At 47.6% G+C, this 71,684-nt stretch overlaps 1 long non-coding RNA gene across 4 annotated transcripts; it reads left to right on the top strand.

The window, feature by feature from the left end:
- The first annotated feature begins 29,010 nt into the window (after positions 1–29,010).
- LOC143443874 (uncharacterized) lies at positions 29,011–65,063 on the top strand. Of its 4 annotated transcripts, none has more exons than XR_013113199.1 (7): positions 29,011–29,140; positions 29,246–29,342; positions 31,763–31,978; positions 33,821–33,915; positions 58,868–59,082; positions 60,751–60,943; positions 63,587–65,063. It is a non-coding gene; the product is annotated as an uncharacterized LOC143443874 (long non-coding RNA). The 4 variants fall into 4 exon arrangements; XR_013113201.1 differs by having other exon boundaries at positions 29,036–29,151; XR_013113198.1 differs by lacking the exon at positions 31,763–31,978.
- Positions 65,064–71,684: the final 6,621 nt, after the last annotated feature.

Here is a 71,684-nt window from a genome sequence, read left to right as displayed (position 1 = left end):
GAAAAGAAAAGAAAAGAAAAGAAAAGAAAAGAAAAGAAAAGAGAAAAGAAAAATGTGCTTCAGGTGCCAAGTCACTGTTTGGTGACGTGAAGGGTTTGTACCAATCTTGTGGTATACCTGCTGGTAACAAATGTTCATGGTTATGTGTGCAAGCTGTCATGGTGGCTAGTGGAGCCAGACCCGAGAGTCTTGCAGTTGGTTGCAGGACAATTTGGCCTTTGTATCTGATCCAAAGTTCCCAAGCCCTGTAGGCTCCCATGGCCTGGCTCTTAGATGGCTGGGGTAGTAGGCTCAGGGTTCTCTCAAGGGCTCCCATGATGTCAACTTTCCGGGCATTAAGTGAAGAGGAAGTGGCTGTGATTTGCTCTGGATATGTTAATGAGAGAGAAGTCTGAGCTAGAAAGACTCAAGATGTGGGGTGGATTGTGCCTTTGCTGGACAATTTTTCTATGCTGTCTGTTCTTTACCCCACAGGCCAGGTCTGCACTCTCTGCTGTTCACATCGCATGCCACATGCTGTTCATTCCTGCCTGTGGCCTGCTCTCCTCCCCCTGCAGGTCGGGTCTGTACACAGCATTCTCTACTTTGTCACCTTCCGTTCCTGTGCACAATCTACTCTCCTCCACCTGCAGGCTGGGCGTGTACTCAGGGCCGTTCTCCACCTTGCACGCCATTCATTCCTGTGAGGTTTCTGCTCTCCTCCACCCTGCTCAGGGTCACACCTGAGCACCCTGTGTTCCCGCTGGAATGAGTCACCTTAGGGGTGAATAGAACTTTACCCTCCAATCTTACTGGAGGAAAGGAAAACAAACTGAACCCTGTGTACTGGGACCAGCCTAGCCTGGGCCCTAGTCTGTTGCAAATGTGTCTTAGTGAGTGAAGCTGCTGAGGCTAGCTCTGAGATGTGAGGAGTTTTAAGCCAAGTTTGGAGAATATTTTACTTTGCAACCTAATATTTCCTTGGGAAGCATTAAAATGTGTAATCTGGGTGTTTGCTTTTTTATTCATTTAGTTTTGTCATGATTTTCTCTAAATAGTAATCAATCTTCTAGGATGTTCTTTCAAGTAGCTGCCTTATCCACTCTTTTAAATTGAGGTGTTGAAGGGCTAGGTTCTGATCTCTTTAAAGGACTCAGAAGACTCTGCAGCTGAATGGCTTCTCCTGCCTGGCCCTTGCCTGGCCAGAGGGTAGTTTTCACTGGGTACATGTTGTAGCATCATCTCTGCTTTCTCCTCTTTTGCCCAGGAAGATAGTCAACTGATCTCATCTTGTCCTTCTTAGAAGCCCTGGAAAGTACAGGTGCCCCCACAAAGGCATCACAGATGCTGAGCCCAGTTTTACATTCAAAACATCCACTCTTGCCTCGACAACCCATTGCGAAGTGATGGGTGTTCCTGGTGTTCCTTGTGGACTGTCTTCCTGTCTGCAGGAGGGACAGAGCCCATGCTGTGCAGCACTCAGAAAGGCTTTAGAAGGCAGAGCTAGGCTCTAGGTGGCAGAGGCAGAGCTGTCTCTTATACTCCCCTTTGCACCCAGAGCCTTGGCCAGAACAGAAGCAGGCAGCATCCGTAAAGCTAAGACATGCCAACAAGACCTAGGGATGGCAGCAGGCATGGTACAACCATAGGCAAAGTTGGGTTCGGGCTGGTGGTAAGAGCTATGTGAAAGGGGTGCAGGAGTGCACTGCCACTGTGGCTCCTCTGTGGTTTAAAGTCATCGCAGGGAACCTGGCTAGCAGGTAGATGGCTAGTGCACGGGCCAGCTAGTGCTGTTTCCCAGAGGACTAGTGAGACTCACTCCACCTCCATCCTCTCAAGCCTCCCCTACCTCCCTGTCTCTTTACCTTCCCTAGTCTTTGGCCCTCTTTGTATTTCCCTCCTCTTCCTTCTCCTCTAAAGTGGTGGGTGTTTGATTCATTTGAGGCTGTCGGTGTAGAGTTAACTGAGGATCCAATGGGCGACTTTCTGAATCCGTCTTTAGATGAAGACCTGGTAGATACAGTTCTAACAGTGTTTATACACACTGTTGTTTGATGGTCACTCTGGATGGGTGTGTGGGAGATGGAGTTTCAACAGTGTTTATGCATGCTGCAGTTTGATAGCGTTTGTAGTCATAGCATAGGTTTTCTGGTAGACAAATCTCTACTCCATTGGCATCAGCCCACTGTATGTTCATTCTCTGCTTGGAGTCTGTGTGCTATGCTCGGGTAAACCCTGGTATGTGTGGTGGCATCTCCTCCAGGATATGACTTCTGTTTGTGCCTATGTTAGTCAGGAGTCTATAGAGGAGAGACTAACACAGTGTGTGTGTATGTGTGTGTGTGTGTGTGTGTGTGTGTGCACATTTGGAGACTGGTACATCCCAAGTCTGTGGGATGGAGACAGGAGCAGCTTGAGGCCACAGATCAAGCCCTGAGGTTGGGCTGGATCTCCTCATGTTCAGGGAGTTTGGGCTGCCCTATCTTGGCTGTCAGCTGACAGGAAGAGGTCTATCCTCATGAAAGGGCAATCTGCTCTGTTCAGATTCTACTCACTTGCATACATATCTGACTCAGAAACACTCACAAAAGCCCAGAATAACATCTAATCAAATATCTGGGTGCCTTGGGCAAGCCATGTTGGCACATTAGATTGACTTTCACATCCTCTAAAATAACATCTTTCTGATATTCAGAAGCATATCTGGACCCACGAGGCCTGTGTGCTACAGAAAGGCACAAACCTTCATGAATAAGCCCAGTTTCTCTCTGTCAGTTAGCTAGTTGATGTGGAGTCTCCATTTTATACCTTTCTTAGACAAGAGTGAGCTTTGTATAATTTTATAAACATATATCCTGTCTTCCTTGATGCAAATTTGTTTGGTAAGTTAAACTTTTCTTTTCCCCTCTTTCCCTCCATTCCTCTTCTCCTTCTTTTCTGCTTACCAGTGTTTATTTGATACCTAGCAATCTTCTCAGACAGTGGAGAAATTATAAAGACATTTCTGCAGCCAGCTATGAGCTTAGAATCCAAGAGAAGATACAGATATGGATATCTCCATCAGATTTGGAGCCACTGGCTTCTTTCTTCCCTAAGTTTTCCTCAGCATACCAGGCATACCCACAGCCTGTGATAACATTGGAATACCCTAAGAAGTACCTTATTTTTTTCTTTTTTAAAAATTTTTATTAATTTATTTTATTGCTTGAGAATTTCATACAAACATACAATGAATTTTGATAAAATATTCCCATCACTTTTTCTTCTCTAATTTCTTCCCTCCCTCTCACCAGTTTCCCATCTCTCTCTCTCTCTCTCTCTCTCTCTCTCTCTCTCTCTCTCTCTTAAATCTGTTTTTATACCATTTTAATTACATGCAAGTATTAAGGTCAGTTCTACATTGAGGAACTAGGAATACAATAGATGCAAAAAGTCAAGGAACAAGCAAGACAATAAACACAAATGGTCAAAGAACAAGCAAGGCAATAAACAAAGTCCCATGATCACTCCCATGATCACTGTTTCTAAGGGCTTATCAGGATGACCAAAGTATCTGAGCCTGCTTCCCTGTCCTAGCCCAAAGTCATTTTCATGCCCGAAGCCTACTTTTTTGTTCTAGCCTAAGATTTAGATTCCTGCCTGAAATTACTTCTTTGTTCTAGCCTAATGTCAGATTCCTGCCCGAAGCCCATTTCCTTGTCCTTGGCCAATGTTAGATTCTTGCCAGGCAGCCCCAAAAGCTCTCCACATCTCCCCCTTTTTATGTCATAAACAAGACTGAGTGTCTTAGGTCATTTTGACAAGAATGCCTTCTTTACCCAATATGGAATATGCACTATCAAAAGCAATGCACTTTTGTCTTAGGTTGGTAAGGCTCTGTGCAGAATCTTACCCGTCCTTGGCATGCCAGCCTGTCAAATTAATAACCCTGTCTGGGGGTCCATTTCCAGTTTCAAACCATGTATTTGGCTGCCAACATGTTGATGTTGTTAAAGACAAGCTTTCACATGATGGGCAGGAATAAAAGTATTCCCAGGACAAAAAGGGCTAGCTAGCATAATCAAGCTATATATGCCATTCTTGAAGCTTGACCAAAATGGAAATACTGACCTCAGGCCACGGATAATTTTATCAGTAGTATCTGCAGCATCAAAGCTCAGCAAAGCAGCATTCTTATTTTTCTACCATGTAGCTGTTCTACACAGATGTGTCTGACTTCTTCCTCCTAAAGTCAGGATTGAGGACCAAGAAGATAATCCCATTTAGTTCCTGCCTCTGGAATTCTAATACCCCTGAATGAATCCAGAAGGTTTTCCTATAGGTTTCAGAAGAAATTGAGAGCCTGGCTTCTGGGCTGCCTTCCTGAAACAGTGTTGATTCAGGGCACTGAGAGAGATTGGATTCTTTTCTGAGTCAGCCAGGGAGGTCCCGGGCCACTCCTCTAGGGCTCAAGGGGAAGGCTCAAATGCAGACGAAGTGAGAGCACCCACCAAGGGTGCTGGCAAAAAGGGTAACTCCGGTTTCCACCCTCACCAGTTTTATTTTGGACAGAGCACTTCACATCTCCGAGGCAGACGTCTCCTTAGCATCTGGAGTGGTTGAAAACAATCTCATTTTAGGCAGATTGACAGCATGGGTCTACCTGGTATGAGCTTTGTGTGCATCCTTTGGCTGGGTGGTAGGATACGGTGGAAGGAGCTGAACCTGGGGAGAGGGATACTGTGGGACTACTTCTTGTTCCTCATGGACAGTGTAGGAGCAGTGTGGCATACCGAGCTGGCCTGGGGATTATGTGAGATCATGCATGCAAAGCCCCTTAGCAGAAGCTACTTATTTTCAATGTATGACAATTGACATTTGTAACTGCCCTGAAACACTTAAGCTTTGGGGCACCCCTAACACCTGGACTCTTATCCAGAGCCAGGTGGGTCAGGTGGAGAAAGGAGTTGTGTTTGAGCATGGTAATATCTTCTAGATGGTTCTGCTCAGGCCTCGAGTCTCAAGAAGATTGGTAAGAAGTACAGAAGTTAATGTGGCATGTTGCTAAGTTGATTCCTTTGAAAAGGTACTCTCTCTTTCTGAAGTATGGCAACTGAGAAGGTTGCCATGGTGACAAGTCATCTGGTTAGAATACAGAGCAATAGGAAAAGTGGCTGACCTGCAATTTATTGCCATTTATTCTGCCATGCAAGCAAGGTGAGCATCAACATCCCCACCTAAGACATTTTACTGATGGATCTTTCTCCTCTGCAGCTTCTGTTTCCAAAGATGAGTTTATTTTGTGCCTATGGTGGTTAGGCAAGGCGGGGAGTCCACCATGAGTATTCAGGACAGACTGCACAGCACCTCGGCATCTCTGGTGTAAAACCCAGAGTCCACGAGATACTGTAAACACTGGCTGACGATCACATGATAGGAGAGGATGGAAAGGGAGAAGGTAGTCAAGAGTACAAGGAGAACGAAGGGAAGAGAGTATCCTGAGAACATGCTGGAAAGAGCACACGTGTCCATGGGAGCCCCTGGAAGTTCTATAGTAACACACCAGAATCTCTGTGATGTGACCATACATCAGCTCACACATCCATTAATTTGTTCAGTTTTAGGGATCCCCAAGCCTGTGGTGGAGTATACTGTGGGGAATATGGAGGGTATAATGTGGGGAACACATGGCCCCTCCTCATCTCAGAATCTTTTGGTTTTCTGCTGTCTGGTCACCTGTACTCGGTTCTCCACACTGGGGGTCGGGGGAGGCTCTGCAGAGGGTCTGTGCCAGTCTGTCCTGGGAGAGGTGCTGTGCCAATTCTTATCTACCTTCCCCAGCTGTAGACAAAATGAGGATGAAGTCTTACACAAAATACCTGGGCACACCTGGGGTAACTAACCACGGAAGGAGTTGCTAACTAGAGCATGACTCAGATCCATAGGATCTGAAAGATGAAACCAAAATGTGAGTTTTCTTCCTAAAACCTAAGATTGGTATATGTTTATAGCATGCATCTTTGAGAGAGAAAGAGAGAGAGAGAGAGAGAGAGAGAGAGAGAGAGAGAGAGAGAGAGAGAAGGGAAGAGGGGGAGAGAGAGGGGGAGGGGGAGGGGAGGGAAGAGGGAAGAGGGGAAGAGAGAGAGAGAGAGAGAGAGAGAGAGAGAGAGAGAGAGAGAGAGAGAGAGAGAGAGAAAAGAGGGAGAGGAAGAGGGAGAGAGAGAAAGAACACTAATCTACTATGGCACCACCTGAGTGTAAATATTGTTCATTTATTTGTGTATGTGTTTATGTGTTTGTGTATGTACATGTATGGCTATGTACATGTACTAATCTAGAGGTCAGAAGTCAGTATTGGGTTTCTTCAGTCACTTTCAACCTTATTATTATTGTTTTGTTTTTAAAGATTCATTTTGTTTTTGTTTCTGTGCTTGTATATGCATGTGTGTGTTTGTATTTGTGTATGTTGATGCCCACACAGACTGGAAGAAGGCGTCAGATCCCCTGGAGCTGGAGTTACAGGCTGTTGTGAACTGCTCAATGTGGGTGCTGGGAACAGAAGTGCTGGGCCATCCCTCCATCTCTTGACCTTGTTTTGGGGAGCAGGATCTCTCACTGAACCTAGAGTTTACTAATTTGGCTGAGTCTGCCCAACTCCACAAGAATTACAGCTGCATGCTCCGTGCTCAGCTTTCCCGCATGGGTTCAGGGAGAATGAACTCAGGTCCCCGTGCTTGTGAGACAAGCACCTTGCTGACTGAGCAATCTCCCCAGCTCGATGGCATTTTATAGCATAAACCACCATTCTTTTCTCTGAGCCTATACATCCACTGGTAACTTCTACTTCCTTTGGGCAGCATTGGATCATATTCTCTGTATGGTTTCCTCATTTGGCAGTATCTCACAGGCGCATTTCCTGTTAGCTTGCTTTCTGATCCATCATTGGTTACGGCTTCTGTGACCTCATCCTCTGTGCGCCTACACTCACAGAGCCACTTCCTCCTTGATGCTCAGTGGGTTTCTGCTACACAGTGCAGACTCCAGCAATGCTGCTGCCATTGATGTCCTGAGAGCCTCTGACTTCTAAATTGAGCCATTATGAGGAACCATGTGGACAGGGGTGGAATCTACCTTAAAGAAGTATGTTTCTAGGTCTTCCTCCTGGCTGTCCAGAGGTCATGAAAGAGTGTTTACTGGCTTGTTCCTCATGCCTCCCTCAGTTTATACCATCCAGGACTATGGGCTCCAGGAGTGGCATTGCCCCCAGGATGCTTGTCCCTCCTATATTACCATCAAATCATCAAGAAAATGCCCCACATGCTTGTCCAGAGATCAATTTAGTGAGGGCATTTTCCTCTTCGCAGATGACTCCTGTGATGTCATCCTCCACGAGCACACACTTGCACAGTACCCTCCTCCTTTGGTTGTACTTCACAGACCCCTTGCAACTGTTTGTGCCAAGTTGACAAAAACCTATCCAGGACATGGACTTTCTTCTCCAACACCAGCCTGGCCTCAGCTGAGCTATGTCTGCCCTATCCCTACAGCAGGTGGGGTGAGTCTGGTCTTTGCTAGGTCCCAGGGCAAAGCCAGGCTTGTTCTCCAGGCCACTGGGTTTCTGGTTATAGATGTAAAGGCCCATGGTGAGAGTACAGATCCTCCCTGAAGAAGCCCTGCTCCCTGGCAACTGAGCGCGTCATCTCTTCAGGACACTTGCTGCAGGATTGTATGGAGTACACCAATGTCTTAGATAGATCTGTCAGCCATAGAGAACCTTCTAGCACTTGGGCTTTGGCCTAGGCACCCACGGCTTTCCTGACAGCTGGCTGTTCACACTAGAGGTAGAGTTGGGCTACCTGCTGCACTGTAGGCACGACCTTGCCAGCTGCCTTGCCTTGCAGCCTGTGTGAAGTTGTACCAGTTATTTCTAATTCACGGATCTGGACTTAACAGGCCACAGAGCACCCAACTGGACCTGAACATTCTTGGTTTGGAAGACAGTAATGTGAAAGGTCACACCACAGCCTACCTGTGGCCAGAAAGAAAATTCTTATGGTTCTATGGTAGCACCTGTTCTGCAGGTTTAGCAGAATCCTACGTCATAGCAAGACTCGACAGTAACCACACTCAGAGTGCCAATGGAAACACCAGACACTTGGTTATTATTATTACCATAATAGTAATTCTTGATATTTTACCATATACCTGAAGTATGTTGCGATATCAAGGCTGTGTGTGTTTAGTATATATAATTTGACAGGTTAGGAGATATGTATTAATTTGTGAAATCCCTTATACCATGGACATTTTCATGTTCTCCCAAAGTTTATTTTCTTGCATATTTTACCTCATATATATTACATATTATATATGTATATATTATACACATATATACATTTAATATATACACACGTATACATATAAAATATGTCTTGACCATATGTACCCCAACATCCCCCTCCTATCCCTTTGATACATCTTCAACATAGCCCCTTCTTGTTTTCATGTGTTTGCCCTTTTATAACTCTTGGAGTTTAATCAATGCTGCCTGCTAGACTGGTCTTGGCTTGATTCTGTCCAGGTAAACATAGTTACAGCGAGCTCCACTGGTATAAGGGCATCACTGGCTGGTTGTTGTTTGTTTGTTTGTTTGTTTGTGTTTTTTGGTCATCTTCACACTGCCAGAGCCATCTGGGAAGAGGGAACAGTCTGTGGGATGTTTTCTTGCTATGACTTTTCTCAACGATGAATTACAATGGAGAAATGCAACCCAAATCAACCCTCTCCTCCTTAACTTGCTTTTGGTGATGATCTTTATCCCAGCAATAGAAAACAAAGTAGGCCAGAGCCTACAGTGTAGCGGAGGGAGTAGGGGTAAGGGGAAAGGGATGAGCGTGGCGTGGGTGGGCCTTGTTGTCGAAGTTTTAGCTAAGTCCTAGATGCCCACTGCACATCATGCCTGTAATTATCAGATCCCTGTTACAGACTTACAATTTGACTAATAGGGTAGTTTGACACCAGATGCCCTTATTACAACAGATTGTAATGTAATATGATTTGTCATATTTTATTTTAATAGTTAATAATTATTTGTCTCACTGGTGAGACAAATACGTGACAAGGGACACCTTAAGGAAGGAAAAGCTGAATACTGGCTCACGGTTTAAGGTTGTCACCACTGTATCAGGGAAGGGACAAAAGCAGGAGCAAAATGCCCTGCCGGGTCATCAGGATTGTGGTGGTGACAGCAGGATTTTCTTTCTTTCAAAAGCTTCTAAGGAAAAAAAACCCTCTAACTGTGCGAGCACATGTGTGTAAACGTATGTGCTTGTATGAGTGTGTATACCCATGTATGTATGTAATCATTGGAACTGAAAGTTTTTTAGGTGAACACACACACACATAAACACACACACACACACACACACACACACACACACACACACACACACACACAAAACCCGATGGCCCCATGTCTCATTAGATCTGTACTTAGGGGATTTCGGAAACTATTTCCTCCTTCACTATATTTGAGGGCAAGGCAGCACATGAAACGATGCACGGCTTGAGTGTGGGTCCTGCCATGCTGGGGTAGGGCTAGCCCTGGGAACTTGGATCTCCCTGCATAATCTGCCTGTGCTGTCCAGCTGGGCTCTTGATGGCACAGGCACAGCCTTGGCTATGGGTTGTACTAACAATGGTCGTTGGTAGCAGTTGGCAAATGCTTCGGTTGCCTGTGCACACAATGCCCACAGTATACTATTGAGCAAACAGTTCCCTGCTGTCTTTGCCCAGAAGTTTCTTATCATCCTTCCCTTTCCTCAGTCTCAGCAGGGAGCTTTGTGCAGAGGGAAGAGGAAGCTCTCCAGAGCCAGAAGCCACCCGCTTTTGTGACTTAGCATAGGTCCCTTTGGTTAGTCCACTGGTTTCAGGTTTCTTGGGATAAAGGAGATGGTGTGTGCACAGTGAACGCTACACCTTCAGGACCCACATCCTGTTCTTTCTCTTTTATTCTTGAATCTCAACTGCTCTCTCTCTCTCCTCCTCTACCGTCCTTTGATAAATGTGTTCTCCATTTCTGATTCACGTCCTCGGCTCCCAACCTTGGAAATAAAGTGAGTAATGTTGATACAGATCTTTTTGTAAAAGAAGTCTGGGATGGAGCTAGGGGCATTACAATTCGGAAATTACCAGTGTCACTGATGATGACCTATGGGGTGAAGAGAACCCATTTAAATTAACCTAAACAGGGCTTAGGTAGGTGTTCATCAGAAAGGCCTTACTGGGGAGAGGGTTGTGATTGTCTGGCCACTTAGCTGCCCCTTCACACACATGGTATGTACTTGGAATCTGGAAGTGACTTCCATGGGAATCACCTGTGTCAACTCTGTCACCCTGAAAAAAGTTCCTTTGAGAGGCTAAGGTTGAAACAGCTGGCACTTCTCCCAGCTGCCTCTTTCTTGTGACACCTGTCTCTGGAGTCCTATATCTCATGCTTCAGGGCATGCCTTGTGTCTACAGTGTGTCTTCCCACCTGGAGAGAGCATCTTCGAAGCTCTCTGCTAGGAGCCTAAGAGCCCACTTGTGTGGTGTGTGCCGGCGTGGCCCTGGCTGGCAGTCTGGAGGATCTCCACTGTGTGTCACAGGCATCATGCCATCTGTAGTGTGAGCTGCCCCACAGCACTCACAAATGGGGAGTGTCTGGGCTAAGAGCCCAGCTGAACTGTGGCTGGGAATCTGTAACTGTTGCCTCAGTGCCTTGCCCAGCACCTGTAATAATGTTGGGGGTGGCAGCTGTAGACCATCTGGGGCAGCTAGAGGGAAAATACAGGTGCTGGGAGGCCCTGAAGCCCCCATGTTCTCCCAGCCTGTATCTCTATTCCATCCGGTCTTCTCCTCATGCTCATTGCTCTTCAGTCAGGGAGTTGCAGCCAGGAGGAACTGCTTGCTTAAGTTTTTCTGGATTCCTGGGCATGCTGTCCTCTGAGACAGCGGCCATGTGATATTGCATGGCTGAAGAACCAGACAGTCATTGATGGTATTCAAGGCTGTGGGTGAGACCCTCTTGCAGGGATGAGCACATTAGGAAATGGTCATAACAAGACCTATTTGTGATAGTGCTTCATTGTCAACTTGATCCTAACACTGAACTGAATGAAATATTGTCTCATTCACAACTGAGGATACTGGAACACAGAGCTGCTCATAGGTAAGAAAGCCAGTACCTAAACTCTGTTGGCTCTGAGATCTGACTTTATTCACCATGTTGTTCTGCAGGGTACCAAGTGTAGATAACATGGGTAGTCCTGGGATATAGCTTAGTCCGTAGAGTGCTTGCCTAGCATGCATGAAGAAGCCCTGAGTTCTAGCCCCCACTGTTGCATAAAATGTGTGTGCTGGTACATGCTCCTAATCTTAGCGCACAGGAGGTTGAGACAGGAGGATTGCCAAGAGTTTGAGGTCAGCCTGGGCTACAGAATGAACCTTTCAAAAAAAGAAAAAGAAAAAAGAAAGAAAGAAAGAAAGAAAGAAAGAAACATTCTGCTTACCTTTTGATTGTTATTAAATGAAGAGGAAGAATGATAAAAATAGTTTGGTTGATCTGGATTCCATGAAAGACTGAGATAGTTCTCCTAAATCCACAATCAATATGTGGGTGTATTAAGAAAGGCCTGGATATCATAAAGGGTCTGGCCTTTTGTAGCCCAGAAGGAACGGCTCCTGAGGCACGAATTTAATCTTACTTGGCTGGAATCACTGGTCTTCTCCAAAGGACAAGATTTCTGTATCTAGACATGTAGTGTTGGAGTTGGAGCTCAGGGCTCCAACACCCTGAAGCACTGACTCAGCCTTCATCTCTCTATCCCAGCCTGTGTTCTGGTGGTTGCCTGACTGTTCTGGCCTTCATGAGCCCTGCTACATGTCATCTAGCGGAAGAACACACCGTCTGCTGCCTTTGTCCCCATTGCTATGAGGATTCTGTAGGTAAACTGTAATCTCCTGGGAGCTCTTTGCAGGAATCCTCTGCAGAGATCTGACCTCTGCCTTCCTCTGAACTCTTGGAATTTCCCCTAAGAGATTAGTGCTTTAGAGTTGGGATGGCCTTCCCAGTTCAGCTGGCTCCTTTATTTTACAGAGATGTTTTTATAGAGTGTCCTGTGGACACCTGAGGCTCCCTGAGGTGCCACCAGGGAGAACTATTGTTATAAAATTACTAGCACAGGACACTGCCTGCTTGCATTGCTTGGCTCCGTATTGGTGTTGTGAGGCAGGATCAGTAGACAATAGGCACCTTGGCCAGGAGCCCAGTGCTTCCTCATAATCATTACGGATGCTCACTGTACATTTTGTGGTCATGCAGTCACAATGAGCAGTGACATTTTCTTCTGGAATGGCCCTGTTGGTTTAGACCTCTACTCTAAGATTAATCTACGTGTCTTGGGGATGAATTCTAGTTGTAGGAGCTCAAACTGTGACCAAGAGAGTGGCCCATCCACAGGGCATTATTTTACTCAACCAAACCAAAACCCAAACCCAAACCCAAACCCAAACCAAAAACACTCCTTCAAACATCAACAAAGAAAACAAGCCAGGTTATTCAAACCCCGTGTTTTCCCTTACTCTTTACCTCTATTCTTTCTCTTTGCCCTGTCTTTCCCCTTCCCTTTACGTCCAGCACTTTCTCTCTCCTCTTCTTGCTCTCCCCTCCTTCATTGTCTCCCAGAGCCTTCTGCATCTTAGGCTAGTACCATATCACTAGGGTAGATCCATAGCCTTTTTAAAATTTTAATGTGTGTATGTCTGTCTGTGTTGTGGTATGTCCATATAAGTGCAGTTGCCTACAGAGGCCACAAGAGGGCATTGGATTCTCCTGACCCGGTTTTATAGTCAGTCAGCTGTGAGCTGCCAGATGTAGGTGCTCGGTTCTCTGTAAGATCAGTGTGTGCTCTTAATTGCTGGACTATTTTTTAATTCCCACCTTTAAATTTTGTTACAGGGTTTCACTAAGTCACCCTGGCTGGCCTTTAACTTTCAATCCTCCTGCTGCAGCTTTCCAGGTAGCTGGGATACTAGTCACTAGGCCTGGCTCAGGCATTTTCTTGAAAAGAAAGTGAGTCTGATGAAAAAAAAAAAACCCTAACAGTACTAGCTGCCAATCATAAAACTGAAGCTTTCTCATTAAACTCTGACTTTCAGAAAGCCTTTGTTCACTCCTGTGAATTTAAGAGATTGCTAGCACACACGGACTTCCCTGATAAACCACTGGCTATGTCCGTGCTGTGACTGAGCGGTGAAATGTGTCAACATTCCCCTAGCTCTGCATAACTCAATGAATCAATATTTGCCTAATGACTAACTCACAATGTGGCAAAATCATGAATGGATCAAACCAGTCTTTTCACAGTGCATAATGGCTAGTGGATTTTACTGTCACCATGTATAAAAATATTAGGGTTGGGTTGTGACTCAGCCTGGTATGCAGAAGGCCCTCAGTTTGGTCCCCGAACACTGCATAAAAACGATGTGGTTGTGCATGTCTGTAATCTCAGCACCTGAGAGGTGAAGGCTGGAAGATGAGAGGTTTAGGATCATCTTTGGCAACAGAGAGAGTTCAATTCCAGCCTGAGCTATGTGAGGCCCTGTCTTAACAACAGAAACAACAGGTGAATGGACTATGCCTACTGTCTTTTCTCAACTTTGTATTGTTTGAGGCCCAATTTTCTTCACATACTGCAGGTAAATGGCAGAATTCTACAGCCCGAGCTCAGCTAGTTCCAGCTGTTTGCTGTTGAGTTAGATGTTTAGGGGCTCTGGACAAGCATGGGCCATTTGTGTTCTCACCAGAGCTTTGAAGAAGAGTTATTCTGGAAATGTAAAACGTATTTAAGGGTGTAATGGATTTAATTATGGCTATGATCAATTAATTTTGGGGGTAGAGAAGACTGAACCTAGGGTCTTTACATGCTAAACAAGCAAGCTACCACTTGGCTACATCCCTCCTTCCTGGGCTCACTGTTTTAAAATCTGTTAGTTTGAGATAAAGTAAGTTGCTATGCCACTGTGAAAATCTCCCAAGTGCCTGAAATTACAGACCTATACCACCAGGCCCAGTTCTAACCATTGTTGTTATTATTATTGTTATTGTTATTAATGTTTTATTTTGAATCAGGGTCTCATGTATCCCAGGCCAGCCTGGAACTTATCTTGTAGGTAGGTATAATCTTGAACTTCTGAACCTCTGATCTCTACTTCCAGTGTGCCGAGATTGCGGCCATGCACCATCACACCTAGCTTAGACAGCACTGGAGACAACCCAGGGCTTTTACACATTCTAGGCAAGCGCCCCACCAACCGAGCCACACCTCCAGTCCTTCTAACTATTATCATTTTGGCCCAATTGACACATTTGTTTTTCTCAACAAACATCATGAGCTACATTTCACATGAACAAGAACCCTTTGGGCTGCCCAGTAGTCTAAAGAGCTTTGTCAAGAAGTCCTGCTACCAAAACCCTGTGGGAGAAGCTGCCGGCCTCTGTTTGAACACTTAGGGGACTTCCAGAAAGGCACCTGGCTGCTGAGGACTTTCCAGGAGCCAAGGCAGGCCCCATCTGCTGTGAGCTGTGAGCTTTCCCAGGCCCAACTTCTGCCTTTTCTGTAAACAGCTCGGGTCTGGTGGGATGTGACTCAGGAACCACTGGACTGGTCTCCTCCTTGGCAAAATATAAAAAAGCAAATGTAATGTGCCAGGCACCAGTGTTTATTGTTGAATAACGTGTGGCTATGGGGGTCAGAAGCGTTCTAGCAGTGAAGAACGCCAGTGTTATCTAGCACGGCCTGGTAGGCAGGAGGCTCACGAGGCTGGTGACTGGAGGCGCTGTGTTGACAGGGCCACTGTGGGTCTGTTCAATCTCTACCCTGCTTACCTGTACCTGTCCTGACTACAGAGCTGTTTCTTCTCTGCATGAGGCGAGGGACTCAGTGAAACTCTATGTCACTGTTCTTCAACACTCTTTAAAAAAGCCACGGTGTATCATGGTTCTTCAGACTCTGTGAATGCTCTGGGGTTTATAGTCATGGTTGGCAAGTGGAAAAATGTTTTTTGTGCCCGGTGTGAATGATAAGTGAGAATGTGGGCTAGGGTAAAGAGAAAACTGCCTGTCCAGGCTCAGGCTGCATTGAAAGCTATTTGAGGAAGGGCTGGGTGTTCAAGCACAGGGGGGACTCAGATGGGCAGCCAGGTTAAGGCAGGGCGGGCACGGGAGAGTGTGCTTACACAGACTCTTGTGTTATTCTGTTCTCAGTACTGAGGCTTTAAATGACACTGCTGAGTACCCCTTGGGTCTCATGAAGTCCAGCACTGGGGAGCTGAAGTGTTCTGCATAGGCCCAGAAAAGATGAGGCCTGGATGTGACATTTAAGAATGACCAGGACCCAAGAGAGAAAAGAGGGCCAGGAAAGGACTGGAAGTTGTGTATCAGTTTAATGACAGTAAGGTGTCGGAGAGGGGAGCCTTGGGCTACAGGGTAGGTGACCTTAAATGCCTGTTTTCATTTTGGGTCTTGTATTTTGGCCATGGGGAGCCATGATCTTCTCTGAGCAAGTGACTTAGCTGTCTGAGCTCAGTCTCACAGGAGCCTTTGGGTGTGTCTTCATTACAGACAGCAGGGAATAAAGGCTAAAGGTAAAACAGGAGTCTGTTTAGAGAGCGAGGGGTGGACTGAGTTCCAAAGGGAGTGGATGGAGGGGTTGGGGGTGGTGCCAAGCCTCCAGCTGGATGCCAGAACAACACGAATATGCTGGATTTTAAAAACATAGTTAAGTAGATGGTCTTTATGAAGTATGTATGTGCCTTTTGAGGGGTGTGGCATGAGACAAGGTTTTTTTTGTGTGTGTAGCTTGGTTGTCCTGGAACTGGCTCTGTAGACCAGGCTGGTTTTGGACTCACAGACATCTGCTTGCCTCTTTCTCCCGAGTTCTGGAATTAAAGGCATGGACCACCATTGCTTGGTTGAAGACATTTTGTGGCACAGCTGTAATCTCAGCACAGAGGAAGCTGAGGCAGGGTCATTGTGAGCGTGAAGTCAGACGGTATGTCCCATATCAAAACAAGCATAAACCCCTCAAACTCAACCAAATGAAACACAACAAACAAACAAACAAACAGGAAGCCTGCATCTTCTTTAGCACTTAGCTTGCGGGAAGAGCAGGAGAGGGACTATCTGAGTTTAGCTCACCCTGAGCTCATTATTCTTACCTAAGAAGACATGACTGAGGGTTGGGGAGACACTAAGATGATGAATGGAAATTCAATCCCTAGCACCCACATAGAAAGTCAAGTGTGGTGATGTGTGTTTGTAATCCCAGTGTTTGGGAGGGAGCTGGGGACAGAGAAATCTCCTGGGGCTCATATGCCAGCCAGATTACCCTAATAGGTGAGCCTCAAGTTCCAGTGAGGGACCTTGTCTCAAGAAGCAAGGTGAATAGCTCCTGATAAATGATACCTGAGGTCAGCCTCTGGCCTTCATATGCAGGCTTATACATGTACATACACACACACACACACACACACACACACACACACACACACACACGCGCACACTCATGCGCACATAGGTCTGGAGGGCTGGGATTCCTGACTTGGATGGTAGAGATTAAAACTAAGGATTGAGTTTCCATCTGGTCTCTGTGGACTTCTGTCTCTGGGTCAGGCCTGATGTGGTCAGGGTCTCTCGGTCCCCTCTCAGGGATGCTACATTTGTGGTTCATCCTGTATCCCCTTCCTCTGATTATGGCTAGACTCAGGCTCACCTCTCATGAGCAGACCATGGTGAGAGCAGTGGCACTTGGCCTCTATGATGAGGCTTCAGGATGGCTCTGACTTTTTTTTTTTTTTTTTTTTTTTTTTTCACTTGTTTGAGCTTCTTAAGTTTATCCTGTGAGATAACCACTAGTAAAGAACTCAGATCTTTAGTCAAGAGCCACATGAATGAACTGGGAGCTAAATGTTCTCCCCCTGTATAACTTTGAGATAACCCCATGTTGTTTTGACCATGAACACCCTATGCTAGAGAGACCAGCTGACTACTTCCAGATTCTTGGAACAAGGAGATCCTGTTGTATTAGCCTGCTGAGTTTGGGGATATTTGTTACATGGCAACAGATAACTGACACACCTGAGCTGTCTTTGCTGCTTCAAGGTATTGACCTTAAAATTGGACCATATGGGTTCAAATGTTGACTTTGCCATTTGCAAGCCACATGGCCTCAAGCATGTTTAATTTGTATGTGCCTCAATCCTTTCCTCTGCAAAGTGGAACTAGGAATAGTGTCTATGTGCAGACTCAATGAGAGAGTTCATAGAAATTGTTTGGGGGTTTGTAGCACTAAGACAACACTTACCATTGTTAAAACTACCACATCTAACACAGCCCAATGCAAGGATGTTCTAGACCCTAACCTTTGTCAGCTTTTCCAAACTTCATACCCATGTTCTCCATGCATAACACTGACTTGTCTCAGATTCGTGGACTTTTCTTCTTGATTCTGCACAGTGGCTGGAAGACTCTGAAGAATACAGAGACTAAGGGGTTCAGTTAAAGAAAACAGGTTGATAATAAGAGACAGCATCTGCTGTGAGATCATCAGGGTTAGATATGGGGGACCTGTTGGGTGCTGTGGGAAGAGGGCCTAGCACTGTCAAGTGCAAAGCCATCTTGTCAACTTAGATGGAATAACTAGACAGTAATACAGTGAGGCCAACACAGGGGAGTATGGATGTCAACTCTGGAGCAAACAGCCTGGCACATGGCACATGGCACATGGCACATGGCACATGAGTGTTGGCCGTGTGCTTGTTGACTAAGCAGAACACAGAGCCAGATGCTCCTTGTGGACCCCCAAAGTGGCCTGCATTTGAATGACGGGACAGACACTCAACAGTGTGATGGACAGAGCTAGAAGCCCGTGGAAAGGGCTTGAATTAAGAATTTCTAACTGCCCTGGAACACCTAGTGGTTTCTGCATCCCCACAGCTGTGCTCACTTGCCTGTCTATGCATGGCTCCTGCTTTCCAGCTTGCTTCTCACTGGACAGTAGCTCACTGGGAAAAGATTGGCAGTAGGCAGGGAGAGCAAGGACCGGAACTGCTAGAGAGAGGGAAGGAGGGAGGAGGGAGGGAGGGAGGGAGGGAGGGAGAGAGAGAGAGAGAGAGAGAGAGAGAGAGAGAGAGAGAGAGAGAGAGAGAGAGAGAGATATCTCCACCTCCCACCACAGGCAGAAGAAGCAGCTACATCATCTCCTGGGCCTCCTGGGCTTTGGGATGCTAGGGAAGGTGGAGTGTTAGGAGGGCTGGCTTTGAGTCCTGCCCAGTTGAGCCCTGGGAAGATAGGGTGCTTTTGGAATCTTGTGTTCCTAAGGCCTTACTTATCAGATTCCTTTAGTTCTCACCCTGCAGTCAGAATAGCTAGCTTAGCAGCCTGTAAGTAGGAGCTGCAGATTCATCTCCCAGCATGCATTTCTTAACACCTACTTTTTAGTCTGAGATCCCACTGGCCAGAGATGGGTTGAACAAAGCAAGACAGAGCATCTAGGATGACGTGTCTCTGTACAGGAAGTCCCAGCTCCTGGGATGAAATGGAATTGACCAAGGGCATGGATTCTTGTCTCAATAACTTGGAACACTCCTGGCAATCAGTTGGTAAAAGCTGGGGACATTGTATAGTTCACAGTATCTCATGGCAAAGAGTGACCTTGTTAAAAATACTGGTCAACTATGCCTTTGTGAACTCCTTGCCCAGTGGGAGAGCCAGGTGTTAATTTGCCACACAAATGAGTAGTCACACAGTACCCATACTATGAAGGAAGCACAGAGGATTAGCAGGATGATGCTGGGCTCTCCCCTTTGATGCCAGCTGGGCCCATGGTCTGCTGAACAATGCTACCCACACTCAAGGAAGGCTTTCTGTTTTCAGTTAGTCCTCCCTGGAAATTCTGGAAATCCCCTCGTAGACACACCTAAAAGTATATTTTATCAATTTCGCAGGTATCTCTTAACCCAGTCAATCGTTAATCACTCCTAACTATCACATTTATCCATATAATAAACTAGACACTAATCTTCCCTGTTTTTGTAGAGGCCAAAGCACACAAAGCCACACAGGTTAACAGACTGGAGGTCTACCTAGTCACAGCTAACTAGCGCCCAACCCAAGAGCCTTACCTTAACCTCTTATTCATCCCTGTGTCATAGCTACTTTTCTGGTTATCATGACCAGTACTTGACAAGAGGCAACTTAAAGAAGAAAAGACTCGTTTGGGATGAGATTTTGAAGGTGTAGTTTGTCATGGTAGAGAAAGTGAACTAGCAGGAACACACAGCTATACACTCATCTCTATGTGGACCATGAAGTGGAGAGGGGACAAGAAGTTGGGCAGGACTGTAAACCCCAAGGCCTGCCTCCCCAGAGATCCACTTCCTCCACGTAGGCCCTTGTTTTAGTTACTTGTCTGTTGCTGTGATAAAACACCACAACCAAGGTTACTTATAGAGGAAAGCATTTATTTTGGCTTACAGTTCCAGAGGGCTACAGTGAGTGATGGAGGAGAGAAGATCAGCTCACATTTTGATCCACAGCCATGAGGTAGAGGAAGAACACTGGGAGTCTTTTGGAACCTCAAAGCCCACCCCCAGTGACACACCTTCTCCAACAAGGCCACACCTCCCAATCCTCCTCAAACAGTTCTACCAACTAGGAATCAAGTATTCAAAATATAAGCCTAAGAGGACTATTCTTATTTAAATCACCACAGCCTCACCTTTAAAAGGTTCTAGAAACTTCCCAGATAGCATCACTAGCTGGAGAGCAAATGTTCAAACACTCAAGCCTATGTGTGACTTTTCATACCCAACCTGTAACACTCAACATCCCTCTGCTCCTCTGCCTTCTAGCTGAGACTGGTTACTGTCTGTTCTTGGTCCCCTGGGCAGGTAGTAAGGCTCTTGTGGGAAGGGCCATCTGTTCTCATATGCTCTGAGTGTGAGACTTTGGTGCTCTGGACAGTTGACTATACTTTGCTATTCTTGAATTTGCCTCCAGTGATGAAATTGGCCAAGGCAGAGGTGTTTATGCCATACAAATTGGCACAAGCTACAACCAGAGCTACTTTTAATTTCCCTACTCCCTGGAACTGATTGTTTCACATCTATTAGTATGCCATACCCCCAAGACTTAAGATGTCTGGAGCTTGCTCAGTGGAAACCTCTATCTCAGTCAAGGCCCTGTCTGGATGCTGGGAGGCCTCTGGCTTCCTTGTAGCTTTCTCATACTTGCCATGTATCTGGAAGTCTTCGGTCTTTCAAAGGCCATGGTGGCCTGGGCTCCTATTTACTGGTCTCTTGGGTTCTGGACAGCAGGAGGGAATGAGGGTTGCCCACCATGGCCTTTCTTAGGGTGGAGTAAGATGCAGCAACTTCTGTTTCTTTCCCTCCACATACACATAACAGCATCTCAGGGAGGGTAGCATGGGTCCCAGGATCTTAGAGCTGACATTTCTATCTGCCAAAACATAGTGAGATGTAAGTATGGACAGAGGTATTGTTTAAAATGGCAAGAAAGGCTGAGGGCTCTCTTCTCCCTTAGGGAGAGACAGGCCATGCCATGTTCCCTCTATAGAGCACCTGCATGTGCTGGGGTTCTCCCACGGCAGGTCCCCAGGTTTGCTCCATCTGACAGATAAGGAAACTGAGGTTCAAAGAGGAAGTAACCTGCCGCAGACATACAGACTGTGAGGGACGGATGCGAGAGCTTCTCTGGGGCAGAACCAGAGGCTGGCTTCCACATTTCTCTAGGCTCAAGTACAGAGATCAGCTCAGGACCAACATTACCTACCTTCAGACCCCTTGTTGGGTATCCACATCTTCCTGACTTGCTGAATGAAGAAGGGCTTTCCCAGATGCCTACCAGAGGCCAGTAGGAAGTCCTGTTGTCCCCATGTCCAGCTTTGTGTATCAGGTCTGTGGCTTCTCCAAGGGTCACTGAGGCAATTGGAAGGATCCTGAGGTTTTGAAATTGCTATGGGCTTTGCTTGGGTTGGTAAGTCACCTGACAAAGTGAGGCCATGCATGGGGTGGGCACCATGTTTCTTTTGGCCATAACTAATGCCTAGGCCCCTCGTTCCTGCTTATAAGCCCACAATGCCCACTCCCATGTGAACAACTAGCTTGTACATTTCCCCATTCGGCTGATGGTGAAAGCTGTGCTATTTTAAGCCCACATGGAAGTATGTCTTTTTTTTTTTTTTTTTTTTTTTTTTTTTTTTTTTTTATAAGGACCATCTGCTACCGGCCCCAGCCCAGATGATACAGTTGGAGCCTACCCACAGCATCCTCTCCCGCCTTCAGACGGTTCCAGGAACGAGAGTGAGTCAGACTCAGCTGAAGCATGTCTTGCAAACCCAAGCAATAGCCCAGGGGCCCGGCATAGGGGACCACCTGCTCACAGGGCAGGTGTTCCCTGCGACCTCTCCACACAGAAAAGGAATCTCATCCTGAGCCTCATGGGCACTCAGACCCATCTTCCAGATGTGCCCCTTTCTTTTCCAAGGGACTGCAGCCAGTCACAAGTGCAAACGCAGCTGCCACAGCTCCTTGCCATGGCAGCTCGTCACAAAGCATGTCTCTGTGAAGCTGGTGGCTCACAGCTCGGTCACTTCCTGCTGTGGCAGCTCTCAGAAGAACTTCTGGGTCTACTTTAGGTGCAAAAAGGGTAATTGCCATCAGAAAAGGACCACCAGGGGTGGTGTCCTAGGCAGCTGTGTCTCTGGGCCACTCAGAAGGTACCTTTAAACACTAGTGGCTCAGGATGCTAGTCAGCTATAGGTACAGGTGCAGCTTAAGCTTGCCACCTGGCTGCCCTTTCTTACCAACTAATGTCTCATCGTGAAGAGAGGCCATTAGCTTCCAGTACACAGGGGGGACCCTGCTTACACATCTGGCTTACAGACCATGCTTGCTCTTCTGAAATGTGAGGCAACACAGGATTATCTGACCCATCTACCATGCCAGTAAAGTGTGAGGGAGGACCACACATGGGAAGGGTCTGTTCTTGCTGCCTGGCGATCGTGTTTTGTATCATACAGAGCTGTGACGGCGCCATCTGAGTTTGCTGAGAAGCTGTAGAGACCTGGTAGGCCAGACTCTTTGAACTTGTCACCATCCCCATGTACTTCTTGAGCCTTAGAACAGGTCTCTCCCTGTCTCTCCTCCAAGGGACTCTCAGTAGAGAGTTCACAGGTAATGGTGCCCCAGCCTGGCTATTAGATCATTGTATCTTTGGCCTGTGTTCATGATGCTGGGAATCCCAGAAGTCAGGACTTGGTGTTTATCTTTTCTGAAGTCCCCTTTCTCCTCCAGTGGATGTAGCTGTGCCTGGATGTGCTTGCATTGGATGGAGCCTGGTCCCATTGTGAAGTCACAGCACCAGGTCCCCACAATGGGTTCTGGGGTCCTGCTGGGGCCTGAGCCCTTTCAGCCTTCAGTCCTGCGAGCATAACTTCCTGGTCTGGAGTCTATCTGCCGCTCCTGTAGAGCCTTGCAGTTTATCTGTGGTCAGTTTCTCACTCATTTCCTGCCAGCTGCTACTGGTTTTTCAGTCAGCTTCTAGAGCTACAGTAATTGGGAAAGTGCACAGTCCAAGTGATTCACCAGCTGTGGCAGGCGGGACGTGAAGACTGGGGCATACCCTGTGTTGAGCAGAGACGGGCACCTCCACCCAGCCTGGGTCTGTCCCCTGGGCCTCTGTGAGTGACACAGAGGCTCTGGGGCACATACTCACTGTGAACTGAAAGCCGGTGTATGTGTGTATTCGTGACATAAGGGATTTTTTTTTTTTCTGAAGCTAAAATAAATGGTTTCATCTTTTGAGAAGTCCGAGCTTGGTTCCTTTTGTGGGGAACCCTGGGCTTGCTCTCTCTCTCTCTCTCTGAGGGGTGATGGGTGACTGTGCTAGGCCACTGACTGGGCTATTTGATCACACTTAAAATTTTGTTTCTTGTCATTTCTAAAAATGAAGAGAAGGAAATTCCTTCACTGGAGCAAATTATTCCTCTAGACCGAACACTTGGGACATGTCTACTTGTTATTCTTGTTTTATGCTGTGGAATAATGTTTTGGAGCTGCCCACATGCCAGAAATCACTACTCAAGGGTGTCTCTCTATCCAGAGGCTTCTCTGCAGGGGTGGGGCCTTGTGTGGATAGCAGAGTCCCCAGAGGGTAGAATAAGGACCAGAGGGAGCACAGTCACCTGGGAACTTGTATAAGGGGGTTGGGGATGCAAGGCCTGGCTTGAATCCTCAATCCCGGAGGATTGAGCCAGCCATCTAGCTTCTACATACCTCTCAGCTGGTCCTTCCTATGACATCATTAGTAGATTTTTATTAATCTGTTAGTAGATATGAATTGTGAAGAATAAAAACGACACTCCAGAGTGGAGTTACACCGCAGAGTCCACATGTTTTCTGCCTTCTTCTTGGGCTTCTTACTGAGCAGTTCATCCTCTCCTGGGTTTGGAAGGGAAGTGTGCCAGGGTCACCTAGAAGCACCCAGAAGCCCATGGATGGAGTTGATGTAGGCCACCCAGGTGCATGTCCAGAGACACCTGCAGAGTCATCACCCACATCAGACTTGTGTGGTTCAGGCACGTGGTCTGAGCGGTTAATGCTATTCCTGGTGTGAGCACCAGTACTCTGTGATAAGACGCTTGCTTTTGTCTGGGCCCATCATCTTTACTCTGTGGTAGGATCTACCTTTTCTGGGTCCATAACATCTCTTGGGCCACTTCACTGGCCAGGATGTCATATGCCCACTGGGCCTGTGTTCCAGAAGGTACCTTCTAATTTCCTCTCTGAAGTCTAAGAAATCACTTGCCAATTTATCTCCAATCACTGTGTGTGTGTGTGTATACATACATGTATTTATATGAATATGGATACCATAGTACAACTTCATCTGTTGTTCCCCAGGTGCTGTCTGTCTTTTAAAAAAATTGCTTTAAAAAATGTTTTTTGAGACAGGGTTTTACTTTGTAGCCCTGGTTAGCCTGGAACTCACTGTGTAGACCAGGCTGGCCTCAAACTCACAGAGATCCACCCAGTTCTGCTTCCTGAGTGTAGGAGTTAAAGACAGTAGTCGCCATGATCAGCTTCTTTTTTTTTTTTTTTTCTTTGTTGAGATAGAGTCTCTCACTGGCCTGCTACTCACTAAATAGCTTAGACTAACTGGACAGTGAGCCCCAGGTATCCGTAGATACCTCCTCAGCACTAGGAGTGTATGAGTGTAACCACCACACCCAGCTTTAAAAATTTCAAATGTGAGTGTTCTGGGGACTCAAACTTAGGTCCTTGGGCTTTCCAAATCTGTGAGCACTTTGCAGCTCAGCTCCACGCGCTGTCTTCTTTCTTGAAGAAACAGTTCCATGAGAAAGCTTCTGTTTGCTGGCGCCCCTTCCTAGGTGAAGTGTTGCTGTGGCTTTGCCAGCCGAGTGTGCTTCTGCACAGCCTCTGGAGCCCTCTTGCTGTGGGTTGGTGCTTCCTGTACCAGCCTCCCATTTCAGATGCCCACAGAGTTATGGAGGAGCAATGAATCCACAAGTAGACTAGTCCTAGGCTGCTGAGACTTCTGGCCTTTGTCATACTCTGCTCTTTGGTATGGTGGACTTCTTTTTGAGGATCCAGCTACACAACGGCACCTCCAGGAAGCCTTCTCTAGTTCTTTAGTCTCATGAGTGTGGGCCATGTTCTTCATCCATGGGCTTTGTTGAGGTGTGGTGATGCCCCAAAGCTCATTCCTGGTCACAGTGGGTGGGAAAGCAGGGTGCTTCCTACTTTGGGGGACCAAGAACAAATCTTCCTTGGTCCCATCTCACTACCAACTCCCTGTCTCTCTACAGTGTAGAGTTGACATGGAAGCTAGGGTTCCAGGGACCCTGCAGGATACTGATGGCAGTGACACTGTCACAGAGCCTGGAACCATGCAGATGCCTTTTGGGGGCTTAAAGCAGATGGGGAATGAGTGACAGAGTTGTCAAAGAATGGGTCAGCATAATTCCTTTGAAATGGAAGCCTAGCACTCCTGCTTGTGGAGGGAAAGAAAGGGTCCTGGAGGACAGTTTAGACAAGCAAGGACAGCCACACAGAACCAGTGTCATTTAGGAGGGGGTCAGAAATAACATGATGGTCTGGTGCTTCTGGCATGGGAAATGGAATCAACCAGAAGGTCAAAGATAGCATGAAGCTTGGTTTCCTAGGAGCTCACTGATAACAAGGGAGTCTGGGTTTCTCAGAAGGCTAGGGGAGCTTAGATCCTCTGCAGGTTAGGAAGGACACAAAGATTAGGGTTTCTCCAAGAGACTCGGAATCACATAGAAGTCCGAGGTTACTTAGGGAGGTCTGGGATGACACAGGGGCCTGGAGTCTTCCACGGAGACCACAAAGCACATGGGGAATATTCAGAGAGGTCAAGCTTTGATCTGGACTTTGTCCCTGCTGGTGACCCATGACAGTCTTCTGACCTAGTGGGTTTCTGTTTCCTCTTCTGAGAGAATGGGGCAGCAGCATACGGCTGCCTGGGGACATATGGGAACATTTGTATATCACATCTTGAATATTTTTATTATCTTTCTTGGGCAGTCTTGGCTGGAATGTACCTACAGGGTATCTCTGGAAGAGGAGAGCGGGAGAGGCTGAGGTAGCCAGGGACTCCCATGTCTGGGCTGTCCCTGGGGCCAATATAGCGGTGGTTCTCACCCTTCCTAATGCTGTGACCCTTTAATACAGATCCTTACATTGTGCTGACCCCCAACCATAACATTATTTTCCTTACTACTTCATAACTGTAATTTTGCTACTGTTATGAATTGTAATGTACATATCTGATATACAGGATATTTGATATATGACCCCTGTGAAAGGGTCATTAGACCTCCAAAGGGTTGAGACCCACAGGTTGAGAATTACCGCTTTATAAACAGGCCTAGAGAAGGTGAGCCATGGCCCAAGAACCCAACTCTGCTGCCCACTCATAGGTAATCTTTTTTTTTTTTTTTTTCCAGATGACTCAACATGTCTCCACTTTGAGTTTTAGGGCTAGCTCACCTCTTACCTCATTTTCTCTCCCAGTGAGACTGGCTTTAGTGCAGGGTTCTGGGGTGTTTCCATGGGAGGTTATGCAGGAGGTCATAGATGCCCTGGGTCTTCAGAATAAACTCAACTTTGCTTTCTAGACCAGGCTGGACAGGTCTCAGGAATGGCCTGTTTAGAGCATCATCTCTTTCTGCAACTCTTGCTCTGCTCAAAAGGGCCAAGATTGGGTTGTTCAAGCACAAGGCAGCCTCCTGCGCAGGGAAGGAAGAGTGTGGGAATGGCCAGGTAGGCTTCAAGTCCCTTCCACAAACCTCTACTCACTTCAGCCTAGACATCCTTTGGAGTCATCTTGGACCACTGACCTCTGGCTTGGGTGCCTCTGGCTGCTGGGTGGGGTGAGGGCTGGGAGGTGACCCAGGGAGAGTCTCATGCACTGCATAGTCTCTCTATACTGACCCCACCTCCTCAGCTTGTTCCACTTTCAAAAATAGCTAATGAAGAAATTAATTTTGTCACCCAGATGTATTCAGTAAAAGCATGTCAGGGAAAGACAATTAACCTCTGCAATGATAAATCTTTTCCAAATTAATGAAATTCACTTGTAGATGCTGAGACTCAGTTGAGGTGAGGACCCCAGCTCAGTCTGCAAGGTGAGTGTGGAAACAGAAAAGAAAGGGGAAGGAAGAGGTGGGCTGAGAGAGGGGCCAGGGAGAAAAGAGACAGGCCTTGGATTTGATACTTACATTGCCTGGGATATTCACAAACAAACTCTATAAATGAAACCAGAGAAGAAATGTTACGCTACTTTAAAATACAGGCATTTCAGTTTTACCTTGACTAAGTTGCTTCTGCACTGAATCTTTCTGGATTCCCTTTTTCTTGGGGACACTAGGCAAAAGGCATTGTCTAGAGACTCGGGACAGTTGGCTCAGTGAACAAAATACTTGCCATGCAAATGTGAGGACCTGAGCTCAACTCCCAGTGTGCACACAAAAATACTGACTGCAGAGGTAGTTGCCTGTAATCCTTGCTGGAGCAACTGAAGTTAGGTGAATCACTGGGGATGGCTGGTCAGCAAGTCTGAGTCAGTGAGCTCCAGGCTCCTTTCTCCAAAACTAGGTGACAAGTGACTGAGGGCATCACTCAGCCTACATCTTTGGGCTTCACACAGCACTTACACACACATTTGTGTGTGTATTACTTATAAACACATTTGTATAAGTTCTTGCACACATGAAGGGCCATTTGGCTGAGTCTCTTATCACTGAGAACTTTTGCTCAGAATTCCAGCCCTGTTAGTTAACTCATGCTTCTCCCTCATTTCTTCCTCCTTTGTGGTGACCATGTAGGGTTTACAGCAGCATCCTCGAGTCCTTTGGGTCTTCTTTTTTAAAGTTGAGACTGGTTAGAGTAGACAGGAAAATTTGGTAAGGAAAGACAAGTTTTGAGGACAAGGGCAGGTGAGGCTGCTGTCGGGTGTATCAGTAGGAAGAGAATGGAGGAACAGTCAGGATCCATATACCCTTTCCGCCTTCAGAGCATCAACTCATCTAGAGAACACTCACTTAGGAAGCAGGCCCGAAGGACCTTTCTCCTGAGACTTGCAGATTTGAGGCATTGGTTGACTACCTGGGAGACCTCTCAGGGATATGAATCCTTTATAGTTTGGGTCTGGGCCCTGTTTGCCAGACATTCACCTATGAAGCCTGGTTTGCAAATGTTCACAGGGTGCAGCTATGCCACCAGCTAGAGGTTCTCCCATTTGTTAAGACTCTGTACTTCTGTTAATCCTTCACCTCTATGCAAACTGTGCTGGGAGCAAGCAGCCTTTTAACTCTTGCTATAGTGCCTGTTACTATAGTTACTGTCACTATAATTGGTTCCAGGGATTAGATATTGGGGTGCATGGGATAGCACAATTATATTGTCCTGCTTAGTGAACTGCTTAGAGGCAGCAAGGAAATGGGGAGAAAAGCCCCTTAGCCACCAGGGCTTCTCTCTAGAAAACACAGGGGCACTGACAGTTGCCATCAGTTAACCAGAGTGAAAAACAGGAGCCGTGGTGTTCAAGACCTAAGAGAGTTTGAGTTAAGCCTGGGCCGCTGTGTTGTCAACTTGCCTGATGGGAGTGCTTGTGGAGGAATTGGTGGAAGGGGCTGAGAACATGCCAGTCATTTGTATCACAAACACTGCTCACACATTGTGAGCATAGACATGGGGGAAGGAGATATTAGGTATCTGGAGTCCGACGACCAAGGTCTCACTATCTAATCTTCGTAGACAGAGTGGCAAGTGTGTAGATTGGAGGCATGGATAGATATCACCTATCTTGAATTCCGTTAGGCCGTTGTTCACTCTTGGGGAGGGACCTCCCCCACCCTCAAGCCAGGAAATGGAAGGGATTTATCCAAGTCTCTGGGTCACAAGCTGGCCTAGACAAGCACCTTAAGTGCCCACCTACACAGAGAAGGCTCACGGAGTGGCCTCCTACAGCTCAGGCTAGTTGATGGGAGTCATCAAACCTGGGACAGAGAATAAGGAACTATCAGACTTTGGGGACAACCAGGGTGGTGGGAAAGGGCTCAGCAAAGATAGAGGATCCTAATCCATATTGTCTAAGTAGTCCATGGAAGGGATGGGATATGGAACCCAATAAGGGGCCCAGGGTACAGTAGTCTGCAGGGCTTGTTTCTCTTCTTACTCCCTCTCTCCCTCTCTCCCTCTCTCCCTCCCTCCCTCCCTCCCTTCCTCCCTCCCTCCCTTCCTCCCTCCCTCCCTTCCCTCTTTCCCTCCCTCTCTCCCTCCCTCTATACCCCCTCCCTTCCTCCCTCCCTCCCTCTTGTCTCCCTCCCTTCCTTTAGTGCCCTGCACTAAATTGGGCTGTAGATATTCTCCCATCTCCCAAAGGTGAAAGTTGAACTAATACAGGTCAGGCAAGCACAAATCCAAAGACAACCTGCACGGCAGCGCTGAGCCCTCTGCCCCAGGCTGTCACCCCAGAGATGAGAAGGCTGAAAACATGGAAGGCGAGGAGTTTGGGGAGGTGAGATGCCAGTGGGTATTAGGTCTGAATGCATTCTTGGATTGGGACTTTTCCAGAGTGCTATTTACCTAAACGCTGTCTCTTTCTCTTGTACTCTGGACAAAGATCAGGAAGGTGGCTCAGTCCACGGCCTGAAGCCTCCAAACCAGAGGGCAGAAAGAAGAGTCCCTTGTTGAAGGAGAGGGTTCCTCATGCAATCCAGGTACCTTGTAAATGCTACTGTCAAACTCTTGGAGTTGGGTGGGTGCTGCCTTGGCTAGTCTTGCAGGGCACGTGATGTCTGGAGGAGATCCTTGGAGCCCCACAGGCTGGGGTGAGAATTGTGTCTAGGTCCTGAGTCTCTGAGCCTCAGTTTCTCCATCTGACTTATTGACACAGAACTTCTACTTCATGGGGGAGAATAGTGTGGGTAAACAAAACAAAATGTGTTTTCAGTTCAAAACAGTGCACATGTGCTGTCTCCCAGGCAGGTGCATACAGGGCATGATATTCTGAGCCTGGAGGAGCCTCACAATGCTCTCATAGCCCTCCCTGAGTCTCCCACCTCTCCCAGACCCTTCCCACATCAGAGTAGGAGCCATGTGGGTGGTTCCCTCGGTCTCTCTATTTTTCTTATTACTCAAATGGGCATAGATGAAGAAGGAAAAGCAAGGGCTTTCACAGAAGAGACAGAGCATGACTCAGCAAAGCAGAAGTCTCGGTTCAAAGCCACACCTCTTTTCTTTTCCAGGGCCATGACAGTCTCCCAACAGACCTTTGCTGTGCTGTGTGCCATTTGGTTCTCAGGAGCCAGCCTTGAGGGAGCTTAGGAACCAGGAGTCTAGTCTGCCCTTTGCTCAGAGCCTTATGCACGAGTCCCTCTTCTAGGTCTTCTTGCTCTCTGGATGTGGTCTTATTCTAGGGAGGGGTTTTCTCTAGCTGGTGTCTTGGCTGACCCTGCAGGCCTTCTTGCTGCTTGCTGGAAGGGTTAATCAGCTGCCACGCAGGGTAGAAGGGTGGGAGGGAGACAAGTGGAGAAGTAGTCAAAGTTGAAGTCTCACAGCCGGGCTCTAGTTCCCAGTTCTCTTGCTCAAATGGTGCTGTGAGCTCTTGGCCTCTGGCTCCCTTTCCACCCCTTCCAGAGAGACCCAGGTCTCCCCTCCAGACCCTGCCTCCTCACTGCTGATTCAGCTCTTCCTACAGCTTGCAAATACTGCTGGGGGTGGCGGTGGACTGAGTCTAGTCAGGGGTCAATTGCTTTGCCCAGCTGCCTTGGATGCTTCCCATTCAGAGACCAAGGCTTTTGGAGGTCAAGTGACAATTGGCATGCCCGAGTTTGTAATCAGTGGTGTGTTGATGGCCTGCCTAACCTGGAGCTTTGCTGTCTATGAGCAGCTTGAAAATAGGGAAGGACAGTCCCACCTGGGAATGGCTGTTAGTGCACGGTGGTGCTTGGATTCCAGTGATTCGCGGTGGGGACAGAAGTAGATCCCTAGAAGGCTTGTCTATCTGAATGTATTCTCCAGAAGGCACTTGTAGAGACCCCAACTCCACAGGGTCTCTTCTTTGATCCTTCTGGAACAAAGATTTGGACCCAGGGCTTCACTCTCTGATCTTGAGCATTCATTAGGTCCCTTTTTTCTGGTCCAATTATTTCTCCAGCTTGGCCACAACCACTGGAGCCTTGAATTTACAAAACACAATCCTTATTTTCAGATAGGGAGTGCCCAGAAGAAAGGCCCCCCAATGGGCAATAGGGCAGGCTGGTTTCTAGGCTCCATCCTTAAGTTCTCTCCAGAGGACTCCCTTCCCACCCTCATTATCATGAGCGTTTTATGTAGGGGACAGAAGTAGTTGTGGGAAGCTAGAACTGGTAGAGGCTTAGAACTTTTTTTGTACTAATAGAGATTGAACTTGGGACTTAAAGCATCCTAGGCAAGTACTCTGCCCTTGAACTGTGTACATCCCCAGCCCACTTTTTTTTTATTTAAATTTTGAGACATTGCCTAGACTGTCACTGAATTTACTGTGTAGTCCAGGCTGGCCTTGAACTTTTTGATCTTCCCACCCTAGACTCCCAAGAAGCTATATGCCTGGCTAAGTATTATAAATACATGTGATACGGTAAAGAGAAAGAACAGTAGAAACAGCTATAGTGCCACTTATAGGACCTGACTATACCATCATCTTCATCACAAGCATCAGCATCCTTATTTGATCACCGAGGACATTGGAGTACAGTGAAAGCAGTGCAAACACCATATGGAAAAGTCCCAACATGGAAATAAGCTGATCCAGGAGACAAACCCAGGGCTCTGAGCTGCATGTGTTTGTAAAGGTCCTTAAGCTTGAGGGTGGCTCCGGAGCTCCCTCCTTCTCCAGTCCACTGGGTTTGCCCAGGGTAAGGCAGATTGACCAGCAAGGGACAAAAGCCACTGTGGACCTTGGAGTTTATGGAGACTAAATCACCACTTGTCCATTGGTGTGCTGCAGGGTGAGGTGGTCCAGACAGGAGCTGCTGAGTAGGGTACCAGCTCCAAATCCAGTGTACTTATTTCTGTTCTAGTCATGTGACCCTTGGGCAAACTCCAGTTTGCTCACCTGATTAAAAGGTGTACCCCTGACAGTTATGCCATTTTACAGGGGCCATTGTTGAAAGAGGACTGAGTGGTTTAAACATTGGAACCCAGTGTCTTGCAGTTCTGGAGTCTGGAAGTCCAAGGTCAAAGTATCATCAGTGGAGTCTGCACCTACTGCCCTCGAGGGGCATCATCCCCGTCTCTGCTCAAACATCCCTGCTTTTGAGGGCCAGGGTGTTACAAAGTGGCCTGTTCTAACCTACACTGCTACATCTATAAGGTAGAAATACACCCTGTGGCAGAATAGCTGTTTTCCAGACTTCTGAGAGCTTGGGGGAGGGGTAGATGAACTCTCTGGGTTACCTCTTAGCTGACTGGAGTAAGGAATGTTCCTTAGTTTGGGTTAGACTGAGGTGCTTATCAAGGAGGCAGCTTTGAGGAAGATGCTATGGTCATCTCTCAGCGTCTCTTATGAGAGGATTAAGTAGGCCAGGCTAATAAAAAAACGCTCCCTTCTGTGCACTCTGCCAAGCTTTCTATATTAAAAATTTTAATTGGCAAATCACAGTTGTTCATATTTATGGGGTACCATGTGACATTTTGAGGTGTAGTTACATTATAGAATGATTAGGTCAAGCTCATTAATGGCTTGCTATCTCATATTCTTACTTTTTGCCCAGAATAATGGCTATAATAAATAACAATTCATTTAAAAATTTAAAAATTGCTAACAGAGGGGATTTGAAAATCCAGCTTGGTTCTCTGTAGTCAGGCAGAAACATGGCCCCAGCTCCTCAAATGTGGTAAATGCACTCAGATATTTTATACAAATGTAAGTATTTGGGCACATGGCCCGATCCTTGAAGTGTTAGCATCGAAAAGTTAAATGTCAGTCGCTTACTCATTTGTGAGTGAAGATTCTTAGATATACAGCCATGTGCTATTGAAATTCTACCCTGAAATGGGCTCTGGCAATCAGCTTGACAGGGTTGTGATGATGTTTGAGGCACGCTGGGCAGTGTGTCATCACTCGTGTGTGCATCACTCGTGTGTGCATTTAAATAAAGGTCTCTGTAGTCTGTTTACATCATTACCATCTTAATAACAGACTTCCCCAGCGCTGTACTACCCACCTTCTTGTGAAGTTATTCTATCTTCCAGAGAAAAATCTGAACTTCAAAAGAAGTTAGCATCCTTGACGTTTCTTGGTCTAAATGTCTCTCAGTTCTTAGGGTCTTTTAACCGTGCATGCTTTTAGATTATCATTTGGAAAATATTAATTTATTGAGTTATGCAAATCTTCCAAATGTTGACACATTTTACTGTACAGCATCCAGGAACCATATTTATTAACACCACCATCAATCTCATTAGAAAAGCCTTGGAAAGCACTCAGTTCAGCACATGGTGAAGGGTAGAAGTTTTCCAAAATTCGGATTTTTTTTTTTTACTTGAAATCACAGATTTTATCATTGACAAGATGTTTCCCCTAAACTACTAGGCTCACTTTGTTCATTTTCAAGGGGATCTCTGCCAAACACCTAAGTCTGAAGAGTCATAGTTTGTAAGATATTGAGTGAAAAATGGTATTGTGTGAGATGAAAATGGCTAGTTTAGCTTGCAACTCAAATGATTGCATTCCCTCAGGTAGCCTCTCATGTAAGAGAATAACAGAGGGCCCAGATACCTTTTCCATTTTCTAATACAAACTATTAAAATGCAATCAAGTGTGAAATTAATACTTGTTTTCATTAAGAACTGTGTGTATGGCTCTGGTTGGGTACTGATGTGTGTGACAGGGAAGAATGGAGTCATTATCAGTGCTGTTTGGTGTCACTGCCTACTACTTTGATGAGTGGAGTTTAACCTCTAATTACTTTTATTCCATGTATGCAAGGGTTGTCCAGGGTAAGAGCAAGCATTACCTCATACTTCTTTCTTTCTCTCTGTCTGTATTTCTGGGTCTCTAGGTCAGCCCATTATTTGGTTTTAGTCTGTTTCTTTGCTGCTTAGTTTCTCTTGGGTCCTCCCTCTCCCTAACCCTTTCTCTCTCAACTTCTATTTTCCTGACCCTGGCTTACCTGCTCCCTCCTCCCTTCCCTTCCCTATACTCTTTTCCCAGTGACTGAGTCCTTGGGAGAGGGACAGCTTCACGTGGGTGTGTATGGACAGCGTTCACTGTGGTGGAAGAGGCACCCTCCTCATAATTCTCAGCATGTAAGTAAGCAAGGAGCCTTCTCACTGGAGAAGGCCTTTTCCTTTGGGTATGGCTCAATGCTGGAAGATGTCTCAGTAGGTGCTGTGTCTGCAGGGCACTGCCTCCCCAGGCTTGCTGTTCTAAGGTACAGATTTCAATGATGGGGCCACGGGAAAGGAAAACCATTATCTTATTTCTTTTCATTTTGAGGCAGCTTGAATTTGGTGCTATGTTGAACACATAGGTTAAGGGGATTATTACTGTTTCTAGTGTACTTGTTATGGAAACTCCCCAAGCATCAGGTGAGTTAGTCTCAGTGAGACTTTGCAGAACATTCTGCACACAGCGATGGCTCCTCCCGGGGTTCTTTGGATCTCTCCTGCTGACCTTACCTGCCCCATCCAAAGTTCTTGCCTTCGTTCTCCTCCTCCAATCTAGACTGCATCTTTACAGGACATATCCATGACTATTATTTAAAATTGTAATTTAATTTTATGTAGTATGTATGAGTGCTTTGCCTGCATGCATGTCTCTGCTCCTTGTACATGCCCAGTGTCTGCAGAGTTCAGGAGAGGACATCATATCCCCTGGAATGAGTTGCAGATGATTGCAAGCCACCATATGAGTACTGGGCATCAAACCTGGGTCCACTGCAAGAGCAACAAGTGCTCTTAACTATTGGGCCATTTTTCCAGATGACATACGTGGCTGTTTTTCTGTTTGTTTGTTTTTTTTGAGGAAAAAGCAAATCTTTAACAAAGTCTTTGCATATGCCAGGTGTACCAAGAATGTCACACACGGTATTTTCATTGAGATGGTATAGCTCCCAGGAGCAAACTGAGCCTTGAAAGGCATGTAGTGACTTGTCTCAGAAGTCTCCCTGTCACTTACTTCCCTAGTAGAAGGATAAAGATACAGACACTGAAGACTGGAACAATTGGCAGAAGACAGAAAGGCAGAAACAGCATCCCCCCCCCACCCATGCGCGTGTATACACACACACACACACACACACACACACACACACGCAGATAGCATTAAGTAGTAAGTAGGTGTGTGGTAGAGAAGCTGGTGTCTGGGCCAAATATGGTACACAGAGGCCTCACACTAAGGCTCCTGGTCATTGTCCTGCAGGGCAGAGGGACACATGGCAAGATGTAGTTGGCATGACATGGATGCTTCAAGCTTGATGTGCAAAGTATACAGTCAAATGTGCTTTTGGAAAGTATATGTAGAGAGACTCATTGGTGGCAATGAGGAGGACAGATTCTCCAGCCCACGATGGACCACATGTGAGGATGAGCATGGAAAGGGATGCGGCATGTGGTCTGGCTTCTAGGTAGGATGTGCATGTGCACTGAGACCCTTCCTCCTGGCAGTGGCCGTGGGTTAGAGGCAAAGGGTGGCTGTGAAGATGAAGGGACTTTGAATGAAAGCTTTTGGGAGGCTGACGTTTAAGCCTTTCTACTGTCCCCTAGCTAAAGGTATGGAAATGAACACTCATTGCTAGAGCAGGGGATGCAACCTCAATGAGACAGTGTCTTAGTGGGGGCATTTAGAGAACTGCTCACATGGCCCCATCCATCTGATTGAACCATGGTCTGAAGGTAACTGTAAGCTCAGAGAAAAGAGAGAGGAACAGGAAGGGCTCGGGAATCTTCCTGGCTCTAAACTTGATCAACCACAAGTCCTCAAAGCCAAAGCTTGAGCATGCAATAACATTGTTCCTCTGAGCAGGCTCGGCAACTATCCTCAGGGCTCAGCCTCTGTGCATCCTGTGTCTGTGCATCCTCATGTGAGAAGTGACTTTGGAACTGACAAGCTGCTCTTCAGCTCATGTCACTAACTGCCAAGTACATCTAATTTAGCCTGCCTCCAGCTACTGAGTTATCGGCCCTCGGACTGAAGGATGGCTTCCCCTAAGTGCTGAGCTTCCCCTCTGGCAGAGCTAAATATCAATTATTTCCCTCGATTTCATGATTATTCATGGGCACTCTTGTCATTCCTGAGTGGGAAGTCAGAGTAGGGAGATATAGATACCACCGAGAGGAAGGGGCGCCGGGGAGCCCACCGGGCTGTGCCTGAGAGCTGGGGCCTGTTTGCTGTGGGCAGACTGCTGAGCCTCAGCCAATGCACATGTTACCAACTCGGGTGAAACTACAGGAGAGGATAAGCATGCAATCATGGTGTTCAGGAAAAGAATGTGTCATTGGGATGAAAGTTTGCCCACATACTCTCCTGTTTCAGGCTTTGACAGTCAAATCAACATCTACAGCGGTTTAGGATGTGTCAGGTGATGTGCTGCAGTGGGGAGAGCGTCAGAAGCCCAGGTGTAATATGTTTGTGTGGGTGCAGGTACTTAAAACACAAGATGGGTTGGGGATGTTGGCTCAGTGATTCCCTAATACCCACATACAAGCATGGAGAGCTGCCTATAGTCCCAGAACATGGGAGGTGGAGACAAAGGTTTCTGGGACAAGAGACCTAGCTAGACTAGTCAAATTGACAAGCTCCAGGTTCAGCAAGAGATGCTGCCTCAGTAAATAAAGTGGAGAATAAAGAAGGAAGGAAGGAAGGTACCTGATACAAACCCATGGCCTCTACACACATAGACACTATCACATGTGTAAACATATATGTATGTATGCAATATCATACACACTCACACCCTGACCACCACTAACCCCCCAAAACAAACTGGACACAAGAGCCTTGAAATTGAACTGCCGTGTGTGTGTGTGTGTGTGTGTGTGTACATACATGGATGTTACTCTAGGAGAGACATTTTTCACACTGATGGTTGTACTTGTTATTTTTCCCATCAGAGTGACAAAATGCCTTAAGGGAGCCAGGGTTTATTCTAGCTCACAGTATTGGGGGACACAGTCTATCAAGGCAGGGAAGGCATGGTGAGTGGTGGCGTGTTCACATGGTGACAGGTAGGACACAGAGACTTCTGGCTTGAATTGAGTGTGGGGAACATTGTAGCCTTCCAAGGCCTGCGCCCCCAACTCTGTGGCCTACCTCACAAAAGGCTCTATTCACTTCCCACATTCTGCTCCTCACCAGGTAATAAGCATTCAAAACACACGCCTGTGAAACACATCTTAGATTCGAACAGCAACACTGGTGGTCTCTTAGTCCATGGAAAGAGAACAGGATTGAGTGCTTGGAGAAAGGACACATTCTCACACGCCCAACCAAGGGCATGTGTGTGGAGCTGGGTTCCTCCTGCTCTGTCTCAACAAATGGGGTGGAGGGCCATGGAGCCTAGCGCTTCCAAACCAGCCGGCAGAAAAGCAGGGCCTTTCTAATTACTTCCAAGGAGCTGATCTGCAGTTATGACATGAGGTCATTTTCATTAGAAGGACATCAGCATGTCTAATTAGATACGGTCCCGTCTTTTAGAGATTTGTCATAGTTCAGACAGAAAACCTTTCAGCTTTTCAGTGGTGTACTTTCAAATCTCATTCTCCATTGAGTTTCCCCTCCCCCTTCTCCCTCCTTCCCTCCCTTGCTCTTGTCCTGGTCCCGTGTTGGTCTGCCCTGGCACCCTTCATTGTGCAGAGGAGTTGAAGGGGCTGAGCTGGCCTCCTGGAAGATGCAGAGGAGTTAGGAGGGTAGTCAGGGTCTTCCTCACTGTGAGCCTTCTTTTTCTGGTAGTGCCATAGAGGAGGGACCTGTCTCTCTGACTTATGTAATACAGTAGGTCATGCTAGTCTGTGAAAAGGAGGCTGGACTGGAGCAAAGGTTCAGGGAGGAAGTTTCCAGAAAACCTTATTGTTCCTCATCTTGCACAGAACGACTTTCTGCCCAAACCAAGAAATGGTCTTTTCTCCTGGTTGTTGACATCCGAGCTGTCAACAGTTAGGCTGCTTCTTCAGTTGGCCAGTGCTCCTGTAGGACACTGTGACCCTCCTGGGCCTCTCTGAGGACTCCCAGTAGCTGCTTGTGTTCTCTTTGTTCTTTCTGGCCTGCTTTCTCCAAATGGGGCAGAATCCCTCCTTGCATCTCAAGTCGCTGTGTTTCATGGCTTTACTGAGGCATGGGAGGAAGCCAGCTTGACTCCCTTGGACCCTCTGATCCTCCCTGCAGAGTCCTGGGGCAGGGTGTATCTCTTGCTACCTGCCTCTCAGCCAAGGGCCTGCTTTCTTCCCGGCTCCTACTTGTTACTTTTGCCTGTGGACTTGAAGTAGAGTAGATTTAACACATTATGGCTGAGTCTGCATTTAGGGCATTTCACCTTTTTAGTCTCCCACAAACAATAGGGAAATCCTCCCACTGCCCCACAGTGCTCCCTGACGACTGGACTGCTTCAGAATGCAACAACCGGAGTGTTGACTGCAACCATCTAATTATGGCAGAAACAGCCAGCTTTATGTTGGGTCCATGTAGAGATTAGATTTCTCCCGGTATTTTTATTCCAGGATCTCCAGGATCTCATTATGCAGACCCTGCATGTCCTACATGGCTACATGGACCTTCATGGCTCTGCTTATACCAGGCCTTTCTTATGTGCATTCTCTTAAATTAGAAGAATTCAAATTGTGATCAAATACACACAGCAAAGTTTACTATTTGCAACCATCATTTAGAAGTGCATGGTCTGTGGCTTCATGCTCCTTTTCCATAGTTTTTTAAAAAATGCTTTGTCTCCCTTGGGTGTGTTGCCTTCTGCTTGCTTCACGTCAAATGCATCTATATTTCTGGGTGTCCCACAGAGAATACCATTGCTCCCCAGTGTCCCCTCAGGGATAGTTTGGAACTCTCTACTGAATCTCTGGGTTGCACTTGCAGCCCTCTTCACTTTCTGTGATTTGGGGTGAGTGTCTTCAGTTTCTGTCTGTAAAAATGCAAATCATGAGACTCCCCTTGGGGGAGAGGAGAGAGTTGTCAGACTGTCATGCCCAGAAAGTGGCTGGCTCCTACCCCCGGAAATGGGCCTCTTACTGTGACTGCCCTGGGGCCAGCCGAACAGCTGCGTTGGCCGAACAGGAAGTGGTGAACAGGCTGGACCCTGTTCCAGCACGTTGGGGGGGTGGGGTGGGGGGGTGGAGAAAGAAAAAGAAAGTTCCGACAGAGAAACTGCACACTAGCTCAGGCCAAGGCTGATCACTGACCTCCTGTGTGGTACAATCGATCTGGACCAGTCACTTCCCCCTAGTTCTTCCCCCGTATGGGAAAGTCGACGCAGGTGCTCAGAGCCACACAAAGCAGCTTTGGGAGATAGCAGCCCAGGAAAAATAATTCCACCTGTAAACACCTGTGTTAACAAGCGCTGTATTTGTTCAGCTATTTTCTTTTTCAAACACTGTTTACACACACCTATTCTCTTACCTCGGTCAGGTGTGTCTTGCATGGCATCTGGGGACCCACTGGCAGGAGTCCAGGGTGCCTCGGAAATGCCTGTGTCCTCTGCCCAGCAATGCAGGGCTGGGACTGCCAGGCCCTCAGCTGGAGCTCCAGAGCTGCTGGGTCAGCCTCTTGGAATGCGTTCAGGTCCCCAGGAGCTTGAGGTTTAGAGGCTTCATGTGACCAGAAGGGCCTGCCTGGGGCCTCTTAGGGGACAGTGACCCCAGCTGGATGAAAGAGCGCACCTGCTGGCCCAGGTCACTTTGCATTTTCACACCCTGAGGAAATTTGAACCCCTGGCCCATCCCATTACACCAGTGGCTAGATAGAGATGCCTGGGGTTAGTGGGCAGGGAGTCTGTTTAGGTTAGTGCTCTGGCTCTGGCATCCTACTGAGACTTCTAGAGTTCTTCCTGATTCCCTTTGACTCCAGGATCCTTCTAGCATCCTGACACTCAGGCCCAGGCCTGAGGTATCTCAAAGACTTAGACAGCCACTCCCTGTTAAGAGTGAGACATTGTTATTCTGGATGTTTATTTACCAACCCCCCCCCCCTTTCAAAATAGCTGCATAACTACAGAATGAGAGGGAGGATGGGTAGGAATGGATAGGTACCTTCTACCACTCCTGTCCATCACTGAAGCACATCTGTCACCAAGGAGCCCACAGCTACATCTGGCAGTCTATTTCAACCTCACTTGTTCTCCCCTAAGCATTCCTTCTGTCCCAGCATCCCCCTCAATGGTTGTATCATCACCTGCCCTGTGACAGTTTCTCAGACTTTCTTTGTCCTCCTGGATGACGCAACAGTTTGGGGGAGCACTGATCAAGTATTTTTCTTACAGTCAGAGTGGGAGTCTGTGTTCAGAGAGAAGTCTTCACTGCAGCCTGATGGGATCACACACCGTCATGGTACCTGTCACCGTGGGAGTACACACCTTCCCAGTGACCTATCGCTGTTGGTGTGGACCTCTGTCTCCTAGCTGAGCGTGTTCATCCGATTTCTCCACAGTCCAGGGCTCCCTTGTAGCACAACCCTCCCTCCATTTGGTCTTCGGAGGTCAAGTAATGCTGAACTGGGGGTGAGAGTGGCCTGTCTCCATCCCTTGGAGGAAAGAGCAAACCCACCTGAAACATATGGACAGTCACATGGTCTCTGCTCCCCGTTATGGACTTACTCAATAGTTTGTACCTGTGGACATGGGTTCATAGATGTTTATGTTATACTCTGGGCTAGAATACAGTCCTCACCCTATGCGTTGCTTTGACTGTTGCAGATTTGGGGTTTTGGGTCCTGCTGACGTCTTGGTCCTTTCTCTTTCCTAGCACTTCCTCAGTCAAAGAAAAGGCACTTTTGCTGAACACCTGCTTGGGCCTTTTATTTGCATTTTCAGCATTACCCATCCCGTCCCCAAACACCTCTCTCTTCCTCTCAGACCCACAGTCTTCACTCTCATCCTAACAGTAATGTCACAGGGTACCAGAGATGGCAGAGGCAAGCAGCCAAATTTGTACTCTGCCTCTGTCTTTTCCCAGCTATGAATTCAGGAACAGCCTCTGGTGTGTGTGTGTAGGTCAGAGGTCAACCTTTAGTGTCATTTCTCAGGAGCCATCTACCTTGTTTTTTTAAAAACAGGGTCTCTTAACATTGCCTGGAACTCATCCAGTAGGCTATGCTGGGTGTCCAGCGAGCCCTAGGGATCCACCTGTTTCTGGTCCCGAGATCAAGTGAGTGGGTAACTTTTTGATCTTTTGTGACCTACATTGGACCAGATGGGCTTTGAAGCCTCCCTCTTTTCTGGTGTTCTATGCAGGTCCAGGCACGGGTGCCCAGAGGGGTGAGTGAAGAACTGAGACAGCTGGGAAGGAGCCACAGGCTAGAATCAGCTTTGTAATTCTCCAAGTAGGAACCATGTCATTCTCCCTAGGAGAGAGAACTATACCCTGAAACTGACCTTTGGAGACAATGCCCTTTGCCAGGAGCTGAGGCTTTTTGCATAACCAGGCTGACTGAGCTTGGTGAAAAGCCAGGCTGATGTGACGGTGTGTTAACTCCTTTGCCTTTGTGGGTAGGCAAATCCACACCTTTGCCCACTGCTATTAGACATCTGTCTCTCATGTGTACCTTCCCTCCCAGCAGTGGCACACATCAACTTCTGTCACTAAGTGGGATTTAGGTTAGGGTGTGGGTTTAGTTTTCTGGTGTGAATTTTCCAGCTTGGTTACAGGTACTGAAACCAGAAACCAGAGCCTGACAGTGTGGGAATTATCATGGTCCCGGTCTCCTTCAGAGTGATGGAAGCCAGTTCCAGCAGAGCAGGAGCTGTCCAGTAAACAGTAAGGGGTATGGACAGATGAAAGGGCATGGTCCTGGCTTCCCTCTGTTTTAGGCAGTACACTCAAGCATGGAGACGTAGACACAGAGACATCTGTTGCCCTGTGGTAGGTCAAAATTGCAAGGACCCAGTGAAAATGTCCTCCCGCTTACTTTAGGATAGACAGCTGCATAGTGGGAGACTCTGAGCACGTACAACAGAGTTGGATAGGCTTATGTAGAAAGTACTTGAAGGTCATAGTGATGAGTGAATAAAGCCCCATTTAGAAACACATACGTTATATCATAATCATCCCATTGGGGTGGGCCATTGTAATGTTACTTTTGTATTACTGTGATAAATTGAGGAAGGCAATTTATAGAGGATAGGGTTTATTTGGGGTCAAGGTTTCAGCAGGGTAAGAGTCTATCGTGGCAGGGGAATGGCAGGCATGACGGCTGAAGCAGGAAGCTGAGAGCTTGCATTTTGAACCACTGACACAAAGCAGAGAGAGTGGCCTAGAAATGGCGGAACGTCTTCAAATTCTCCAAGCCAGCCTCCAGCGACCGGCTTCCTCCAGCAATGCTACGCTTCCTAAACCTTCCCAAACAGCGCCTCCAACTGGGAACCAAGTGTACAAACATGCAACCTGTGGTGGATAGCCTCATTCAAAGCAGCGTAGTCAGCATGTAGGCTGGCTAACAGAAAACCCATGAGCAGTGACTGACAGGAAACATAAAGATTGGTTTTTCTTATGCAAACTGTCCGGAGGTGGGCAGTCAGGGAAGAGTTTTGCTGTTTAACAAGGTCTTCAAAGGTTCAGGTTCTTCTGCCGTCCATGAAACTTGGTTTGTTTGTTTGTTTTCTTTGTTTTGTTCTGTTTCCCCTCATTGTCCTAAAATGGCTGCTGTAACCCAAAATCACACAATCACACCCAAGTATGAGGAAAGGGGCAGGCCTGGCCAGTCTCTCCTTCCCTAACCCTGCTCCTTCCCCTTTGTCTTCCTTTCTCTCCCTCCTCCTCTCCCACGGGACAAGGAAACCGAAGTCTGACATCTAGTCTCCCTAATAAAGTCTAAGGTATCTGTATGCCTCTTTGGCAAGATAGATCCCATGGTGTAAGGAAAAGCCAGGAGAGCAAGAATGTAGCCATCATAGTCAGGGGAGAGAGATTGTACAAAGTGGCTCAGTTAGCCTGTGGTCAGCTTGCGCATCCAGAGGATTTGTTGGGAAGGGGACCTGGGGACTCTGGGTAGCAGTTGCCTAGGATGTGGGGCTCTGGGGAAAAACACTGGCTTGTGTTTTACTATGTAATCTCTGTGGGCTGCTGTCCTTGTTACCATGTAGTTATCTGAGTCTTTCAATGACAAAACAGGAAAGCTGGTTAATTTAAAGACAGACAGACAGACAGACAGACAAACTTCAGCATGGCAAAATGGGGGATGTATAACATCCAGGCTAAGGAGTGCACTCAGGAGAGAGTGTCTAGGGGACCCTGGGACCCTGTGCGTAGGGAGCACGGGTCTTGTGGCCAAGCTTGCAGGTGTGTGGGCAACAAACTGGGACAATTTTGGGCTGGCATTGGAGTGAAGGGCGTCTCTTCCTTGCTCTCTAGGTATATCCTAGAGCCTGGGGCAGGGCTGAGCATGTGAACATGGCTTGTGGAGGCCATTGGGGGTGGGGGTGGGGGTAAATGGAGGAGGGGTGAAGCAGAAAACTGGGGAGTCTGATGGGGGAAAGGAGACAACTCTTTGACATTTGCTCACCGAGCAGTCACTGCTTCCATGCTGCCTCATCTAGAAAGTGGTGTCGAAATGAAGTCTTCAGGAAACCCCCATGTGTTCTGTTATTGAGGCTGTCATACTGACATACGCTTCTAATTCTGCCAGCTGACCAGGCATGTGTCTCTGACGACACAGCGTGAGGCAGAAATGGGAAGATGATCTGAAATTAGCCCCTGAGTCAGATGACAGGGGACGAAGTCAGAAGAGCAGAGAGACATGTAATTTCGCTCCCCCCTCCCCTGCTTTAAGGGTAATCTCACTATGTATGGGAGGCCCGGGTGGAGAGGCCCGTGGACCCCTGCAAACTTGGATAGTTTTCAAAGAGGTTCTGGTTCTTTACTTGTCCTGGTCAGCACTGTTTCTGCCTCTTTCCTGACTCAGCAAGTGACCTGCAGTGACCCTACGGAGGGAAATGTCTTGGCTAGACTTGAGGACTTGTTCTATGGGTCAGGGACAGAAGTCTCTGGCCTTGTTCTGTCTTTGAAATTATGTTGCATGATTTTGTAGAGGGAGAGTGGCATCCCAGTTTTTTGTCAACCGAAGCTGGGGTACACATTAGCTTGTAGACCCCTAAGACCTCCCTCAACAGAGGATCAAACTGTAGCGTCAATTTGATGAGTCTATTGTGTGTAAAAGGCAACCCAGCACAGCCTCGTTCTAGGTATTCCCTGATGAGAAGCCAACGAAGGAGAGAATCAGCACCCCCTGTTAGGAGTAAGACTTTGTTGTAGAGTCTAGGAAAAAAAAATAAAGAGACTCAGGTTTTTTCATGTAGCAAGTTGTCTGCATCTGATGACCTTAGAGTAGATGTAGCAGGCAGAGCTCGTTGTGGAAGAAAAAGAAACCACTCCAGGTATACGTTAGTCAGCAAAGTCTCCACTGCAGGGAATTTATTTACAAAATCTATAGAGGAGCCAAAGGAGAACAATCCAGACCGGGCCTCCGGAACTGCAGTACCTGGAAGGGTCTAAGTCTCATCATTGGAAGAACGGTTTCTAAGCCCTCCAGCCTAGGGCAGGGATGGAGAAGGGGTTGACATTGAATCTTCATCTCTAGAGAACTGATATCTGCATCGCCATTCAGGCCTGGAAGACGAGTACCATCACGCAGTGGCAGCCGCTGTTAGGCACTCTAGACAGAGAGCATCCCCCTGACCACCACCTTATATAGACACTTTGTGAAAGCTAATTATTATCCAAAACCTTTTCCAAAGGGAAGCTTGGGGGATGCCTTCCAACTCTCCTATCACATGAAGAAAATCACAAGTGGGCTATTCCAGGGAACCCGGCACACAGGATGGCAGCCGGCTGGTGGCTAAAGCAGACTTGCCCAAGAGAAGTTCTTCAAGAGAAGTTTGACTTAGGGACACATACTTTGGTAGAATAGGATAGGCCCACGATGGAAAGTGACCATGTTTTGCAGTTTCAGATTTGACACTGGGAGCTTTTAGCCCCAGCTCTATATCCCTCAGATAAGTGGCTTTGAAAAGTTCCGGTTGCCCAACTGTGGGATAAGGACATGTGATAAGCCAGAGGGGGCTCTCCAGCTACAGGCAACTTCTCTTACTTAGGATGGTCTAAAGTCTCAAGTACCTCTCCGGAGGAGTAGCTCTCTGTTCCTGGATTTGCTAGGCCTCAAGAACCCTTCACTGGGCACTTTCTCTGAGAGTTCATAAGGATCAAAGGAGCAAGGAGGAGGGGAGACATGGGGGGAGCTTGGTGACCATAAGTGTAAGGCAGGGGACGGGTGCTGCACAAACAGCTGTGTCTGGTGTACCTGATCCAAAGCTCCGACACAGATGTTTCTATTAGGATGGGGCACCAAGGCCCAGCCTATTGCCTCCACTACCCCCAAGTACGGCCATTGTCTTTTGGGAGAACACAGAGAGGGCAAGCACTCACAATGATCCTGGAAGTTCACTGAAATACCACCTGAGCTCCAGTGGCTACCTGCCTCTTAGAAGCTCAGTGGCTTCTTCCCAGCCTTGGTGTTCTGTCTGTAGCAGTGGAATGGAAGGCAGCTAAGGGTGTTTGCTCAGTGAACATTTACGGAGCATCTCCTTTGCACTGGGTTCTTGGTTACCATTAATAAACAGGGGCTGGGAAGATGGCTCAGTCAGTAAAGTGCCTGTCAAACAAGCACGAGGATCGATGTTCTGATCCCCAATGCCCCATCAAAAGCTGAGCGTGTGACCCTCTCTCTGTAATCCCAGCACCAGAGAGGCAGAATGCTAAGACGATCACTGGGACATGCTGGCCAGTCACTCTAGGCAATCATGAGCAACAGGTCTGGTGACAAGACTTTGTCTCAGAAATAATGTGGAGAGGAATAGAGGAAGACATCTGATATCAACTTCTATCCTACACACACACACACACACACACACACACACACACACACACACTAAAAGGACTGGCAAGGAACCAATAGATGTGATACAGTTAGGCGTGCTGCTTAGAGACCCCAGATACAAACAAGATGCAGTGTTCTGGCCCTGCAGTCATCACTAGGACATACCTACCTGGGGTTCTCCAGGTCCCTCACAGGACTTCCTGGTACAAAGAGAAGGCAAGGGTGGGGCAGGGCAGGTGGAGGATGGGATGGTTCTGCCTGGTTACCCATGGCTGCAGCGGAATGTGGTGAATGGTTAACTACGGATACCACTTCTCCCCCCCCCCCAAAACAAAAAGCTATGCTTGTCAGCATTTCCCCTTTCTGTGCTGTGAATACTCTCCCATGCTGATTGAGGCTCTTCATGGGGGCCTGGTGTGGCAGGCAGGTCTGCTCACACTGGGCATTAGCAGTACAAAGGGGCAGGCTCCAGGATGCCATTGACGTGGTCTGACTGGCCCCAGGGCAAGGGGCTGCACTGTAGAGACAGGGTCATTCTCCCCTACCCAGGAGGATCCTATGGACTGACTATGCTCAAATAGCTTCATGTATATTTTAGCAGGGAGTCACTAAGCCCTTGCCATTCAGCCCCAGGGACTTCAGAGTCTTGTCTAGGATCACACAACTGGTAACTAACCCCATCCCCCACTCCTGTTTCTTGTGTCCCCTTATGACCTCTTATTTCCTCAGAGGTGAGTCCTGTCTGGAACGGTCTGTTGCAGAGCAGGGTGATGACATATTTAGCTAGTTATGCTGGGAGCCGACACTGGCATGCGTAGAAGTCAATGAACACATGTGCTCCTTGGTGGGCTCTGAATACCCAGCTTCCTTCAAGTCTTTGACGGCAGTCTCCTTTGTGCTTACCATCCTGCCTCCCAGTCACATGACCGATGTGAGTCCCGTGCAGATGAAAGGACGCAGAGGTAAACACATCCCAGCACCCAGTGTGTCCTTTTTTACTGTAGGCAGTTCCAAATCCCCACTTGTGAGCTTTGTGGTCTATTGCACACTTGAATAGCCATTGCCTTGACTATTCCCAAGGGGTGTCCACTACTTGGAAGAAGATAGTGAGATGGGTCAGAACTCAAGTGAGCTTGAAATTCCAGGCCTATTGCTTTACAAGCTCTGGACGTCTTGAAGACAGGTTTCCCTCCTAACTTTGGCTCCTACCTGTAGCAATGAGATGAACTGTATCTAAGGGTGTTTGCTCAGTGAGCATTTATCGAGAATTAGCTGACTTGACGTTAACAAGCATGAATAACCAGGCTGTGGGCCTGAGAGAACTTCAAGTCTTTGGGGGTGGGGGGAGAATGACCATTAAATGTTGATGCCCAAGCGTGACGAGGCAGAGCGATGTGGGGGCAGAAGTTGGTCAGAATCCGTGGGAAAAGGCCCCAGAGGCTTTCTGCAGGCCAGGTGGCCAGGTGCAGTGCCTGCGTGTGGGCGGACAGGTGTTCGGCTGATGTCCCAGGGAGAGAGACATGAAGAAGCCTGCTGGCTCAGGGTCTTCTGGAATGTTGTGTGTAGGTCGGGGTGATGAGGGGGAGGATGCCACAGTAGTAGAATATCCCTGGGGTAAGCGAACTCACAGGGTTTAGTGGGCTCACGAGCTCTCTCTCTCTCTCTCTCTCTCTCTCTCTCTCTCTCTCTCTCTCTCTCTCTCTGCAGAGCCATACACTATGTTTGTGGCTCAAGGCAACAGATCACCTTGTCTTCATGAAGCCCTGGGAGTCAGTTCTAGTCTTAGTGACCCAGGGCACACGTGATCAGGTAAGCTGCAAAGCATCCATCCATCTTTCCCAGGGCCACCATCAATGACATTAGGTGGCCTGCTCTGGGCCCGAGGCACCTGGGAGGGCTCTGCTCCCTCCTCCTGCCCTTCCTTTCTGCCATATCTGAGGAACTTGGCTGAAAAACTACCAGCCACAGTCCTGAATGAGTCCTTTCTTCCCATGGAGACACCTGCAAGGAGGTTGGGGGCCTAGGAAGCCGGTGACAGCAGGTGTAGCTACTTGTTCTCAAGTGTTTCCTCTGATAACATTTCACAGAGATTGGCTTTGCTGGATGCCCTGGCCTCCTGGGGGCCTGGAGGTGCCCTGGAGGAAGGGAAGGAAGAAGAGAGTAGAGGGTAGGGGAGGAGGGAGCCATAGGGAAGGGAGCCAGGAGATAGAGTGGAAAGGTGAAGAGGTGAAAGAGGAGGAAGAAGAGGAGAAGGAGGATGAGGAAGAGGAGGAGGAGAAGGAGGAGGAGATGGCAGTAGTCTTATTCGGGCCTGGGTGGGCCTAAGCACTCTGCTCACAGAGGCATCAGAAGTTCAGCTTCCCTTGGGTGGCCCTTTCTGTAGCAGGAAACGGGATGAGATACTGTTAGAACAAGGGCTTATTTAAAAGAGAAGATGCAGTGCTCCTGCTTGCCCTTGATTTTACAGCAGGGAGCTCAGCACCCCCAAACCCACCGGGGCTGCAGGCTGTGTGGAGAGGAGATCAGTGTGACCGGGGTCTTGCCTTGCCCTTTGCCACCCCTTTCTCTCTTTATTTCTCTCTGTTTCTGTCTGTCTGTCTGTCTTCAGCCTCTGTGGGCTTCGCTGATGTCAGGATGAAGGGGAGAAATGACATTTCGCTAGGAACTGAGTCACCTTGCTGATTTTTTCCCCCCCTTCAGTTGTGTACCTGCTTCATAATACCTGTTCTAAGGGTGGGAGAACGTAACAGGAAAATGCCTATTTTTAGGCATTCATCACACCAAACTTCCTAGTTCCTAGGATAAACATCAGTCGCTTTCCTGGGCTCAAAGACAGATAGGCACTCCACAGACTGGACTTAGAGTGTCTGTTTGTCTGTCTGTAAAATGGGGGTAATACTACCTACCTTCAGGAGCGAAGGGCTCAATGAGACAGTGTGCCTTCCACACAAGCAGAAGCTGCTTCCTGAAAGAAGTCAATACGCTCTTTTGCCCGTAAAGCTTCCTGTTCCCCAACCAGTACTAGGGAGCTGGGCGAATTCCCCTTCTGTGCTAAACACAGGTGTGTTTATCAGTTTAAAAATCCACCTTTGGTCGGCTACTGGAGGAATAAACTGAAACTCGTACTTAAGTCATCAGCCCCGGGCAAACTTGGCAACTTGTGTTCAGTGAGTACTCACTTGCCAAGCTCCCCATGCTTGTCCTGTTTAGGCAACTAGTGAGGGAGTAGCCACACTGCTCTGGCTGGAGGACCTCTGTCCTGGAAAGGAGGCATAAGAAGTGGTCCCCAGTGAACCAGCAGCCAGGGACAAGGATGGGGCTCCTGACTCAGCCAGGAAGCTTGGCATCGCTCTGTGAACCAAGAGTCTGTTATTGAAAGCGAAGAGGACCCCTCTGACACGCAATGGAGTTAGAGGGGTCAGGAATGTTTATAGGTAGGCCCAGGATGGGGACATTCTCTCAGGATGAGCCCTGAAGAATGTGTTAACATCCCAAGGAAGAAACATATCTATGTGTCTGATATAAATAGCGGTGTCTGTCACCAGAGTGCCAGACATTGTGCACACTGCTCTGTGTGATCTCTCTCTTAGGGGCTTCCTCAACAGCTCTGTCTCTGGCATAGGGATGAGCATGAGATGTTGCCCAAGGCTTTGCAGTTAAGCCTGGGTGGGGGTTGGAACAGACATCTGCATGGCCTGAAGTTGGCCCTGACTTACTGGCATCTGCTGTTCCTGCTCTGGGGAAACCCCTATGGCTTACACCAGTGGCAAGGGAACACCCTCGATTTTTTGGTCTCTCTGTGACCACATCCCTGCAAATCTTAGTCTTGGCCATCTCTCCTCCACCAGACCCCTTCCTGATCCTGAGCCTGATCTGCCCACTGCTCCTTATTGGTCTAGACCTTGCCCTTTCCCTCCTGTTCTTTTCAGAAGCTTTCTGGTCAGTTCCCTTTAAAATCCACACTCTGGCTGCCCAATGGTGCCTCTAGAACCTTCAACACAGTGAGAGATGTGCTTAGGACATGTGCCGGGCCAGTTCCTACCACTCTGTCATCCACACAGACCCTGCCCCATCTCTCACTGTTTTGCCCAGCCAACTCTTGCTCTTGGACATTCCTCAGGATGCTTTCTTCCCAAACCCCACAGCAGTCTCTATGTGTCCCTCACCTCACTCCCCTCCTTGCTTTGAGCCTCTCCCTGAGCTGAGATTTCCTCCAGCTAAGCTGGGTCTGTCTTTTTTTCATCTCTGACTGTCAGGGGCTTCACACTGGGAGTGTGTTGTTGGAATGAGAAAGCGGCATTGATTAAGATCAAATTCCAATCTTGCCTCTTAGCAGCCAGGCTTTGCTGCCATGCTTTCCTGCTTCACTTTCCACTGTAGAAAGAGGGGATCATCCACCGGCCCCCTGGAGTTGCTGTGATCAACCAAACACTTGTACCTGAGGGCCATTTGCAGTCTGACCTGGAACTAGTGCTTTTCAAACTGATGACTGAGTCCCAGGGGCATGGAAACAGGGCATGAGGACAGAGGACATGACACTTAAGCCTTTGTAAGTATCCAGCTCAAACCCAAGCTCTGGCTTGAGGTCTGTGTTGTTTTCTGCTTGTGTTAGAAGGTAGGCATGATCCAGCCCACTTGTGAGGTGGGTCGAGTTCCCCTACCCAGATTCCCTTGTTGAAATTCTAACACTCAGCATGACTGTATTTGGAGACTGAGTTCCCAAGGAAGCAATTAAAATTCAGTGGGGTTGGAAAGGGGTTCCTGGGGGTCAGGTGGGCATCATGGCTCTATGAGAGAGTGGAGCGCCTCTCCTCCCATCTCATCTCTGTCCCTTTCCACACATGAGCACTGTAAGGTTAATGAGACATGGGCATTGGCAGGCCAGGGAGAATGTCCTCGTCACATGCTGGTCAGCCAGAACCTTGGTCTTAGATTCCAGCCTCCGAAGTCCAAGCAGTAATGTGTGTCTCTTGACGTCCCAGTCTGCACTAAGTAGCTTTACTCAGTGGCAGATGGGGGAATACTTGGTTCCAGGTGGCATTTGGTTTTCTGTCTGAGAAACTCAAAGGTTGGGTGCACGTAGCTAAAGGCCACCTGTCACTCTGAGTTACCTGGGTCCTACCTGCATGAGTCCTTCTTACTAGAACCTGCCCAGGTGGAGAGAGATGACTTCACCTCCAATAGCTGCAATCAGTTCCCAGTAGCTATATATACACCAAGATAGACATCTAAAAACAGTCCCGATGTGGGACAAAGCCACTGGCAGACATGTGACCCAACTTGTTGACATTCCCCCCCACCCCCACCTCCCCACCTCCCCACCCCCAGGACTCTTCTGGCTGCACCTGCCTGGGCTGTCTTTGCTGATCAGTTCCATTTCTGACAGGAACGAGAGGCAAAGGGGCCTGTGATCGGTACAAAAGCAGCTGCCTTGGTGGCAATCCTGAGGCCACGTTGTCTCCTGTACCTACAGTGGTCCCCAGCAGCCCAGAGGTGCTAGTGTCTCATGCTTGGTGAAGTCTTAGGGCCTGGATTTTTTCTCAATACAAAGGAAAAGGCCAGGTGAGCAGTTGGAGGACATAGCTACAAGTTCACAGCCCTCCCCTCCCCCACCCCCTCACCTCACCCCCCACCCCCATCAGTTCAGCCTTGGAGACTTGTGGGAAAGAGAAGGGAGCAAGGAGCAGAAGGGATCGGCCAATCTTCCTTTGCTGGATGCCATTTATTTAGGCTGTGACAATTTGAGCTTTTCCCTCACTGATGTGCAATTCATATCCCCGCAAGGGGAGTGTGCTCTGAATGAAAGAAACTGCTTTGTGGAGGTTTCTCCATCTGTGGGTGCTATCGGGGTTGTAGTCATTCCCTGAATGAATTGCTGGGGGGGGGGCGGTTGGGGGTTTTCTGGGCTTCCAGCATCTGGCTGAAGGGGAAGTTGGCCTGATGTCAGGGACACTGGTAGAGCAGGAAGGAGACCCAGTTTTGGTGGGAACTTTTCTTTTCCTGGCACATTCAAAGTCACCTCTTTTCCCTTTGATGTGAGACCAGCTAAAGTGAGTGAGCTTTCCAGGAATTCATTTTCTCAGAGATGGAGACAGTGGAAAAATCGCTAGAGAAAGGTACCCTGCAGGGTGTGGGGCTCTCCATACTGGGCTGTTTCTTGAAGACTTTGTATTCACTCCTCCTGTGCCTGAGGACAGCTGGGAGTGATGTGGGAGGGTCCCCAACTAAATGTCACTTTCTTGTCCTTGAAGACTGTGGCTCTCCTCCCAGACTCACCCTCTCATTTTCCACCCTTTGTCACCCTGCCATGTCCCTGGCGAGTCTGCCTGCTCACCAGGAGTGACAAGGACAGCTATACAGAGATACCTTCCAGGTCTAAGTGTAACTCCAAGCTCACAAAGAGACAATCTCCGAGTTTCTTCACATGTCTTTAAGTCCCCTTCCCCCCCCCCCCCCCCAGCAGTAGATACAGAGACAAAGATTTCTGTGCAGTGCACTGGGAAGGTAATGCCAGGCAGGCATGCTCAGAAGTGAGGGTACCTGGGCCTATTTGTGTCCTGGGACTACTGTAAATAAAGTGCCACTAGACCCTAGAAGTCTGAAGTCTAGGCATGGGTAGGCTGCTCTTTTAGGAGGGGTGTGCCCCAGTGCTCCGTTCTGGCTGGCAACTGTACCCTTCTGTTTTACTCTTCTCGTGTGTCTCCTGCAAGCTCTTCATGCTGTCTTCCTGGTAAGTGTCTGTCCATTTCTGAGTCTCTGAGTCTCTCCCTCTCCTCTCTCTCTCTCTCTCTCTCTCTCTCTCTCTCTCTCTCTCTCTCTTTCTCTCTCTCTTTCTCTCTGTGTTCATGTGTGTTGTGTGCATATGCATATGCATGTGGAGGCCAGCTGTCTTGGCTGTTTCTCAGGAACTATCACCTTGTTTTCATAAGATAGGATCTCTCATTGGTCTGGATCTGCTCAAGTAGGGCAGGCCGGCTGGCTAGTGAGCCCCAGGGAACTGACTGTCTACACTTCCCCAGTGCTGGCATTATAAGCATGTGCCACCACATCTGGCATTTAAATGTATTTCTGGAGGGTTGAACTCATGTTCTCATGCCTATGAGTGCTTTGCTGACTGAGCTGTCCACCCAGCCCCACACTTCCCCCTTTTAAAAGAACATCACTTACATACGACTTACCTCACTCCCAAGTAAGGTGGTACTCTAAACTAGTGGAGGTAGAATATTAGTGTACCAGCTTTGGGAAGGGCACAATTCAACTCCTAAAAGACCAAAAGGAAGATAATAAAGGACATATTCCCCAGCTTGGGGAACTCAATCTTCCCCTCCCTGGGCATCCAGGAATAGTGTGTCCTACATCCATGTTATCCAGCTAAGGTTAAAGTTACCGAAGTGTTGATTAACTTGGTGTCCTCCAATCCTATATGTGTCCACAGGGATATGTCTTCAGTGTACAGGGGAGATGGCTGCCATCCTAGGGGTCACCTGGAGACCCCCTTGGCAGTGTCTTGGAGGAGGTCAGGCTGATTTAGTCATAGAATGTTGAGTGTGCCAAAAGAAAATCCTTTAAGACCCTGAGCTGATTTCCTGATCTTGTGTTGGTATAAGGGCTTCATCATATGAATTCATTGCATGGATGAAACAGAATATGGACTACTGATGCCTGACTGAATTTCTAGAGCTATGATATTCTTGCCTGGTGGTCAGGGTCCACATCAAACTGGTCACTGGTTAGCATATCTCCTAAGTTCAGAGAGAAGGTAGCAGCTGTTATTTGGAAGAAGTCTAGTTGAGCCTTGACACTGGGATGGTTCATACTGGTGTGACCAGCTGGGTGGCCTGAAACATCTGGGTACTCCAGTCTGAGATCCAGATGGAGTGCTGGGCTCAGAAAGCTCATGGGTTGAGATGAGGCCTCCTTCAGAGTATCTCAGGTCTCTTGGGTTGAACATTTTCTCATGAGGAGAGCCACTTTGTTTGGCAAGGATGGCAACTCCAATACAGAAAGCCAGCTGCCAGGGCAGAGATGAGGGGCAGCAGGCAATGGTGGCCTTTTACAGTGCAGGGTGGCTTGTGCCTGTAGGGGAGAAGGCTTGTGGGTGATGGTGGGCTGAGGACTGGAGATATCAGAGGTACTAACTACCATGCCTGATGCCTGCGGAGTGCCCTGCCAGTCACCAGGACAGGGAGACAGGGTGGTGTGGAAGTAAAGCCCAGGAGGGGATAGTACATTCCCCTGGTAGGAACGTCCTCCAGCCAGTTCTTTAGGGAGTGCATCTCTTGGAGCACTGACCCCGACTGCCCTTCTCATTTGAAGCCTGTTTAGAATCCAGCAGAATTTGGGAGGCAGAGGCAGGCGGATCTCTGAGTTCGAGGCCAGCCTGGTCTACAGAGTGAGTGCTAGGACAGCCAGGGCTGCACAGAGAAACCCTGTCTCGAAAAACCAAAAAAAAAAAAAAAAGAATCCAGCAGAATCTCCTCCTCCACATTTAGTGATAATGTCCAACCTTGGAGTTATATGGACCTGAAGTCTGTTACTAGCCATGTGACTCCAGATAACTCCTTCCACCATTAGACCCTCTGGAACACAGGGTCCTCTGGAGAGCAGGGCCCCTGAGGTACTTACATCAGGTGCACTTCCAGCGGTGAAGCACCTCCTGGAGACACAGTGCTGATGAAGGATGGTATCTCAGGTGGCAGCTCTAGCTTCCTTGAGGGAGCCGACTCAGAGGGCTTTCCACATCGCTCTGCACTACACTAGAGACAACTAAATTTCTGTTTACTCGCCAACCTAAACCCTCTTATTCTCCCTCCACCACCACCTTAAGAGACATATATTTATGCTTTCGGTTTTAGCTGTTCTTATGTTTAAAAGCATCGAGATGCTTCCAGGGTGGTTATGCTAATGTGCAGAAGGAGTCTAACAATTGCACGGGCTGTACTAACTAGCTATTTGAGCTGCGTTTGTACAAATAAGATGTTATCTTAAACAAGCTCCTGATATAACTCAATAATCACTATAATGCTTTTTGGTGAAATTGTGGTGTTATTACTGAATTTAGTTCTTGAGATGCAAATGTTGAACTTTGGAGCACACCCCGACGGAGCCAAGTTGCTAAATTTTGGGAGGCTGGGGCAGGGCTGGCATAGTGTAGGAGGCCCTGGAAACCCAGCATCCACAGAGGAAATAAACAACAGAGGGTAGCAGCTGCTTGAGCTAGAATCCATGAGGTCACAGACTTTTCAGAATGAGAAGAACATGTAACACTGTGAACCTCGCATGTTCCTGGGCCAGGAGAGAACTTCAGGTATCCTATCCTAGATCACACAGTAGAATGACAGCCAGGAAGGCTTGCAGCTCCCATGGCCTTCGGAGCACAGATCTTTCTCACGGTACCTCCTCATCCTCAGTAGGGGAAGGGTGATAGAAACTTTGGGGGCAGCTAGATTTTATATTGGCTGCTCATGGATAAAACAAGTAATGGGTTCTCCCAAAAGAACCCCAAGCCTGATGGTCTGAGTTCAGTCAGTCTATCTCTATGGTGGAAGCACAGACTGACTTCACAGGTTGTCCTCTGGTCTCCACACACTCTCTCTGATATGTGCGAAGCTTTCTCTCTAACACATATGTACAAGTCAACGTAATAACTTTTGTTCTTTTGTTTTTTGAAACAGGGTCTCTCTCCTGGCTATTCTGGAACTCACTATGTAGACCAGACTAGCTGTGAACTCACAGAGATCCATTGGTCTCTGCCTTCCGAGTGCTTGCTGGGATCAAAGGTGTATGCCCTCAAACCCAGCCATATGTGTGTGTGTGTGTATGTGTGTGTGTGTGTGTGTGTGTGTGTATTTGAAGAGAGCAATGGTATGCTCATATACACAAAATAAATAAATAAATAATTAAAAAATAAATAAAAATAGGATATCAAGGTATACATATTTAATATTCTTGTTTCCTCTTCTACCATATAAATCATATTATGATATATCTTATATACTTCTTTGTACATTTAAAAACACAGCAACCACATCCATCCCCTCTCTCCTTCCGTTTTTAGTGCAAGATCAGGGAATGAGCAATGTAGTTGAACATCAGTAACTAAGTAAGTGAGACAGACTATCCAGCCAAGCAGTTACCAAGTTGTCTGAAGGTTAATGCCAATGACAAGATTGCTACATTAGTAAAGGCCATCGTATTTCATGCCAGAGAAAAGCAAGTGTTTCTAGAAAGTGGCCCAGATCTGGACTCAGAAGATACACAGTGGGGACATCAAAACAGCTCAGTCTGAAACAGGGTACTCGCTGAGACCAGGGACTGCTCAGGTACATTTGCTCATCACCCATGGAATGTCGAGTGTCACCATGTACTCTCAGAGCAGATTGGATGTGTTCAGGATGCTATGGCCATGATACATATTCTAAGTGTACATTGAAGGCAACAAGGAGAATCTGCTGAAGGCCTCTAGGGGCCTCCCCTGAGTATCCTGCCCAATAGAATAGACCGAGGACACTGAGGCACACACTAGAGGCTCATTTTTGGACAGACCTTCTCCCCCAAGCTTCACATGAACACTTGGTAGGCTCTCACTCCAGCCGGCGTGATGCCCGTCTCATACTGAACTCAGTAATCTCACTGTTGGGCCTTTTACCTTATGATCTCCCACTGTCGACCAAAGAGCTTGTGCTTGGTCCCCAGCCACCAGTTAATACTCAGAGGTCCTGCTCATGTTTCTGCATCCCCTGCATCCTTCCTTCTGGACCACACTGCCTCAGGGAAGTGACCCATCACCTGTCTGGTTTCCAGGGGAGCAATGAGAGACACAAAGGGAAGTTGCCAAGCCACATAAAATAACACCAATGGAAACTTCCGGTGCCTCTTTCTTCTAGAATTCCCATATGTCCCCTCCTTGGTAAGTAGCATCTGTAGACAAGACTGAACAGTGTCCCTAAGGCCTCTGGGTACTCTCTGGTCTTGAACTCTCTAGAACTGAAGACTACTTTCTCTTAGGAGGCTGGCTCAGTTCAGTCTGAGGTGCCCTTCAGTCAGAGGACTTACTTTGCTATCTCAGAGCTATCTGTGATCCAATTACATTATAACAAGCTTCCAAAGCACACAGGAAGTGTGTTTCATCTGGTGTCCATGTTGGTTGGATTCCTGTTACTCCTTTTATGTGACTGGGCCTATTGTCCCAACCTTACCCACATGGTGCATACCAACGTAGACATCAAGATGAAGCTTGGCGAGTTTGGGGCTAACTTTCCTACTTTACCGATGGGAAGAGTCAGACTTTAACGGCTTAAAAGGGCTACCAGAAGCCGCAGAGATGGCCAACATGTCACACCTATGAACTTCACATCTTGAAATGCAATGTTTTCCTGCACAGCAGTCAGCTGAGCTGCCCCCAGGGTAGACTATGTTGTCAAGAGCTATGTGTGGTTTCCAGGGTCATGGGAGAGGCAGGCCGGAGGTCAGCCGCTCAGTGCCCTACCACTGCTCTTGTTACCAGGTTGTTCTAAAACCCAGGGAAGGTCCATGACTTTTGGTCTTCCTTGATCATCTAGGAACCTGAGCCATGTCCCCACCCCTCCACATACACTTTAAACCACAAGCTAGAGTTCTAACCACAGAGTGTGACCAGACCTAGAGCCTTAAAGAGATCCTGTCAAAGTGAGATCATCAAAGCTAAGTTCTTCCTAATGTGAAGAGATTAGGAGTTAGGTCCATGAGGACAAGGGGAGAGCCAAGGAGAGAGGATCCAGAAGGAAGCTTGCTTTGGGACTTCCGGTGCATAGCGCTCTGATGTAGGTTGTTTTTATGGTGGTCGAAGCAGGCAAATGGAGATGAGATAACTTAGTCATGGGGATTCCGTTGATGTGATGCCAAACACTGGTGAGCACAGATTCCACTGTTGGCCATTGTGGTCTTGTCCCTATAGCTCACAGTTGGCTGCAAGCTGAACAGATGACATTAGATCTTGGAGTTGACCTTTGTCCACTTGGGAGACACACCCTAGTCCCTTTCATCCCCAGGACCGCTCTCCTCTCAAATGCCTTCTGGGGCGGGTGGCTTCTCCATCCATGGCCCTCCTATTCTGGCAGGTTCTGTCAGATGAGCAGGCAAGCTCATCAGGAGGGAGGGTGTAGTAGGTGATAAGGCTGTGCTGAAAGACAAAGAGAGAAGCTGGCCAGATGGAGGGGGAATGGGTGTCACCTCCATTCTGTCACAGGATGGCAGGAGCATGACAGTCTTCTAGGCCAGGTGGATATGAGGCTAGCCAAGAACAAGATCCCTGCCCTAGGTGGAGCTGGGGCTAGACCCCCACCTTCTGATATTTGTCAGATGGGTCTCATTCAGGAGACGTAGAAGACATACGCATCTTCAGATTCTGATGTTTCTAACATGAGGCATAGCCTTCATGCAATGGCAGCTGTGAGTTTGTTCTTTCTTCACTGTCTGAGGCACTATTCAGCTACTGGCTGTCACCATCTATCATGTGATAGCCACTGTGAGGGTCAGGGGGAAGCTCACACTTACCTCAGCCATCTGATAATATCCTTGTCACTTGCGTGGTTTACCCCTGGCTTTCTTTTTTGTCATCCTGTGAGGTAAGCAAACCAGAAGTAGGGCTAGGGCAGGGTTCTCTTCCCATGGAAGTGCAGCCTTGTCAGGCTTGGCATTCGCTTCTAGAGCTGAGTGCCTCAGCCAGCATCTGAGCAGCTTCCATACAGTTCCTGTCAGTGAAGGACTGTTCTGGGTCTTTCTCTGGGAGAGACACAGCTCTGTGTAGGCCATGGGCTGTCATGATCTTGATAAGATCCTGGGCATCATTTTAACATCCATTGAACATGCAGAGTTGGTCACTCTTACAGGGTGGGAGACGGACTTGGTGACATTCATTGAATGTAAGCTCGTGCAGTGACAAAGCTTCACGATGGCTCTAAGTGACATGGGTTCAATACATAGCAGCACATAATGACCTTCAATGGTTTAATGCCTACTATATATGACATGTGCATGGGCCTTAGGGACTGGTGTGTCTCGGGGTCACATAGCCAGAAAGGAGCTGAGTTGGGGACCACAATCATGTCTGTTCTGGAACTAGGATGAGTCCTCATATGTGGCCACACTGTTTCTGTTATAGAGTCATTTGCTTAGCTTTATGGCCTACAGGTCCTGGGCTGTGTGACAGAGACTTCAAGAAGCTCCCAGTCTGCCATTGAATGCCCCCCAGAACCATGGATGTACGGAACTGGCAGGAAGTCAAGGAGGGAAATATGTCTTAGAAAACTTGAAGCATATGTTTTATTTAACCAAACCAAACCAAACCAAACCAAACCAAACCAAAAGTGCAATGTTCACTACTGACAAGCTCAAAACCACAAAAGGTAAGAGGCCACGAGAAAAAGAGTTACCTCTAACTTTTCCTTCAGAAGTCAGCTCCTGGTACTTGCCAGTGTAAGTTCTGTTCTGTTTCCCCTACACACCAGTTTTCTTGAAAAGTTGTAATTATCCATTGATTGTAGGTTCAGCAGACAAAACCTTGGTTGTTCTCATCTTCCATTCTCTCCCTGATATCCGTATGGTCCCCATGCAGCTGTGCTCAAGCGGGGACTAGCAGAAGAAAACAAAACACCCATCATGGTGTGCTCCTGTCCTCATGTAGAGTTTTAATACACAGCTCTGCATCCCCACCCTCTTTGTTTAGCATCCTTCAAGTGAACACATAGCTTAATGCTCTTGGGTGCCGCACTGTCTCCAGTGGGTGGCGATTTATGTGTCCTCCAGGATTTCAGGATGTAGTGTGTATTCAATGGATAATAAAGCACCGGACATCTTTGCAAATAATGGTTTCTCTCATATTCTGGGACATTTCACTTGGGTGGCTTCCCGGAAGGTACTTAAGGGGTCAAAGGGTAGGATCTAGTCACTTCAAATGCTCTGGTGCAGTATGGTTACACACACTTCTCCCAAGCATGTGGAGACTTCTTCCACCAGGAGGTTAAGTGACTCAAGCAGGCAGAGTGTGAGGTCTGGAACCAAGGTTTGGCCTAGGCCTGGCTTTGCCACCTCCTCTCAGGTGACCTTGGGTAGGTGACTTAATTTCCATGGGCCTCATTTTCTTCATGGAAAATGGGTAGGTATGCTAGCAGCAGCTCACAGAATTGTGGTAAGACTTGAGTGAGTGGGGATTGTGATGGGGCTTCCTGGAGAAGGTGTATGCATTCTCTGATTAAAGGGCTGGCCATCAGGCAGATGTCAAGCCTGCAGTACTGTAGGACCCTACGACCCATATGCATAATATGTGGGACAGCTGTGCAGGACTCAGGAATGCAGGTGTGCAGCACCCAGGGCGACAGGTGTACAGTATTTGGGACAGGTGTGTGGGATTTGGGACCAGCAGTATATGTATGACGCAGGGACACAGGTGTGAGGAACTTGGGACAGGTGCGTGACACTCAGGAGGGACACAGGTATGCAGCACCCACTGCTGTAGGTAGACCCATGTTTGAGTTGAGTTGAGACTCTAGTCCCAACAATGTCACACAAGCTGGCCTGCAGTTAAAACTGCAGCTGTGGCCTCACTGGAGCTTTGGCTTCAATGACTCTGTTCCAAGTCTGTGTGTGGCCTGACCACTGGGCTTCACTGCTTCAGTGCTCATGGCTTCCCACACATTGCCAAGTGAGAGAGCCAAGGAGAACTCAGGAGGTGGGCATGGGGGTGGTTGGCACTTGGGAGGTTGAGGCCCACTTGGGATGCAGAGTAATACCAAATCTCTGCTTAGACTCACTCAAGTCCAAGCCACCCTGACCAATCTTTGCAGAGGAAGAGCAGGAGTCATAAGTTCTGGGTGGGTGGGTGTGGGTGTCGAGGTATTGAGAGGTTGATGGGTTAGGGCAGATTTATAGGAAGCCCTCTCTCTCATCCTTCCTCATCTTCTCTCCCTCCTTGCCCTCTGCCTTGACTGGTTAATTTATCTAACTTCTATTTCTTGTTAAGAATATATATATATATATATATATATATATATATTTTTTTTTCTGTGTCTTCTTAGGGGTGCACTAAAGATGGAGACATGATAATGCATTTGGACGAAGGATGGATGGTAGCTGAAGAGTTATTGAAAACGTACAGATTTCCTGACAGGGACCTGCCTCGCGAAGGATGTCCTTTCGAGACAGGGCCTTTGCGCCTGACTGAATGTGGTGGAGGTTGGATGTGGCTCCCGAGGCTACTCTTGGAGGCAGGTACGGTTCTGAGAGAAGAGGAGGAGAGGATGCCTCAGGGAGACAGGATGCTGCCTGGCCTGGGGGCAGGTCCTGCAGCTCCACGTTGCCCTCCTTGAGGCTGGGGCCAGTCACCATCCCTGAGGCTCAGGGTGACCTCTCTCCTAGCTCACAGACTTCAGGGACATCAAAGCATCTTGTGGCCGTGCAGACAGTTGGCATGTTTTAGTTTCTAGAAGGAAGTTGCCTTGTGGCTCAAATGCATTTTTTCCCTGTCTCATCTGACACATGTGATAGGAACATTTCCTCCTCCCTCCCCAATGTTAGTGTGTGATCTGACCCTGAGAACTCCACCATCAGGAATAACGAAAGGGAGAGGCTGATTGGGGTCTGCACTGTCTGTCATGGGGACCCAGTAGGTTCTACTTTCTCCTGTGCTTTTAGAACCTATATCTGATGCTTTGCAAAAATGTCTGGGCACAGAGACTATCGATAGCTAGGGTACACTGAGAGCTAACCCTGTGATAGGCCCTGGCTGTGAATGATGGTTAGATTCTAGAAGAACTGACCTCTGTACCTCAGTACTTTACTGACAAGATCATCAGCTTCAGGACATGAACCTACTTGGCACACTTGTCACAATGTGGCTCAGAGGACCTGTTGAAGAAGTAATAGAAAAGTCAGGTTAACCCAAAGGCGAGGTAAAACGAGGGTCCCCAGTGTGTCCACAGCCTAAGAGGGAACATGGCACACTTAGATTTGAAGGTGGTCCTCAGCCTCCAGAACCACCAGAGAGTTCATATCTGTTGTGCATTCCTTGGTTATATTAGCTCAGAAAACAAATACAGTGGATGCACAGATGCCACTGTCCCCTGGCCTTCGGCCTTAATCAAGAACCCTATGATCTGGCCTGGACCACTTTCCAGCTCCTGTCCCACCTAATGCCTCTGTGTATCTCACCCCAGCTGGACCACCTGGTCTAGATGATGCTGTGGATTGGGGATTGGGGGTGGCAGGTGGGGGTTTTTTTTGGCTTGTTTTTGCTTTTGCTGGGAAATGATAAAGGCTTTGGGGAGAAATGATATTCTAGGAAGAAGGAGGTTGCTGTTGACAGAGTGAGGGACATGTGGCACTTCTCCAGAGAACGAGCTCAGGCCAAAGAGGGAGGAGGCCATGGCACATGGTGCCCTTGCACCTGTCTGTGAGGTGCTGGAACTTCAGGACACAGGAGGAGAAACTACAGGGTGCTGTTGTCTTTGTGCCTGGCTGTTTCCACATAGGCTTGGAAAAACAAATAGAGCAGAATGCCTGGCCTTTGAGATGGTGACGCTACAGCCTGTTTCTACCAGGGGAAGCCAGCTTTGGCACAGGGTGACGGGGTGGCTTCCTTGCAGAATGAGAGTCCTGAAGTGGCTTTCCTGTCTGTGCCCCTAACATGTTCACTCTCTAGCCCTATTTCCTGCCCCTCTCTGAGTCTCTTTGCTCAGAAGAGGTGGCAGGACAGCCACCCTTCCTGGCTGTGGATAGAGGGCCACTTGTAGCCTGCACACTGGGGACATTGTTTAAGATGGTGTCACCTCTGTAAAAATATTGGTTCTGTAGTAGTGCCAAGATTTCTGAGTTATCTCCCAGCCAGTACTCCTTGTACAAATGCAGTCTTCCTTCAGACAGGTTTAATCAGTGAGCAGTCCTTCTGAGAAAATGTTCCTGGTGCTGCTGTACACCTCTTCTCTCTGTGCTTGCCTGTCACCATCAGCCACCAAGTAGCAGCCACATGAAGCTCTTTATTTGGGGCAAAAGAATTCTTTATCTAAGAAGCTGGGAGAAACTCATGCTTGCTGCCTCCCGCTAGTTAGCTGGCCTTTAGGGGATATTGTCTGTCAATGAGATTTGTAAAAGTGTCCTGGTCACTCAAGGGGACTCTGTCTTCCACAGAGCCTAATTAAGGCTCTGAGAGTCCCATGAGCAAGGTAAAGGTTGTGAGCCACAGGCTTGGAAGGGCAAGCGAGAGTGTTGCAATTCAGAGGCTCTGAGCAAACTCTCCAACCAGTTTTCATAGAATGATTTGATACAGTTATCCAACTGTTAGAAGACACAGGTGGGGTGGGGAAGAGATGATTGGTTCTGCCTGCATTCATTTGAGATCAGGGAAGGTTGTTTTTCAAGTTCTGCAAATGAATAAGAAGCTCAAAACTAACCTAGAATACATTTAGAAAAATCTAAGCATGGACAGAAGTGAGTGAGAAAACATGCCAAGTCTGGAATGCAACAGATTTATTTATTGATCAATATATAATCATAATTATTAATTATTGTATAATAGTTATTATTATTAGAAAGCAGAAAAAGATTTACTTAATGTGGCCAAATTGAAAAGAAGGACACAGAGATCCAGAGGCCGCTGCTTCCCCAAGCCCATATTCCAGGTCCTCAAGTGAGGAAGAAGCTCATATAGAAGGAAAAAGACATCACAGCTAAGCAGCGGTCCCACTGGGGTGTGGTCCCACCGCCATTGACCCAACCCTGTCAGGGCTTTGGTTGCTTTCTGTGAGGGGTCTGACAAGTTGTAAGTGTCTTTGGGAAGAGATATGAAGTAACTGACTTGTCACAGTTTATGAAGGATGGCAATTCAATAGAGCGTTAATCTAGTTTTTCTTTATTTAGGCCTCCAACTCATATGTAGCAGAGGCCGAGGATTACCTTAAACTGTGGCTCCCTGCCTTCACCTGAGTCCTGGGAACCTGCTTGCTGAGTTGCTGGGGCTCAAGCCCAAGGTGCCATGTATATTGGCAAGCATTCTACAAACCGGGCTACAGCCCAAGCCTCCTCTCTTTAATACTAAAATCCTTATAAATGGCAGTTTCAAATCATGCATTCACCACAGGAAAGAAGTTAACAGACACACAGTTGGAGTCAGAGTCTGGGGAGTTAGTGTCTGGGTCTGTGGCTTTTCCACCGGCTTACTGGGTTTACTGTGTGAGGTTGATCAAAGCCATTAACCTCTCTGGGGCTCTCTGAATGCTGTTATCGGCTGATTCGTAGCCGATGGGTAAAATGAACCAGCTAGCCTTTGAGAAAAGAAATAAGTAAAGGTCTCACAGACTTAGCCTGAAAGTAGTGGAAGAATAGGATTCACTTTCTGCTCACTCCCCTGCCACTCATTCTGGACCCTTCTCAGGACTGTAATCTGTGATGGAAAGCCATGCTGGCTTGGCTTGTTACTCAAAACTATTGCAAGCAAATATTAGCTCAAGATAATGCAACACCCAGGCCAGTTTACCCAGAAAAACAAAATCTCACTGTGTTTTCAAGTGATAGTATGTGATTGCTTCCAGACTCACGCTTACACCCAGTTTTGTGGCAGCAAGAACATGCCTTGGGAAATTAAGGCCGGGTGAGGGACTGGGGCTGGGCTGGGGTGGGGGTGATATCCCAGGCTGGCTTTGTCATTGTGTAGGGTCTGTGCGCTAAAAAATCTTTGTTGCTGCTAAGGTACTTGTTAGCAAAACGGGTACTAAATTTATTGTTGGCATTTGGGGAGCCAATTTCCATGTTGTACCGCTGGAACTCGGAGCTGGGGAAGTGAGCTTGAAGCCAAAACTGGCTTTGTGGTTCTGCTTGCCTCTGTTCAGCACCACCTGCCTCCAATCAAACTGTCCAATTACAGGAGACATTTTTTTTTTTTTTTTTTTTTTTTTTTTTTTTTTTTTTACTTTCTGGGAAGGGAAGAAATTCATCCAGAGAATGAACCGATTTCTAGATGTTTTCTCTCCCCACCCCTTAAAAAGAAGAGAATGACAGGGAGGGGGTGGGGGGTGATAAGAAACAGTAACAAATCCAAACAAACAGAACTCTGGCCGAGGAAGTGTCTCCTACTGCACCACTTTCAAGGGTCAAACCCCAGAAGGTTGCCGTCCACAGGCGTCCATGTTTTTGACCACTGCCATCAGATCTATAATTACCCCTTCCAATAAAGTTATTAGCCATTCAGAAAGAAAGCGTCTCTTTCTTAACGCGCAAGGCAGTAATTAAAGGCTGCGGATTTCACCTGTGAAATCTTGCAGAAAGTATTGAGCTTGAAGTCAAAGAATTTAGCAATCCACCGTGACATAATTACACTTTTTTTCCCCCTCCAAATAAAATCTTGTGTTTGAAACAATGAGTTCGGGGCAATGATACTATTTATCTGTGAGCCACAGTGTCTCTCTCTCTCTCTCTCTCTCTCTCTCTCTCTCTCTCTCTGAAACTTTCTTTTGACTTCCTTTGGCTTTCTTTTCTGAAAAAGCTCAGTTCGCAGCTGAGAAACAGAATGGGCTAGAAGAGGCTGGGCTGGGTGGATGGTGTGTGGCATTCCATGAAGGGGGAAGGTAATTACAGATGTGCTCACCCCTGGCAGGTGACATTTAAGGGAACTAGCAGACAAACATCTCTGGATGCTTCTAGTTTACATCTTGAGTCATTCCCTGTCAGAAATAACTTCTCTCTCTCTCTCTCTCTCTCTCTCTCTCTCTCTCTCTCTCTCTCTCTCTCTGTATGTATGTAAATGTGTGCATATATGCACGAATACACACATGTGCACTCACACATGTACATGAGTGCAGGTTTTGTGTGAAGGTCAAAGGTCAACTTCAAGTGTCTTTTCAAGTGTACCCACTTTGTTTCCCAGAGACAGAATCTCTCACTTGGCTTGACTCTTTGGCATTTGCAGGTTGAATAGTAAGCCTCAGGTAGGTTTAAGGGATTGAACTTGGGTTCTTGTGCTGAGCTGTCCCCTCAGGCCTGTGGTGGGCACTTTTCACCTCACTCCTAGCAAGGACTTGGTATTTTTAAGGCTACCTCCCCGAGCTTATCCAGGCTACATGGCTTCTTTTCTCCACTCCGAGCCCACTGAGGTCACTCAAAGGGTGACTCCACTCCAGGGAAATTCTCTTGAGTGCTGGGCAGCAGCTGCTCTCCTCCTCGAAGAGACCCTCCCAGGTCAGTTTCCCAGGGACACTTTGACTTTCCTGCCCCCGCTCTAGGCCTGATGGGCTACTCTCTCAGGCAATCACTGCCATACATGATGGTTCTCAGTATAAATGGACTTCTTGCTGACCAGGGAATTTCTTCTCCTTTGGTTTCAAATGACTAATCTGAAGAAAATGGTGGTTGGAAAAAGAAAGAATTTCCTCCTAGTTTTCTGGATATTTCTTTTGCATTCCTTCAGAGTCCCCTCATCTCTTAACTGTTCCCTCAGTATCTACCCACCTTTAGGGATTGTTCTTGGCCCCTCTTTTTCCAACTCTAATGCAATCCAGGGGATATTTCATATAGGCTGTGAATTCACTTCTGACCGGTGGTCCCCAACCCTGAGGCTGGTGTTCTCATCCTATTCTGGGAGTGGTGGTGGTACTTGGAAGAGAGATGGGAATTGTAAACACCCGTGCTCCGTATGAGTGCTATGTTCTGGTTTTCTTTGAGTGTGTGCATGTGTGCATTTGTGAGGGTGTGTGTGTGCAGAGAACAACTACAGGCCTTGTTCCTCAGGAGCTGTTCACCTGACTTCTTGAGACAGGGTCTCTCACTGAGTTGGCTAGTCTGGCTGACTCCATGGCTCTTCTCATCCTTGTTTCTCTCCAATGCCGTGAATAGACTTGTGAGCCACCAAGACTTTTATGTGAGTTTCAGGGATTCAACTCAGATTCTCACTATTGCAAGGCAAGAACCTTAACCCACTAAGCCACCTCCCCAGTCTGGTACCCTGGTTTTCTGTATGTAAAGATGTGTCCTTCCCTTACCTTTGTGAGTCTTTCTTATTCCAAGAAATGGGGAGGAGAGCTAGTAGCAGACACTTGGACCCATTAAGCAGAGGCTGCTGGTCATGTGGTTCTAGCCCAGGTCGGGCTTTCTATGCTTCAAGCACACTTTGTGTTGGCTTCAAACCTGATATGCCTCGGTTAGCCTGGCCACCAAGTCACCATGTGGCTCAAGTTTAAATTAATGAGAATGAAATAAAAGTTAAAATTTCCAGTAGCCATGTTTCAAGCACCTGCAGCAATAGTGAATGTCTTTGGGCATTCTCTTAGACAGCAATAGAAATATAGAACATTCTAGAACACACTACAGGAAATTTACTGGGTAATGATGCTTTGAATGTTCCTCTGGGTATGTATACCTGAGACTTTCTTTCTGACATGTTCCTTGCCTGTGTCTAGCCATGCCACCCATGTAGATCTTCTGGCTGACTTTGAAGCTGGGTATGCCAGGCTGAGGTCAACAAGGGATTCTGGGAGCAGTTACCCTCAAACAGCATTTTCCAGCTCTGGAATCTGATGCCTTTTGTGTCTCATCCCCTCCCCCTCAAGTGAACAAGCCCAGGCCCCATCTCAGGAAACTGCAGAGAATAGACAAGATGATGAAGGTAGGTCACGTACCCAAGGACACACAGCAGGTATTGTGTGAGGACCAAATCATTCTCAGCTCGATAGACATTCTACCTCTCCCGTGTCCCTCACACTGTCATCTGCTGGGTGAGTTTGTGTCCCTCCAAGCAATCTCTGTCCTGAGTCACTCTCCCCCAGGCCTAATGGGTTCCCTGTGTGTGCCTGCAGTTTCTCCTCTGGTTCCCTGTCTCTAAGCTGTCCCCACATCCTTGTGGTCAAAGGGACTTGTGTGTGTGTGTGTGTGTGTGTGTGTGTGTATGTGTGTATGTGTATATGTGTGTATGTGTGTGTATGTGTGTGTGTGTGTGTGTGTATGTGTGTGTGTTGATATTTGTAGATGCTTGTTCCCAGTGGCAGACAAACTTGAGTGTCATTCCTTAGGTTCTGTCTACTTTGCTTCTTGAAAGAAGCTCTCTCACTGGCTTGGAATTCTCCAAGGGGGCTAGGTTGACTGATAGGAAGTCCCAGAGATCCGCCTGTCTCTGTCTACCCAGTATGGGGCTTATGAACAGGAGACATAATACTTGCCTTTTCTTTTACATGGGCTCTGAAGATTTAATCCAGATCTTGCAAGTGCTTTACTGATTGAATGAACCCACCAGAAAATACCCAGACCATCTCCAGCATCTTCAGGTAAAATGCCACCTCCTTAGCAAAACACATGGGCCTTATTGGGGCTCGCCAAGACTGAACCCCCAACCAGAGAGCATACACAGGACAGACCTAGGCCTCATATACATATGTAACAGATGTGCAACTTAGTCTTCACGTGGGACTCCTAACAGCAGGAGCAGGGGCTGTCTCTGAGTCTGTTGCCTGCCTTTAGATCCCCTTTCCCCTAACTGGGCTGCCATGCTTGCCTCACTAGAAGAAGATGCACCTAGTCCTACTGCAACTTGATATGCCAAGGTGGGTTAATATCCGAGAGAAGGCTCCCCTTCTCTGAGGAGAAAGTGGGGAGGGGGGAGATAAAATGGTGAAACTGGGAGGAGAGGAGGATGGGGAAGCTTTGCTTGGGATATAAACGTAAATAAATAAATTAATGAAAACAAAAAACAAAACAAAAAAAAAAGCAAGCAAACAAACAAAACCCCACCAAACCCCCCAAAATCAGTCAAACAAAAACCAAATAGGGCCAAAGAAGATGAATACTGCACTGTCCTCCTCCCTCATTCTGACTCTTCTTGGGGATCTAAACAACTGCCATCTAGCTATGGGTGGCTCTTACCCTGATGTCCTCTGGTCCTAGGCGTCCCTCTCTGTATACCCTGATTTGTGCCACCTGAAACCTCCCAGGCCTTTGGGCCACCTCAGCTTCCAGCTCCTGTGGCCCAAGTGCTTGGATCTGTCAGAGCACTGGGGATCTAGGACAAAGGCTGAATCCTCCCCGGCAGTGCTCCCAGGTGCTCCTCTACCAAGGCTAGTTTCTGGAAGGCTCTCGGAGGTCTCCAGTGAACGAGGGTGACACTGTTGGATTTGGTTTCAGAGGCAGGCTTCACTCCTCCATGTCCCACACAGCACAGCCTTGTGAGCTGCAGACAGAGTCAGTCTGCTGCCTCACTGTGAGGTGGTGACTCAGGGGATAACTGTGGGCAGGGGGGCTTTCCAGCAACCTAGTTAGCTAAAACCACACAGCAGCCTTCCTAGCCTGTGGGGTGACCTACTTCTTAGTTCCCGCAGCTTCGAAGCCCAGCCGGCAGAATGTTGATGAGGAGGCCGTGCTGGCCTCTGGTGAGAAAAGGGGACAGAGATGCTGCTGGTTGATTTGACCTTGCAGAGCTGTGGGGACAGGATGTCCTGTTCTTTCTGATGCTGGGAAGTGGTCTGGGTAAAGGGGACTTCCTGTTAAGTCCGGTAAGCTCCCAAGGAAGGGGAACAGCAAAGGTTGTTTGGTTACACTTACCCAGGAGATTCTTCATTCGAACCCTCCTAACTAAACTTCCTGGGTGCACGTCCCAATCAGAAGGGACAAATTCCAAAGTCCTCATTCTGTGTTTTAGAGCTGAGGTGAAAATTGCACTCTTTGCCTTGCAACTACTGGGTCCTTAGAAGCCTGGCAGCTGGTTGCATCACCTGAGGTGGTGGAAATACTCCTATCTCAGGGAGGGAGGAACTGCAGGTGGGTCATCCAGGTGACTCATACTGCCTCAGCCCACCCATCCCTACAGAGACGCAGAGATGCCTAACATGGCCACTGGTCTCTTCTTTTTTTCTCCAGTCGGGTCTTAACACCACAAGAGTACTTCCTTCTGTGTGAATCCTTCCCAGTCAATCCCTGCTCCACTGGGATGGCCCAGATTCCCCTCCTGGGACCCCAGGCAGTAAAACTGTCCTAATTGGCTACTATTTCTCTCTTACCACTCCAGTCTCTGTGGGTAGGATATTCCTGGAAGCCAGCAACCTACTTAGCACCTGTCAGCCTAAGGAAACTGACCCTACAGGTACAAAATATGCCCAGCCACACACAAGAATTTTACACCTTCATTGCAGGTTGGAGGAAGACAACATGGAATAGTAGACATGGGCCTTTAAAATAGGATGACTTAGCCTGGGCTGGCTCCCTTTGAATTTAGTGCCTGCAGGCAAATCTGGCTGAATCTGCAGGCTACCTATAAAACAGAGAGAAAGGGAACTCTGGCAACTTCCTTCGGTGTGGCTGCTAATACTTGAGGTACACAAACCGTAGGCAAGGAGGAGGTGGAGAGCTAGTTAAAGCCTGGTTTGACAAGGTTACTTGAATTTGAGGCTTCTCTGACTCTCAGTTAACTCATCTGTTAAGTGGGTTTAATCACAGTGCCCATATAGGAAAGATGTAGAAACAGCCAGAATAAATGTCCACTGACAGAAAGATGTGTAAAGAAAACATGGCACCTACAAATGATGGAATATTATTTAGCTCTCAAGAAGAAGGGAATTCTATAATAGATGATAGCACCACTAAGCCTTAAGGACATTTACTAAGTAAAATGTGCCAGTCACAGAAAACAAACACTATATGATTTCATGTGCTTGTGGCATTTGGAAGTAACCACATTCATGGACTCAATGAATGGAATGATACCAGGAAGTGGAGAGAGAAGGGAGTGGGCAGGAAATTTCCCTGAAGCTGAATGTATAAACGATAGACACTGGACCTCTAGTGAGCAGTAATTTCCTGAATACTTACATGTCTGTTAACACGGGCAATCTCATATTGAGAGTTCTTACCACAATAAAAAAAAGTCATCTGCATGGGAAAAACAATATTACCCACATCATAGAGCTTGCACAGTCTGAGACAGCATGCCAAGAGTAGTTTGGTAGTTGGTAGCTATGCTTGCTGGTAGGTAACTGGATAGGTGCTTAAAGAGAAAGATTCAGGCAGGTCGAGTTGGGTTCTTTAGACTTCTAATGTACTCTCCCAGCCACACTGTGTCATGTGACACATGTCAGGGACAGAGGGCAGTCTTAGGATTCAGTCCCTCAACTTCCAGCTTGATTAAGACAGGGTCTCTTTGTTGTTTTTCTACCCATGCTGGTTGGCCCATGAGCTCCTGTCTCTGCCCCTTGTCTATCTGTAGGAGTGCTGCTGTGGTTACAGATGTGCTATGGCATCCGCCTTTTACGAGGGTTCTGGGGATTCGAACTCAGATCTTCATGCTTGTGTAGAAATCGATTCACTCATCACACCATCTTCCCAGCCTCTAACCTATTCTTTAGGTCTTAAACATTGCGGAAATGTCTTATATTTCATTTCTGACCATCATAAATTTAAGTATCGATTAGTAATCTCTCTTATGGAAAAGTAGATTTATGTATTCCCAGTGCACTTAAGGAGTCAAAATCCATTTCCATTTGCTAATTTCTGGCAACAAGGCCAAACCTTAAATAAACAATAATATGTTGAGGAAGCAGAAACTCAGGTTTCTCGACCTCACTGAGTTAACACCCCACCTCAGCGTATGGTGCAGTCAGTGGCTCACAAGCTCTTATAGCTCTAACTGATGGTGTGTTCAGCCCTTGGGCACCTGTGGACAAAGGAGAGTTTGGGATCTGGGGCTGTGAGCGAGGAGTGAGCTTGAGATCTGACAACTGACACCTTGGCATCCCTATCCCTCGTCCCACACCAAAGCCCATGACTTAAGAAAAGCACTGCCCACATGGCTGCCAGTTACCCTTGAGGTTGAATGAGTGTCAGGTCCATCTTAGAAAGCATAATGAAATACTTAAAAACTTCAGGGAAACCTAGGAAAACTGATCCTGTTGTCTGTAGCTCAGAACTGTTGGATCTGAACTGCTACATAAGGGGTAGTATAGTCCCCATCCTGGGGCTCCCACTTGTCTCTAGCCTGGGGTAACCC

Source organism: Arvicanthis niloticus, chromosome 11 (genome assembly GCF_011762505.2).
Source record: "Arvicanthis niloticus isolate mArvNil1 chromosome 11, mArvNil1.pat.X, whole genome shotgun sequence".
NCBI classification, from domain to species: Eukaryota; Metazoa; Chordata; class Mammalia; order Rodentia; family Muridae; genus Arvicanthis; species Arvicanthis niloticus.
The sequence above is the reverse complement of the archived record's forward strand: the minus strand, read 5'-3'. Positions and strand labels throughout refer to the sequence as shown.